This window comes from Vigna unguiculata, chromosome 1, assembly GCF_037176805.1.
Source record: "Vigna unguiculata cultivar grain cowpea cultivar isolate G323 ecotype 2 chromosome 1, ASM3717680v1, whole genome shotgun sequence".
NCBI classification, from domain to species: domain Eukaryota; kingdom Viridiplantae; phylum Streptophyta; class Magnoliopsida; order Fabales; family Fabaceae; genus Vigna; species Vigna unguiculata.
The window spans coordinates 23,646,596-23,718,684 of NC_140792.1; the positions used below are offsets into that span (position 1 = coordinate 23,646,596).

Sequence of the window (72,089 nt, forward strand, 5' to 3'; positions counted from 1 at the left end):
TTAAAGTGTGCGTAAAATAGTAGGAAGAAGAGCATACAAGTTAGAGACATTGGAGGGAAAGCTGGTACTTGGACATGGAAGGTAAGAAATTGGCGTTTTTACTATAGTTAAGTTACAGCCTGATGTAGCATGCACTCTTTTTCCTTGCAAACTAGTGTAAGGTTTTTTAATGAGCCATAAATAAAGATTTATGTTTAGCATATCTTGTAATATTTTCGTTAGTCTCCCAATTCACGATAAAAACATTGTTTGAGCATTAGTCTCCAAATTGACGATCCAAATGTTGGTTGAGCATCTGTCTCCCAATGATTGATCTAAACAAGGTTGAGCATTAGTCTCCAAATGGTCTATCTAAAACATTGGTTAAGCAATAGTCTCCCAATGGTCGATCTAAAGTGATTGGTTGAGCATTAGTCTCCCAATGATTGATCTAAACAAGGTTAAGCATTAGTCTCCCAATGGCCAATCTAAAATGTTGGTTAAGTATTAGTCTCCCAATTATTGATCTAAATAAGATTAAGCATTAATCTCCTAATGATTGATCTAAAAGGAGGTTGAGCATTAGTCTCCAAATGGGCGATCTAAACATTGGTTGAGTACAAATGTCCTAATGGACAACCTATATATTGTTTGAACAGTCAAACCTCTAAATTGGTGATCTAAACTTAGGTGTGAATCTCAAATAAATGTGGGCCACATAGTGATACCTTGAAAAAAAAATCAAATTATAAAAACTAACTTTGAGGAAAGACTTGCTAAAAAGGTAGGTATGAAAATCTGGCTAAGAAAATGTTGTGCCCTGATTGACGATTTTGTAAAATATTAGCCTAAGGAGCATAAATTATAGATGAATTCCTGGATCTTTCAAACATCCGCAAGTATCTTAGATTACATACTCGATTAAAGAATCCAACAAACAACGCTCTGGTGTAGATTTAAAAGAATTAGTTTCCTATAAGCATGCTAGAAGACTTTATGAATAAGCGACATCTTTTACAAGCTCTTAGGGGATACAATTTAAAAGGGCGGTGGAAATCATATTGGTGTGATGTTTGTAAGGGTTCGGCAAGAAACACGTAAGAGTATTAGGATTCATAAACGATTAAACCACTATTTTTATTCATGTTCTCAAGCATTATTAAAAAAAAACATATGTAAATGTACTGAGATATAGCCAACAAAGCATAAAATAAGACATGTGAAGCGATAGAGAGGGCATGAGAAGCTAAAAAATGTTTCATTTTTACTATCTTGATGTATGAAGAAAATGTAGCAATGGGTCTATTTAGGTCATTTAATATTTTTTGGGAAAATGGGCCTATACAATGTTAGGCCCATGCATTAGAAAACGTTTCATTTCAAGCCTTGTTATGCCTTACGCTCTGTAGTGCAAAAGGTTTGGGGGTTGTGTGGTGTTAGGCCCAAGGCCAAGTTAAGCCTAAAATTGATTGACTGAATAGGCCCCAGAGGGAGATTAGGTACTTTAATTTATAATTGATGGTTTTCAACCAAAGGTCTTGTTGGTTTAGGAACTGTAAGCCTTATGCCTTGTAGTGTTAAAGGCTTGGGGGTTGTGTGGTGTTAGGCTTAGATTCGATTGGGTCCATAAGCCAAAGGCTGATTTATGCCCCATGTTAATTGGTTAATGGGCCCAACGTCGAGGTAGGCTAAAGACCAATTGAACTAATAGGTCTTTCATTAGACAGGGTGATACGAAAAAGGTCGATATGTTTTAGTACCCTTGAGTGGGTTCATCCATAGAAGGGGGAAAGTTTATAATAAAGGACATGTGTTTAAAGTGTAACTGGCGATAATACATGGGGAGTTTATGAATGATAAATGCATAACGAATTTAAAGGGACTGAATGGGGGAAGTGATAAAAAAGAGATATGAGGAAGGGAAAATAGACAGACTATAACATCTTAGCCAGATATTACTTATTTAAATAAATTTAAGAAAAAAATACCTAAAGACCACATTTATTCAATACATTTTCCCAAAAGGCAGGAAAAATTTAACTTTATTATAAATGCCAAAAATGTCAAAAATATAAATTAAACTCGAGTTTACATCTCCAAATCCAATAACAAATCCAGATTACAAAACATAGTAGTAATAAAGTGTAGAAATAAAATCCCCCAACTGCCTCGCTCTGATGCTAAGTCTGACCGACACCTCCTACATGATTGTCGCCAAACACACATAAATAGGGTGAGCTTAACAGGAAAAAAAATGCATTACAATGTATAATAAAATAACCATTCAATATCCCAAACACTCCTAATAACCCCAAACAACACGGTCAAATCTTCCCCACTTCCTCTGGACGTCTCTTGATCCTACACCCTTTGATGATTACATTGGTCGATACTTGCTGCCACGAGTGTCTACTCACCCCTTCGACTATAGGCCACCACCTATAGTCCACACGTGGGAATGATCTTGTTACGGCTAAAATTCGTAACACCAAGTGGAGTTTCCTAATACGAACCACAATCCATATTTCTCTCAAGACTACCAAACTCGTCGGCTAACACCAAGGAGGGCAATCTTCTGAGACCCATCCATATGAGCCATGATCTCGCGCACTCCATTGGACTTCCAAAACCACCAGGCTACAACCTTGAGTGGTCACGTGTTACCCCAACACAAGTTTCACTTGTAATTGGACCTCCAACAAATCATCGCCTCAATAGCTCCATCCAAATTAATTGTTGCCTCTATAATTGCTCTACGAAATACAACAGCAACAATGAGTGAGTTATGGTTGGAATGAGTGTGTTGTGATGAATAAATGTATGTGTGTTTACTCTGTTTTTGGCTCCTAAAAGCACTCTAGTTCTAGCTATTGCTTATTAGTTATTACAAGTGAAAATAACTACCAAAAGATCCCCTATACACTAATCAAACTAACTAACTTCACTTGCCAATTGGGTAGTAAGTCTTCCAACAATTGCCAAGGGTCACAACAGGTCACTCTATCCACTTTTCTTTGGCTCTTCACACTTGTAACTTGCTCCAGGTAGTGGCCAATCCAGCTGGTTTATGACAGCTAAATGTCACTTTCATTCCAAGCCTAAGCTCATGAAACTTCCCTTCTCGTTGACCCTTGGATCACTTCTTCTAGTCTCAGCAAATCTCTTAAAGGATCAAGATCAAATCTAGCAGCAAACTTCGTCTAGCGGAGCCTCCCCTACCACCAGGCACCACGCGAATCTAGTGGCCACTGTCACTGCTTTGGGTCTCTATCGCCTGGTGGCTCGTCTCGCGTCGCCAAGCGCTATACTAGTAGTGCAATGCTACTGGTTTTTTGGCACTCTTAAACAGGTTCCAATGCACCCCAATCATACAACACACAACTCATACTACACTACAGTTATGCAGTCATAATCCCTATGACTGAATCACAATGCACACATCCATTTACCAGCATTTCATAATTAAAACATGCATTTATACAATTATCTATGACATTTACCACACCCTTATTCTCTTACCCAAATGCAACAGGCCACACTGCATTTCTGTAAACATCATAGATTGCACCTAATAACAATAACCAAAACAGACACTTTATCACATCATAATCATAGAAACCTTTACTTTTACATGCATTTGGTCCTAATCATCACACATTTACATATATAACTAGTTGTCTTATATAAATTTACTTCATACTTCCTTTGCCAATTAACCTACTGTATGCACAAAATTACTAGATCAACCCCAAAGAACACGAATCACATAATAAAAACTATGAACGTCCCGCTGTCCTGATGTGTCACCTGGCAACAGTTCATGCGCCGCCAGGCGGTGCATACAATTCTAAAAAACTCCCAGATTGTTCTGCCCTGCGTAAACCCTAAAACCTCAAATCAACAATTCCAGCATGCGTTTTGATATAATTTTTAATGTTCCAACATCATAGAGAGTTCATGCTTATTTAATTTAGAATAATTTCCATGAAACATATTATAATCATAAGCAAAGACCATGTTTACTCATCCCTAAACCCCACAAGAACCCTAACCCCAAATTAGATCACGATTCATCCCATTTACATATAAAACATAAGTCCAAGCCCTTAATCATATCCAATTCATACATTAAATCATCCCAGACACTGAACATAAACAATATTATGGCTGCAAATGATCAAAACACCAACCAGAACATATAAAACTCAATTTCAAACTCGCGTCACCTGGCGAGCAACACACAGCCGCTAGGCGGTTCATAGAGAAAGCGCAAAAACTGGGTTCTGGAGCATGCGTTGCCTGGCGGGTCACACATGACTGCCAGGCAGTTTCTGGAAATTCTAGAAAACATGAACAAATTGTGCAAAAATTGATAGAATCCAAGTACCACAAGCATACTTAAATCGCCAAATCATTTATCAAAAATAGAAAAAAGAGATGCAGCTCCCCTAACCTGGAATTCCTTCTCCCAAAAGTGCTCTTAGAATCCTTCCTTGCACCACAATTGATCTCCCATTTGATCTCCACCCTTGAGCACTCCTTCTAGCCTTCTAACACTCCTTAGTTTTGTTTTTAGGGTTCTAAAACTCCCTTTTTAGTATCCACATGAAAATTCCTTCCTAAGAGCCCCACTCTCGTCCCTCCCATCCCTCTTAATTACCCAAAACGAAAATAATAATTAACATCATTAACAGGTGAGTTCATTGCACCGTAACTAGGGTTTCTAGGTTTTCCCTAACATTGCATAACCAAAAAAAATAATAATAAAACACAAAGAAGTCGAGGCTAAATCATGCTAGCCAAGGTTCGAACCCACCACAACTCAATTACCAAACAATGCATAAACAACAACCAATTCATGTTTTATGATAATTCTTATACCTTTAGGATTATATTATCACACACCATGGTCAAGCATATTATTAAAATAATAAAATAATAAAATTAATACGCTAATGGCATACACAAAGCTCAAACCCAAGCCCTCTCATAATAGCCAAGTACTCTTAACCACTTAAGTTACCATTGCTCCTTGTCTTCTCTCTCCATATTAACTAACTTAGAGATTCTCGCCCTCGCATTTATTAAATCAATATTTATTTATTTATTTTATTTTCCTGGGTCTTACAGTACCCTCAAACTACCAAGCGCCCCAATGACCTCTCTATTTGTGGCTATCGCCTGGCGGAGACATACCCGCCGCCAGGCACCACGCTAGTAAAGTGGGTTTTATTGGTTTAGGCACAACAATATGTTTTCTAGCTTGTCCAAGCATTGTAATCATACAACCAGAACGCCTATTTCCTATGATTACAGTTCCCATGACACAGAATTCATCTTAACAATTCCTAGGTACCAATCACACATAAGCACTCAAGCATTCCAACTTGAAAATAAGACATCACTTTAGTGTAGCTAAGAATGTACATCATATGGTGAATCTTTATACCAACATTCTAAACATACATGCAATTTCATAAACAGCATAGTATCTATACTGCCACTTTCATTTTGATGCATCACATCCTAAACCAAGATTTATCAAGCCACACAATTACAATCCCACACATAAGTGCCTTTAATAGTTATTTGACATTATCAAGAGGTCATGCCTACATTTTAAATATTTCCGTACAACAATCTTTAAAATTTCCCAATCAGGTAGGTGATCTGGTGTTGTGATTAGAACCTATTTTAACCCTTTTCTTTTCATATCTTAAATTAATTCAAGTTTCAAATCAATCCCCAATTCTAACTCATGCATCAACACACCCAATTGCATACTTAGACATCAAAATGTTTGATTCTAGATTTGTTAGAAGTATGTCCTTTTTTAATACAATAAAAACATGTTAAGCAAATAGCAGTTCTAGAGTATGGTTTTTCATTTTCAACCTATATTCTAAAAAATCCTTTTATTATTATTTGTAAAAGATCCTACATCCACTTGTTAATCACTCTATTAAGTGAGAGATTAACTAAACACTAAAATAAACTTATATTACAAATATTACAGAAAAATAAAATCTTCGGGTGCATATTTATTTTTGGTTGATAATAACTTTCATTTCATGTAACCTAAAGACCAATGCAAAATGTTGTTGGCAAAAGCAGAAGACAAGTTAATGTTGACGAAAGATTTTGATGATGATAAACAAACTTAAAAGCCATCTGGAAGACAATCTGAAGACATGTGTTTTATGTTTAAAGTTATCTTGTAAAAGTGTTTTAAAGTTCTTAGAATAGCTTAGAATCAACAGCCAGATCGTAATCTTTCTGATTCTTTTATTTTTGTAAAAACCAATGGGATAATCGATTATCACTTAGGATAATTGATTATCCTAAGCTAAGTTCATTTTTCAGAAATGCACTGGAATAATCGATTATCACTAGTGATAATCGATTATATCTAGCAGTTTGAACATGATTGTTCAATTTTTGATCTAATTTTCGAAACCCCTATTTAAGGAACTGCAGTGCTCCTTCGAACTTACCTTTTTGAGAGTCAGAGTCTTAGTGTTGTGTTTGCAAATAAGTTCTCTGGTTGTTCTTAAAAGAGCTTTGAAAAGCATAGTGTGGGTAGAGCGATAACTTTTCCTAAGAGGGTTTCTAGGAGATTGAGTGTTGTTGTTGTTGCTAGGAAAGCTATGTCAAGGTCTTTGTGTGATTCAGAGAAAGTTACTTTCATCTCTTGTGTCTTTAAGAGAGGTGTTTTCTTTTCCCTATTCTTTTGTTATCTAATTGTAATCTGATATTTTTAGTGATTGAGTTAATCTCTTTGTTTAAAGAGATTAACAACTAGAAGTAGGATCTTTTGATCTGAACCGGTATAAATACTTGTGTTAAATCTTCTTCTCTATCTCTTTATTTTATCTACTATTGCATTTAAAGGAATTGAGATTTAAATTAAACAGTAAAATTTTGGAAAAATTTTAAAGTATTAATTTTAATATTAAAAACCAATTCACCCCCCTCTTGGTTTTTGTCCATTGAGATTTAAATTAAATAGTAAAATTTTGGAAAAATTTTAAAGTATTAATTTTAATATTAAAAACCAATTCACCCCCTCTTGGTTTTTGTCCAAACGATTAATCATTCTGTTGCGCGATACCGATAAATGCTAGCAAAATTTCGTGAAATTTGGGGTATGTTTATTAAAATTAGTACGTATCAATAAACTAAAGAAAGTGAATCTTCTTGAATGGGATAGGGCCACCACACCTTGAATAAAAAAGCGAGGTGATCATTTTGTTGAAGATTACTAAAATTGTTCACACAATTTCAGTATAATGATGAAGTGAAGTTTAGGTTTGAACTCAAGAAAGTTGAATGCAATCGAAATTAGGGAACACCTGAACTGAAAATGTTGTGGCGACTTGAAGAAGACAAATTAGAGAACATGATCCGTGATGTTGGCACTAAAAATGTTATGGCAACTTGAAGAAGACAAATTAGAAAACATGATCCGTGATGTTGGCGCTAAAGCTTTTGCCCAAACTCATGTGTATGAGAAAATGTTTACTGATGTGCAGACTCCGTTGTACGTCGATTCAACCAAGTTCACAAGGTTATCATTTGCACTTATAACTATCAAGTGAAGCAAGAATTTTTTGAAGTGGGACTTGGAATGAGAGAGTGAACTTCAGCCATCTTCATTAAAGATTCAAAAAATCTAATTAAAGAGGTGAAACAAGCCATCACAGCTACCAAGCTTCCTCACAAAACTCACAGCATGACCATTGCAAGAAGAGTTTATAAAGACTTAAGAGAAGCAAGATTTGAGGGATGTGAGACTGAACTCATAGGCAGTGCTCCTACCTTGTGCAACTACACTTTCTAACTTTTAGTTCTATATCCCTTATAGGCAACTCCGCTTTCCTTTTTGTACCTCCATGCACATGGATGTCTACCAGCGAGTCCTGCAAGTTAGGAACCACAGTGTTCCCGGCAGCTTTAGCCTTCACCACCTTCTCCTAACGAAGGGCTTGAAAAAGTGTCAAGTTCTTCTTACCAAGTTGCGCCATATGCCCTGAAATACACAACACACAAATCGTCAAAATACTCCAATCAATAACAATGCTCAAAGTTACAATAGGGTGAACTGAATTATACACCCTAACTAAGCCCTTAGTGGGCATCTTATCGCTAAATTGCATCAAAGTATTCACCACCTCCTTCTCACCAACCGACAGATCTTCCCTCGAAATCACCTTATATCTCCAAGGGTTGTTGGTCCAGAAGAATGGAAACTTAGTATTACCATCAGCGGTATAGAAATGCGACCGACCAACCGGCTTTACCACAACTTTGAAGAACCCATCTTTGAAATGCTTGAACGATTGAGTGAAGGCCTCCAATTTGTTGAGACCAGGCCAACTGATTAACGATAACCATGTTATCGAACTCTTCGGCCTTGTGACAAAGAAGTATAGGAACGCTCGGGGAGATGGTTCCAAATACAACGCCATGCACAGTAATCTGAAAGCTTGCAAATACGCCCAGTTGTTCGGATGAAGCTGAGTAGGGGCAACATTCAACAATCGCAGCACTCCCATAGTGAATTCATCAAAAGGTAGACGGATGTGCAGCTGTGAGAAGTGGCACATGTACATATAAAAGAATTCTTCGGCTGCTCCTTCTCGGCCATGGCACGCGCATTCAACGGCGGTAACCCGCTCTGGAGCAATTATGTCCCTTCGCGCACCCTTTTCGAAAATAGGCGTACAATTCAACCACGATTTTAGTAAGCGCGACCATCGGAACAACGACCGCTGAGTCCGCACATCTGCCGCTACCCATTCATATCCGGTCGTCGCCGGCCAATTGCTCTCAGCCAGCTCCTCAGGCGGATCTTCCTTAATTTCAACCACCCTCTCCACTGGAATTCTCCCTACACTACCCACTTCTTCCCTATCACTACTATCACCTCGACTACTCCCGCTATCCCTAGACCGCTCACTACCCGAGTCTGACAACGAAAACCTATCGCTACTACTAGACATACCTGATTTCTCTAGAAAAGATGATGGAGGAGGAAGAGAAGATATCAGACAGCTCTATACGCACGCAAACGAATTTTTTGCAAATGAAATAGAATGAATGAAATGCAACAACATCTTCATTTATACACACGAATTTCAAGCGTCATAACCCTTTCCTGCCAAAAACAAAACTCTTTTCAATCATCGCAAAGTACCAAAATGGCGGCGCCAAACTTCCCTAAGTCAGCTTTCTGACGTCTTTTCAACTGCCACAAACCTTTTCACCTGCCACAAACGTCTTCTAGCCTTAGCACTGTTCATCACACTTAAAGGTTAGGGGACTGGTGTATCACACCTAGCCGATCTCGACTAGCATATCAATACATATCATCCTTCACCGACACATCGTATCGGCAAAGGCTGGGGGACTGGTGTACCGAACTTGATCAACTTAACCATATAAATGACAACCCTCACATATATGCCGGAAACAACCCAAGTACACGACTTGGGCCGGCATGGACTCAAACTCATAACTGAATAAAGGCTAAAGTAACAACAAAGCGTCCAACCTAGGACAGTGTGCGGCCAAGGACGACATCCGACAAGTCAAGAAGTAAACGGATTAGACCACTCTTGAAGACTTAGTAAAATGGAAGCCCCCACATTCAATAGGCCTTAAGGGCCTGGATTAGGGCCCAGGCCCACTCACAGCCCAAGCTAGAGCCTAAGTTAAGGCCCGGCCCACGAGATAACCAGACATCATTAATGCTCTATAAATACGCGTGGACCACAGTAATTAAAGGTACGCATTCATTAATCACATATTTGACCTTTTTGAGAGTTTTGACTCACTTGAGCTTCAGAGTCCCTTCTGCAGGTAACCCCTTCTGGGTCCAATCCGACATGTATCAACCGGGAAGAGGCCAACTGAGGAGATAGCGGACTACATGGTAAGGTGACGCTTGTGCCTAACTCATCTTATTTGTTTTCTCATTATTTTACTAGAAGTTTACTATGTACTTCGATGCATAATGTTATATATTTATTGAATTGTTGAGTTAGTGGTTAAAGATTAGTTTTGCATCATTTCTTCTTGTTGATTATCGTCAATCTTAGATGTCTCTATTCTTTGTGTTTTGATTTGTCTAAGTTTAGTTGTTTATCTTTGTCTAACTATTGTGTCTGTCTCTTTTTGCATCTCTTATTTTTCGTAGTTATGAAATCTGTTCTGTTCCTCTATAATACTGGTAATCTAAAATTGTTGGGGCATGTTTCTTTGTGTGATACTCTTACGTGTACATCTGTCTATTTGAATATAATTGTGTATTTTTTGTGACAATTACATTAATAGGCTTTATTCAACATCGATAAATTCAACACTTGTATATGTATTTATTTATAAAAGTTGTCACTATAACATAGAATTCGCATGTGCTTAACTATGAACCAAGTGGCTAAAGCGTTTTCGGTAATAAACAATAGAACGGAACATCTGCTGCCAGAAAAAATATGACGTTGATCATGCAAGAGATGAGATTGTATTTGTTGTTGAGTTTTATTGAATGTTTTGGATAAATATTACTATATATTTGAAGTGTTACGTACACACTCAAAAAGAGATAGTTTAATTCGATGATAAATTTGAATGTTTTTAATTAAAATTTTATTAATTTTTAATTTACTGAGTATTCAAATTTTTTATATTTTTAATTAAGTTTTTATTATTTAATTTTTATATTGCCTCGTCTTGTTTACTTCTCTCTTTTCACGTGATAATTATGTACTGGTTAATATAAAAAAAAGATATTATGATGAATATAAAATTGACGAGTAGCTTTTATGATTATTCTTTAGATAATAATAGAAACAATCATATCACTTAATTAATGAAAACATTAAAATTTAATTGAAAATATGAAAATTTAGGTAGTTAATATATATATATATATATATATATATATATATATATTAAAATATTTAAAATGAAAATATTGAAATTTTTGTGAGGTATTCTAACACAATGAGGCATGTCTTACCTGTGAGGTATTCTCTCAATTTTTGGGCAAGATCCTCCACTGTTGCATTCCTCAATGAAGTTGATCCAGGAGGATCTGCCAAAAGTATGTTTTCTTTAATTTGCCTTATTGGGTACAAAGAATCAGCTTGAGTTCGAGGCATGGTTATCCATACTCAAAAGTCAAAATCTTTCTTGTGTTTCTTCTTCTGCTGGTTCAATTTCGTTTGCTTGTTATTGTTGTTGGTATAATTGTGGTTGTTAACCTTATAATTGTTTATAAGATGTTTTTTCTTTTTCTTTTTCTTTCTCATCACCTTTTTCTTTTTATTGTGTGATACAAATTGTACCACACCTAGCCAAACTTGACCAAATAAGTAAACAATGTGCACATCAAGGCAGCCAAGTATCCAGCCTAGGCCGATGATGAAGGATTATCTTGTTTCATTTTAAGATTATTGAATATGGTGTGAGTTGATTAAGAAAGCTAAGTGAAATCCCCACTGGACATTAAGATAGCAAGCTATCTAGATGTGAAGGTTCCTTTCACAAAGCTCAAGAGAAGAAGTTGATGGATTGATTCAAAACAAAAAGGACATGGAAAGCACATAAACCATAGAAAACCAAGAACAATTAAAGGAAGAAGAAAACATAAAATGGAAAGGAAAGAAATGGTAAAAATGTGAGAAGCACGCCACTACAAGGCTAGGCTAGAAGCCATGGCAACCTTGAAGATGAGTGGATGTGTGCCGCCACTTGCTATGCAAGATAAGGCTTAAAAGTATTCACTCCCAAGGGAGGAAACTCTCACAAATGGTTGAGACACAAGAGTGTTTTTACTTCAAAATGTTCAACCCTTTTACATGTCTAGGAGCACCCCTTATATAAAAGAGTTTAGGGGCCTCTAAGCAAATAAAAGATACCTAAGGATGTCTCTACAAAAACCTAACCTAGCTTCTAGAAGCTAGGTCAAATAAGGTTACAAAAATGAGAGACAAAAGAGACAACTATGGTGTGTGCAAGGCTAATTTCGTTCTAGCACAAAAGGAGACAAAGAATGTGTCTCATATGTCTCCAAAAAGTGGCCAAAGTGTGCTAAAAACAAAGGAGACCAAAGGTACATAGGTGCACTTGCTTCATGCCTTTCACTTTATGCTTTATGTCTTTGCTTTACTCTCTCCTCCACATCATTTATGCTCCCCAATCACCATGCGCCACCTAGCATTGCTTTCTTACTCCTAATTAACCTACAAAGCAAATAAACATAGATTAGCATGTTGGCTTAAGTCAAGTCAACTATAGTCAACAAGTCAAACCTAGTCAAAGGTCAACAAGTCAACTAAAGTTGATTCAACTAAGTCAACTTAGGGAATCAAAAATAATAAACACAAATGAAAGGGATGAAGGATTAGTGAACTTCCTTTCTAAACATACTTAGTCTTCTTAAGCATGTGCCTCCATCCTTGGTTGGGGTCAATCCTTCATCAGCCGACTTAGCCTAACTTATACTAGTCTTGACCTAAACTAAACATCTAAACGGACAACCTACACCAGCATAAGCCATCAAGACAAATAGCCGGCCTAGACTGACTACTCCAGCATATCCGCTAAGTTTAGAACCTAAGCCGACCACTCTAATGAACTCAACATATTGGAAGCGTCCGCGTCCAATAAACCTTAAGGGCCTGGGTTAGGGCCCTGGCCCACTCACAAGCCCTACCTAGAGCCCAAGTCAAGGCCCAGCCCATGGAATGGTCAAACGTCATTAATGCTCTATAAATACACGTGGACCCCGTCATTTAAAGGTACGCATTCATTAACCACTGATTTGACTCTCTGAGAGCTTTGACTTACTTGAGCTTCGGAGATTCTTCTGCAGGTAACCCCTCCTGGGTTCAAGCTGACATGTGTCGATCAGAGAGAGACCAACCGAAGAGATAGCGGACTACTTGGTAAGGTGACGCATGTGCCTAACTTATCTTATTTGTTCTGTAGGAACAATTGGCGCCCACCGTGGGGCACGAGACGAACACCTTTAGTACCCGTTTTTTTTCTGAAGATGGTTTCCACCCGCAGCAGAGTTAGAGCGAACAAGCAAGCGGATGCTGGTCCCTCTGGACCTCCTAGCATCACCCCTGATTTGGCCGCCATCCTAGACGGCCAAGCAAAGATGCAACAGGAACTTGCTGACCTGAAGAAGCGCAGTGCTGAAGAAATGGAGGCGTTGAGACAAGAGAACTCCTGCCTCAGGCGAAGGATCGAGGTGGATCCCAACCTGAAGGGAAAAGCCAAAGAAACCTCTGAAGCTATGAAGTCTCCGGCTTTCCAGCGTACAAAGGAAGAAAGTGAATACAATCCCTCCCGCCACACCTTCACCTCCACCCAACAGACACCCGTTACCTCTACCCATCCCCATCACTTTCCATCTGGTCAACCGGGCCTTACCGCACCCCCAACCCCCGCCCCCACCCTCCCCACCACCCATATCCCCTACAACATACCCACCGCCCTCCACACCACACATATTCCACCATATAACCCACAATATCTTCCCACAACCCACATTCCTCCTCACAACATCACCTCCAATTTTCCTGCTATGATCAACCACCCACCCCCACCTCACATGCCCCCTCCTCACCAGCCCAGACGCCGCCACCCATTCACAGATTTTATCGCCAACACCCCTCTCCCGGCCCAGTGGGAACCATTCACCCTTGATCGCTATACCGACGAAACCGACCCTGATGAGCACCTGAAAGTCTACGTCACCCATGTCGCCTTGTACACATCCCAAGACGCAGTCTTTTGCAAAGCTTTCCCCACCACCCTCAATGGCCCTGCCCTAGAATGGTTCACAACTCTCCCGCCCTACTCAATCGATAGTTTCGACATCCTCTCCCACATGTTTTCCACCCATTTCGCCGGAAGCCGTCCTCATCAAACCACCACCATATCCCTACTCGGTATCAGACAGGAACCTAACGAACCACTCAGAGCGTTCATCGATCGCTTTAGTAAAGCCGCCCTTCATACACCGCACCTCAACCAGGAGATGATTCTCCAGTGCATGACTCTTACCCTACAACCCGGCCCCTTCGCCAACAACGTCTACCTCCACCCACCTGCCTCCATGCACGAACTCAAGCTGTGTGCAGCCGACTACGTCCGCATGGAGGAAATGCAAACACTTCACACCAAATTCTGCAACAACTACGCCGCCACCACCTCCAACCCCACCCCATAACCTAACCCACGCCCTGATACCTGCCCACGTGAACCCCGCCAACCTCGCTTCATTAGATACGCCCCCCTCACAGTAGCCCGCTCCCGCATTCTAGACGAAGCCCTCCAAGCCAATTTAATCCCTCCACCACGCAAGACAACTACACCTCCCAACGCCGACATGACTAAATATTGCCGCTACCACCGCAACCATGGTCACACTACGGAAGAATGCAAAGCACTCCAGGATAAAATAGAAGAACTGGTCCGTGCTGGCCACTTTCGTCGCGTCATCCGTAGGGATGACCATTCCTCCTCATCTCAATCCCGCCACCCCCCGCGACCTGACCACAAATGTCAACCAAATGACTCCCATCACAATAGCCACCCCACCCAACCCAACAATCAACAACCAGAGCCCGCCCGCACCGACATCACCCCTGCCGACCCCCCCTTACGAGGCACCATTAACACCATCTCTGGTGGCTTCACAAGTGGAGGCTCCACCTCGTCTGCCAGAAAGAGACACCTCTGCCATATACAATCCATCAACCATATCACCCACTCCCACCACAGACGCCGTATGCCCCCCATCGTATTCACAGATGATGACTTCCACGGCCTCGACCACCAACAGGATGACCCCATGGTCATCACCGTCGAAATCGAAAATTATGCTGTTAAGAAAGTCCTTGTGGATCAAGGCAGCTCAGTTGACATCCTCTACTGGGCCACATACCAAAAATTACAGCTTCCTGACACCGCCATGATCCCATATGATGAGCCCATATATGGCTTTTCCGGCGAACAAGTATCCACCCTGGGCTACATAGACCTCCACACCGTCTTTCGGGACGGAACCCAAACCAAAACCATCCCAATCTGCTTCCTTATTGTCAATGCGCCAACATCTTACAACATACTCCTGGGTCGTCCTTCCCTCAACACACTTGGCGCAATCGTCTCCACCCCTCACTTGGCCATGAAGTTCCCTGCCCCGTCCGGCGACATCCTAACCATACACTGTAACCAACGCTTGGCACGCGAGTGCTACATGGCAAGCTTACGACCACAACTCCCAATTCAACAAACCAACCATATCGAACGACCCCCTGGTTCCAGCATAGCCCTATCCGGCGAGGACCTTGACCCCAGAATAGGTCGGGATGTCCGCCTCGAACCAGTCGAGGACACCACTCCTCTGGAGCTCCCCAATCGCCACTCCATTAACTTAGGCACCGGTTTAAACTCCGACGAGCGTGCCACAATCACACCCATCCTCATCAACAACACAGATCTTTTCGCCTGGTCGGCCGCCGACCTCCCTGGAGTAGACCCCCAGGTGGCATCCCACAAGCTGTCTATATATAAAGAAGCCCGCTACGTATCCCAGAAAAATCGCAAGCTTAGGGAAGAACGCCGACAAGCAGCCAAGGTGGAGGCCGACAAGTTACTGAGCGCGGGATTTATAGAAGAAGCTCAATACACCACTTGGCTTTCTAACGTTGTCTTGGTGAAGAAAGCCAATGGCAAATGGCGGATGTGAGTAGACTACACGGACTTGAATAAGGCTTGCCCTCGCGACGCCTACCCCTTACCCAACATTGATCAACTCGTAGACGGCGCGGCAGGAAACAAGGTGCTTAGCTTTTTGGATGCATATTCAGGTTATAACCAAATCCCCATGGCCACAGCAGATATGCATAAGACCGCCTTCATCACGGACTATGCCAACTACTTCTATAGGGTCATGCCCTTTGGCCTCAAAAACGCCGGGGCAACTTACCAACGACTAATGGACAAAGTCTTCAGCCACCTAACAGGACACTGTGTCGAAGTATACGTCGATGACATGGTTGTCAAGTCCCCAAGCCATCATCAACACGCTGAAGACCTAGCGGCAGTGTTCTTCGCGCTACACCGATATAACCTCCGCCTAAATCCCGACAAATGCGTATTCGGCGTCGACCGGGGTAAATTCCTTGGTTTCATGTTAACCCAACGCGGCATACAGGCTAACCCTGAAAAATGCAAGGCTATCATCGAAATGCGCAACCCCACTACTGTCAAAGAAGTCCAACGTCTCATTGGCCGTCTCACAGCCATCTCTCGCTTCCTACCCAAACTAGCTGAACAAACTCAACCCATAATCCAACTCCTAAAGAAATCCACCCGGTTCACGTGGACTGATGATTGTGAACAGATCTTCCAAAAACTCAAAACAACCTTAACCTCACCGCTATTCTCCACAAACCAGACACCAGCCAACCCCTGCTGGTATACATCACGGCCACCGACTATACCGTCAGCGCAGCGCTTGTTCAAGAACTAGAAGGCACACAACATCCTGTGTATTTTATGAGCAGAACACTGCAAGATCCTGAAACCAGGTATCAGATGGTAGAAAAACTAGCCCTATCCCTGGTCCACGCAGCATGCCGCCTTCGCCCATATTTCCAAAACCATACCATAACCGTTAAGACCGACTACCCAATCCAAAAAATATTACAAAAGCCGGATCTAGCCGGACGCATGTCATCATGGGTCGTGGAACTGTCAGAATTCAACATCCGCTATGAACCTCACGGCCCCATCAAAGCCCAGTGTCTTTTAGACTTCGTCAATGACCTACAACAAACACCCATTGAGGACCGGTGGACGCTTCATGTAGATCGCTCCTCAAACCCAAGGGGTGCCGGCGCCGGCATCGTCTTAGAAGTCCCCAACGACATCCTCATCAAAAAATCCCTTCACTTTGCTTTCAAAACGTCAAATAACCAAGCCGAATACGAAGCCATCCTCACCGGCCTTTCCCTAGCCCTTAAAGTCGGCGTCAAGAAGTTAACATGCAAAATCGACTCCAAACTCACTGTAGGTCACCTAAATGATGAATTCCAAATCAAAGACCCCATCCTCCTACAGTATTACCATCTGGTCCGTGCGATTATTCAATCCACTTTCGAACAAGTCCGTGTCGAACACATCCCGAGAACCGACAACGTCAGAGCCGACATCCTTTCCAAATTGGCCAGCACCAAGCTCAAAAACCGTAATCGATCCCTACTACAGCAAACACTATCCACACCTTCCATCACACACACTTGCCAAATATTAACCCACACCCCAGCTAACAACGTCACCCCCTCCCAAACCCAAAACTGGACCACCCCCTACATTCAATACCTCAAAACCGGCAACCCCCCCCCCCCTTGACGCGGACAAAACTTGGCTGGCTAAGGCCGCCAGGTACACTATGATTGGCGATGACCTCTACAAACGCGGATACGGCCAACCCCTAATTAAATGTGTCATGGCAGAGCAAGCCCAATATATCATCGAAGAGCTACACAAAGGAATTTGTGGTTATCATTCCGGTGCACGCACCATGGCTACAAGAGTTCTCAGAGCCGGATACTTCTGGCCCACTATAGAAGCAGACTGCCAAGATCATGTCAGGAAGTGCAAGCCATGTTAGAAGCACGACAACCTTATTCATCAGAAACAGGAACAACTACACCACATACTATCCCCATGGCCATTCGCTAAATGGGGAATGGACATCCTCGGCCCCTTCTCACCTGGCAAGGGGCAAGTAAAATTCCTAATCGTAGTCGTTGATTATTTTACCAAATGGATCGAAGTCAAGCCGCTAACTACCATCACGGCCCAACAAGTCCAGCAGTTCGTGTGGAAGGACATTATATGCAGATATGGTGTACCACATACCATTATAACATACAATGGCCGACAATTCATGGACAAGGAATTAGCCAAATTCTACACCGGCCTAGGCATCAAACACATCACAAGCTCTGTAGAACACCCACAAACCAACGGGCAGGCAGAGGCAGCAAATAAAGTCATCCTCATAGAGCTGCGCAAAAGGTTGGATACCGCCAAAGGCCGATGGCCTGAAGAATTAATAGAAGTACTATGGGCTTACAAATGCACCCCCCAATCATCAACAAACGAATCTCCATTCAGCTTAGTCTACGGCGCAGACGCCATGATACCGGTAGAAATTGGCGAACCATCCCTGCGCCAGGAACTATACGACCCAACCCGCAACCACCAAAACATGGCCTTACATCTCGACCTCCTACCCGAACTCAGAGGAAAACCCCAAATACGCAACTTAGCTGCCAAACAACGAGCTGCCAGGAAGTACAATGCGAACCTACACCCACGATCATTTGTCGTCGGGGACCTAGTATGGAGAATGGCCAGCAGTGCTAGAAAGAAGGATGGCAAGTTCTCCGCCAATTGGGACGGTTCATACCGCATACCAGAAGATGCTGGAGGGGGAGCTTATCATCTAGAACAATTGTCTGGGGAAGAGATTTCCAACACATGGAATATATCCCACCTCAAGTTCTACTTCAGCTAAATGTGTATTGTAATCAAACCAATACTTGTAACCCCGGGTGTACTCTTTTTCCTCACTTGGTCTTTTTTCCCTAAGGAGGGTTTTGGCCAAGGAGGTTTTAATGAGGCACCCCCCCTTTTTTGATAAATAAAAAGAAGGGCTCCCTACTTCACGACTCTCTATGTGTCTTAAATCGTGCTTAATTCGTTTAAGTTCCCCACCCTTACCACAAGTAAGCGGCCTGGGTCGAACACCCTTAACTCGTGCTTAATTCGTTTAAGTTCCCCACCCTTACCACAAGTAAGCGGCCTGGGTCGAACACCCTTAACTCGTGCTTAATTCGTTTAAGTTCCCCACCCTTACCACAAGTAAGCGGCCTGGGTCGAACACCCTTAACTCGTTCTTAATTCGTTTAAGTTCCCCACCCTTACCACAAGTAAGCGGCCTGGGTCGAACACCCTTAACTCGTGCTTAATTCATTTAAGTTCCTCACCCTTACCACAAGTAAGCGGCCTGGGTCGAACACCCTTAACATACAATCGCTTACGCCATACATAACATACACCACAAATCATCAAAATCCGATATACACAAGAACATACAGAAATTAATCGCATTAAGCATAAACGTGAAGAAATGTACCAACGCAACGAACATATTATACCAGTTAATACAGACATAGGCTCAATAATACTTTTACATCATTAAGAAATCAATGTCCTATTCTGCTGAATCATGGACCACCTCTGCAGCATCATCCACCTTCCTCTCCTCCTCTGCCGCCTTCTCTTCCACCTCCTCATCATCCCCCTCGTCCTCCTTCACCAACTTTCCGTCAACTACGTCCTTATTCACATCGAACTTTGAATCCGTGACGTCCACATCTTGATGGAAGAAGGCCGCCTGCCGCAACCCCTTCTCAAAACCATTTATGTGCTCCTGGATAATGTTGTTCTTCAGATCATCAAGTTCTCCAACAGCCCCATCATATTTGTCCCTCAAGTCCTCATAGTGCTCCTCCAACTCCCCTATACGCTTGTTCAGCTTTTCCTCAGAATCCAAGCAACGCACCTTCCATGTTGCCAGCCTTTTCCTCTCCGTTTCCCAGCCTTCTTTCTCCTTTTCCAAAGCTGCCTTCTCCTCCTCTAACTTATCCACCTTACCCTGCAACTCCCCCACCTCCTTTACTTCCCTCCTATAAAGAGACCCCACACGCCGGCTCAGAACTAAGGCCTTGCTCTCAAACTCGACCATTGTTCTCACAATATGCTCCGCGTCCATGTTGTCGATAGAATTAACAATGGTATCCGGGAGGGTGATCGAAATATCCTTCCTAACGGATATCTCCGGCAATTCGATCAACCTGGCTTCAGGCCCCTTCTCCCCACTAGCCGACCCCGCCCCGCTAGCCGTTCCAAGAAGAGCTGCCCTTATCTTCTTCACATCTTTGCCCTTCCCGGGTCGAGGCGGAAGCTCAGCCTTCCTTTTCGTTTCGCCATGTACGTGTACCTCCACCACCGATTCCTGTAGGTTGGGAACATCAGCTTTCCCAGTCGCCTTGGCCTTAGCGGCCATTTCCTTCCTCAATGATTGAAAGAGCGCCAGATTCTTCTTGCCAGATTGCGCCATATGCCCTGCAATAACACGTCACGACTCGGATCAAAACAACTTAGCATCATTAACACAGCTTAAGTAATAAACAGATACCTTCAATATCTATTATCGGGTGCACCGAATTATAAACCCTAACTAGGCCCTTAGTGGGCAACTTATCAACAAACTTCAACAACATCCCCACCACCTCCTTATCACTAGCCGACAACTCCTCTATTCCCATGCCATTATATCGAGAAGGATTGCTGGTCCAGCTAAAGGGAAACTTGGTACTCCCATCTGCATTCAAAAACTGAGGTTTACCCCCTTCCTTGACGACGACTTTGAAGTACCCATCCTTGAAATGCTTGAAAGACTGGGAGAAGGCATCCAGTCTACTGATGCTAGGGCGACTTATCAAGGATAGCCAAGTAGCCGGCTGCCGAGGTCTAGTATCGTAAAAATATAAGAAAGCGTAAGGAGTAGGCTCTAATTATAAAGACTAGCATAGGATGCGGAAGGCCTGCAAATAAGCCCAACTGTTCGGATGCAGTTGTGTGGGTGCCACATTCAGCGCCCGTAACACGCCCATAGTAAAATCGTCTAGCGGCAATCGTACATGAAGTTGAGAGAAGTGGCACATGTACATGTAGAAAAACTTTTCGGTAGCCCCCTCCTGCCCGTGGCATACCCGGTCGATAGCGCTGACCCTCTCCAAAGAAACAATGCCCCTACTGACACCCTGGGAGATAACAGGTGTGCAATTCAACCAAGAGTTCAGTAAGCGGGACCACCTGAACAGAGACGACTGATCACGAACATCACCAGCCACCCACCCGTAGCCGCCTTTCGCCGGCCAGTTGCTCTCGTCCAACTCTTCGGGGGATCCTCCCGAACCTCCCTCATAACCTCCATTGACATCCCACTGGTACCAACCACAGAACTCGTACCCTCGTCACCAAGCCGCCTATCTTTACTCCTCTCAGACTCAGTACTCTCGCTACTACTAAACGTAAACATGTTATCACTACTAGACATACCTGGTTTTGTTTTTTACGAGAAGATGTCGATCGAAAGTGAGGACTAGTCGGACAATATTACGTGCACAAGATATCTGGATTCAGAATTCTCGCAAATGAAACAAGTAACCCCCCATCTGTTTTCAAACCCACATTTATAGTCCACGATCCCAAACGACGAAAATCTTCCCACCAAAATAATACCCCAGACCAATCGACACCATCATCACGAAGGATATGACACTTCAAAATGACAACGCCAAAACTTTTTCGATTTGACCAACTGACACCCCTTCACCTACCTTCTGACGGTTACAACTTCTTAGCCTTAACACTGTTCACCACACTTAAAGGCTGGGGGACTGGTGTATCACACCTAGCCGGTTCCGCTAGCATATTAACACATATCACCCTTAACCGACAACTCATATCGGACAAGGCTGGGGGACTAGTGTACCACACCTAGCCAAACTTGACCAAATAAGTAAACAATGTGCACATCAAGGCAGCCAAGTATCCAGCCTAGGCCGACTTAGCCTAACTTATACTAGTCTTGACCTAAACTAAACATCTAAAGGGACAACCTACACCAGCATAAGCCATCAAGACAAATAGCCGGCCTAGACCGACTACTCCAGCATATCCGCTAAGTTTAGAACCTAAGCCGACCACTCTAATGAACTCAACATAATGGAAGCGTCTGCGTCCAATAAACCTTAAGGGCCTGGGTTAGGGCCCTGGCCCACTCACAAGCCCTACCTAGAGCCCAAGTCAAGGCCCAGCCCATGGAATGGTCAAACGTCATTAATGCTCTATAAATACATGTAGACCCCATCATTTAAAGGTACACATTCATTAATCACTGATTTGACTCTCTGAGAGCTTTGACTTACTTGAGCTTCGGAGATTCTTCTGCAGGTAACCCCTCCTGGGTTTAAGCTGACATGTGTCGATCAGAGAGAGACCAACCGAAGAGATAGCGGACTACTTGGTAAGGTGACGCTTGTGCCTAACTTATCTTATTTATTCTGCAGGAACACAAATCATATTTAAATTTTATAGTTTCTTATTCTCGATTTCCTTGTTATATTGTTGCAACAGAGGTTTCGAAACTTGCGGTGTCTATTGGTTGTATACTTGTTCATTTAGGGGAAGATTGAAATACAAGGTTAGCAAATTTATTCTACTCATTGGTGATATAGGAATAATAAAATTATTAACAAAGCTGATTATGGTATACATGATAACAAATTTAAGTTATATATTTTGTTGTGATAAATAATTATTGTTTTTTTATTGATTATGCTTCACTTATTTTTTATGCTATGTTTTATCTATGTTGTTTTGGTAATATATATATATATATATATATATATATATATATATATATATATATATATATATATATATATATATAGTATTTATTTTCATTCTCTACAAACAATAATTTGAATTTATTGCCTGTAAATATTTTATATTGTTGACTAGTTATTCTGATAAAATATACAGTACTTATTTTAATTGTCTACAAACTCTAATTTTAGGATATCTCAAATGCTCTATTATAAATATATAAAATATTTCTATATAAAAAATAATAATAACGAGTTGTCTATTTTTCTTAAATTTAATATTTTTAAAATTTATATATTAATAACAAATTGATTTAATCAATAAACAATGAGAACATAATTATTGATATTTTTATAATTAAAATCTACACAGCAGAATAAGATTTTTTTTTTGTCACGGTTAACACATTTAGAATCATATTTGTACATCATAGGAATAGTTAATCATAATAAGTTGTTTTTAGTACCAAAATCTGCATACTCTACACTTATATATTTCTGATTTGGTTGATGGTATTCCATCCATAGTTAGTTTCACTTCTTCTTTATCTTTTCTAGAATGTGGTACCATTTTGGTTAGGTATTCAATTTGTTTTAATTGCTAGCTTAATTGAAATAATTATTGTTTTAATGTATCACACCAATGACAAGTCATGAGACCTAATAGAACATGGATGTTACAAAGAAACGATCAATCTGGCATGATAAGTGGAGAATTTAGAGATGGAGTTGATGATTTCATTCGAATAGCTACTAGAGACCTAACAATTCCAGATGTAACAGGATGCATTCCTTGTCCTTGTACAAGGTGTAGAAATCGTTATTGGGAGACATCATTTAATGTGGAGAAACATTTGTATCATCATGGATTTGTTGATGGTTATGTAAATTGGACTCTTCATGGTGAGAAGAAATGGGAAGATAAGTCATCAACATCTGTCATCCAAGATTTTATTGATGAGAGCAAAAGGCCATATGTAGATATGATTATTGATGCTTCTTTGGGTAGAATCAATTCTGAAGTGGAAGAAGATCCAAATCCTTCAGCTGCAAAGTTTTACAACTTATTAAGGGATGTTGATGAACCTTTATGGGATGGTTGCAAAAAACATTCAAAATTGTCAGCTACAACACAACTCCTAAACTTGAAGTCAGAGTTTAGCATGAGTGTAAATTGTTATGATCGAATGATTTCCATAATTAAAAGCATGCTTCCAGAGTCAGAAAGGTTGCCTGAAAATTTGTGTAGATCAAAGAAAATGGTTAGTGAGTTGGGATTAGGATATGAGAAGATAGATGCATGTCCTAATCATTGCATGTTGTATTACAAGGAAAATAGTGACAAGAAGGTTTGTTCGATTTGTAAAGAACCACGATTTAAGATGAAGACATCTACAAATAAGAAGGATGTTCCTTGCTCGATATTGAGATATTTTCCCCTTGTTCCAAGACTTCAACGCCTACACATGTCTAAGAATACTTCAAAATACATGCGTTGGCATGTAGATGGAGTACGTCAAGATGAATCAGTGATGACACATCCATCTGATGCAGAGGCTTGGAAGCAATTTAATCGTACACATCCTACATTCTCACAAGATTCTCGGAATGTTAGGCTTGGGCTTTGCACAGATGGTTTTAATCCATTTAGCAATACAGGTACCCCATATTCATGTTGGCCTGTTTTTGTCACACCGTATAATCTTCCACCAAGTATGTGTATGAAAAAGGAATACATATTTCTTACACTTGTGATTCCTGGACCAAAGTCACCTGGTAAAAGTTTAGATGTGTATCTCCGACCTCTAGTTGATGAATTAAAGATGTTATGGGATATTGGGGTAAACACTTTTGATACATGGAAAAAACAAAATTTCATTATGAAAGCAGCATTGTTATGGACAATAAATGATTTTCCAGCATATGGAATGTTGTCCGGGTGGAGCACTCATAGGAGACTTGCTTGTCCATATTGTATGGAGAATAGTAAATCATTTGGTTTGAAGTATGGTAGAAAGCCTTGTTGGTTTGATTGTCATCATCAACATTTGCCTATTGATCATCCTTTTCGTCATGATCGATACTCTTTTAAGAAGTCTGTAGTAGAAAACTCTTTACCTCCAGAACACTTGAGTGGTATAGATATCTTAAACAGAGTGAATCAACTTCAAGAAATTAACTTTTGCTTGTAAATACTAGATTAGGATTTTATTTTGGGCTTTGTATTTTGGGCCCAGTAGAATAGGATTTTCTTTGGGCCATGTATTGGGCCTTAGAGAAAAGTGGGCTTTAGAAGTAATTTTGGACCAAAAAGGGGAATTGGGCCAAATGGGCCAAGAGTAGTGTGTCTACTCTAGAAAAGCCTAGAAGCTTCTCAAACTTGCTCTCCAAGGATGAGAGTTAGCTTCCCATGGCAAGACAAGTGTGACTTGCTTAGGTGGCAAGTCATACCTCCTACATGCTCTTTTTTGGCTCCAAAATTCAACTTTCTAGACTCCTTTTTCCCTCCACTTTTTGGAGACCCCTTGGTCTCATTTTAGCCTATAAATAGAAGGCTTAGGAGATGTATTTTTCAGCTTGAAATTGAGTAATGAATTGCTGCCCAAATTTGTGCACAAATCTCTTTTGAGCTCACCTTAGAGTAAACTCTTCTCTAGTTTACTCTAGTCTTCTTCCTTAGGAGTTGGTCTCACCGCTCTTAAGAATCCTTTCACCTACACCAAACCAAACACCTTAAGCTTCTTTCCTTCATGCTTCCGCATCCAACACCATCCATGGAGCCTCCATTCTTCATGCAAGCTTCAATGGAGAAAAGAAGAAGCCATCATGTGGTATCATGAGCCTTGGTTTTAGTGAGCTAAGTGCTTCTTCTCCATTTTTTTTTCAATTCCGTGTTGTTCATCACTTCTCCTACTTGTCTTGTTGTTTTTGTTCATTTTATTTTGAGTATTAATGTCTTTTTACTTTGGTTCATCTTCATTTGCTTCATCTTGAACCATCCTTGTGTGTTTTAGGTGTTCTATTTGGTTTCTACCATTTACTTTTCATTTTAATTGAGTATTTGTTTTTTTTGTTCAGTTCATTCTCTTGATTCTTGAGTTTATTTTGATTTTAAGATCCATATGTTTTGTCTAGAGTCATGTTTAGTCCATATATGTCATTAATTCCTTGTTTAGCTTTTAATTTTCTTTGAATTTGTTGGTGATGTGTTGCTGAATTTTTTTTCAGATTTGAGTGCAGTTTTTAATCCTTAAAAATTAACACTCTCTTCTCTCTTTGAGCCTTGGAAATGAACCTTCACATCTAGATAACCTTAGTTATCTTAATGTCCAGTGGGAATTTTCCTTGTGCTTGCTTAAAATCACCATAAACCACACTAAATTTCCTTTCAATTAATTGTGCTTTGGTGCTTTTTCATTTTTGTTTTTGAGTTCAGATTGCTATTTAGATCTTAGCAATGTCTTAGAGTCAATTTCCATTGTGTTTCATTGTGTTTCATGATCTTCTTTTGATTCCTTTAAGTTTCCTTTTCCTTTGTGCTTTTTGTTTCCATTAAAATGCAAATGATCAAGCATAGTGTGGTGGTGATTCTGTTTTGTGGTGGAAACTAGCTGTTGTAAGAGCTATAAAAAGAAAGAAAAAGAGCACAAAAAGAATACAAGCAAGTGCCAAAAAGAATCAAAAGAAAAGATCAAAAGAAATTGGCAAAAGAAGTACACTAGAATCACTACCATCACTTGAGTTTGAGAGCATTATTTTGTTGCATTTTACTGCTGTTCCAGTTTCTGTCTGACTGCACACTGTTTGTATTTGATTTATCATAAAAAATCGGCCGGTGCAAATCCAAAAGTGAAAAAAAGTGAAAAAAAGAATCATTGAAAAATGTTGAGAAATGAAAAAATGAAAAATATCTGAAGCAGAGGCCTGAATTCACGTTTTTGGACTGGCAGTGAGTGAAAAATCAAATTTCAGTGCAGTTTTCTAGCTTATTTTGGTTGTTTTTCATCCATTCTAGTGTCATTCATTAGGTAATTCATTTGAGTGCTTATCTTGTTTCTTTACCTTATTTCTAGTTTGTCATTTCTTTGGTAATCCTTTGAGTTTGTCATGGCATTATTCACTTTTGGTTTAACAATTATAATTTTGTGCTTTTCTTGCTTTATTTCTTGACCTCTTTTGGTTTGGTTTCTATATTTGGTGCATACTTCTTTTTGGAGGTGATCTAATTTTCATAAGGTAGCATCCTAGGAGGTGGAGTACCTAGTCCCGAAAGAGAATCCTCTTTGGTGAGATCAAGAGGAAGTGCAAGAGTGAAACACTTGTGAGGACCAAGCCAAGAAGACAAAGCCAAGAAGACCTTTTACATTTTGTGCACTTTGATTGTATTCAAATTGAGTTGTAAAATTGTAATGCTTTCCTTCTTGTATTCATGGCCTAGTTAGGTGTCTTGGGGGAGTCTTAGGTACTCAATCCCATATCCTAACTAGAACCTCTTCTATACATTAGTGAAACGCTTTTAGTGATGAAGTTTGAAGGTTCCAAGTGCCTTCTACTTCTACCAAAACTTAGGCTGCATATAGCTTATAATCTTTCTTGTTTTTAATTTTCTTGTTTGATAGTTTAGTGTGTGTCAACTTAGTCTTTGAATTAATTTCATTTAAGAAGTTTTGTACAAAAGTTTCAAGTTCCCTTGGCTAGGAAAGACTTGGTATGTAAGCAATTCAAGTGATTCACCTCTCTTTCCTGGAGGAGAACTAAAAGCTTTTGCTATCTACTTCTTCTTTGAAATTTTCTTTTAAAGACTAAAGTCTTCTAAAATCTTAAAAAAAAATGTCTCAACCTCCTTCTCAATGTATGAGTGCTTCAAATGAAGAAGAAATAAGTTTGAAACAAATTGTCTTTGATTTGAGAGCACTACTACGTTGGAAGGAAGATGAAATAATTGCAAGGGAAAGGGAAAAACAAGAAAGAGATAGGTTTCATCAACTTTTAGATGAAGAGAGGAGGGGAACAAGAAATATGGAATGGTTGCATGAGAGGATGAGTAATAGGAGTCAACATTTGTACTCCCACACTCCAACACTAGTCACACACTATGAAGAAGATAGTAGACTAGTTGACAACTTCTATCAACCTCCTCCTCCTCTAAGAAGAGAAAGAAGAGAGCCTAGGGAACCAAGAGCCATTAGAATAGACCTCCCTCACTTTTATGGGAAAGATGATGTTGAAGCTTATCTTGATTGGGAAATGAAGGTTGAGCAACTCTTTGCTTGCCATCAAATAAGTGAGGAGAGGAAAGTACCCTTAGCTACCCTTAGCTTCCAGGGCAATGCTATGTATTGGTGGACTACCCTCGAAAGAGATAGGAGAATCAATCAAAGTCCCGAGGTCAAATATTGGAATGACCTCAAAGGAGCCCTTAGGAGAAGACATATTCCCTCCTATTATCATAGAGAGCTAATGGATAAGCTCCAAAGACTTCATCAAAATAAAATGAAAGTGGAAGAATATAGACAAAAGATAAAGTTATATATGATGAGGGCTGGGATTAGGGAGTCCGAGGATACCACCATTGCAAGGTTTCTTAGTGGCTTAAGTCTTGAGATAAGAGATAGAGTAGAATTGTTGCCCTACCAAGACTTAAATGACTTGGTTCAACTTTGCATAAAGGTAGAGCAACAAATTCTAAGGAAAAATTTTCGAAATGACTACTCTAACTCTTATACCAAGAAAGAATTCAAGAGGGAGGGTAAGCAAGTCAAAGAGGAACCCTCCAAAAGTTTCAAGGAAAAGGAGAAACCAAGGGAAGGCACATCTTCACACACTCGCACTAGTGAAATCAAATGTTTCAAGTGTCTTGGTAGAGGTCATGTTGCATCTCAATGCCCCACCAAAAAGACCATGATCTTAAGGGGTGTTGACCACTATAGTAGTCAAGATGAGCAAGAAAGTGAGAGTGAGACTTCTAGTGAGGAGTCTAATGATGAGGCTAAGGAAATTGCCTATCCTTGTGAAGGAGACCTTCTAATGATTAGAAGACTTCTTAGCAACCAACCTATTCCAAAAGAGCCAACACAAAGAGAGAACATCTTTCATACAAGATGTAAAATTTTAGAAAACACTTGTTCTCTCATTGTTGATAGTGGTTCATGTTGCAATTGTTGTAGTACAAGGTTGGTTGATAAGTTGGCTTTAACTATCATTCCCCATCCAAAACCTTACAAATTGCATTGGCTTAATGAAAGTGGGGATTTGACATTCCAACATCAAGTGAAGGTCAAGTTATCCATAAGGAAATATAAAGATAGTGTGTTATGTGATGTAGTACCTATGGAAGCTTGCCATGTTTTATTGGGAAGACCTTGGCAATTTGACAAGAAAACCATGCATAATGGTCTTACCAATGAAATCACCTTCACTCATAAGGATAAAAAATTTGTCTTGCATCCTTTATCACCATTCCAAGTGGTAGAGGATCAAATCCAAATGAGAAAGAAGTTGGAAAAGGAGAGAAAAGAGGATAAAAAAAAGTCCTCCCTCTCTCCCAAAAAAGTAACTAAAGATGAATCTGAGGTGGGAGAGATTGGTGTTCCTTCTCCCAAGGTCATTCAACATGAGAACATTTTGACTATAAAATCTTTGAACCAAGTTCTCAATGATGAACAACCTTCATGCCTCTTGTTGTGTAAAGGAACACTCACATGTACTGCCACAGCTCTTGAACTTAAGAATCTACCTCCTAAAATTGAAAATCTTTTGAAAGAGTTTGAGGATATATTCCCTAAGGAAGGGCCTATTGGGCTTCCTCCCTTTAGAGGAATTGAACATCAAATAGATTTAGTGCCTGGGGCTAGTCTACCAAATAGACCAGCCTATAGGACAAATCCTCAAGAAACAAAGGAGATAGAGTCTCAAGTCCAAGAGTTGTTAGAGAAGGGTTGGGTTCAAAAGAGCCTTAGCCCTTGTGTTGTGCCTGTTTTGTTAGTACCTAAAAAGGATGGGAAATGGAGAATGTAAATAACATCACCATTAAATATAGGCATCCAATCCCTAGGCTTGATGACATGCTTGATGAGTTGCATGGGTTCCTCATGTTTTCTAAAATTGATCTAAAGAGTGGTTATCACCAAATAAGAATCAAAGAAGGTGATGAGTGGAAAACCGCTTTTAAGACCAAATTTGGACTATATGAGTGGTTGGTGATGCCCTTTGGGCTTACTAATGCACCTAGCACATTCATGAGGCTAATGAACCATGTCCTTAGAGAGTTCATAGGAAAGTTTGTGGTTGTCTATTTTGATGATATCTTGATTTATAGCAAGAGCTTGCATGAGCACATAGACCATCTGAGGTCTGTCCTTACCATCCTTAGGGTAAATAGTTTGTTTGCTAATAAAGAGAAATGTACTTTCTGTGTAGATAGTGTAGTTTTCTTAGGTTTTGTTGTGAACAAAAATGGGGTCCATGTTGACCCTACAAAAATAAGGGCCATCCAAGAATGGCCTACTCCTAAAAATGTTGGAGAGGTTAGGAGCTTCCATGGTTTGGCAAGCTTTTATAGGAGGTTTGTTCCTAACTTCTCTACTTTGGCTTCACCCCTCAATGAACTTGTCAAGAAAGATGTATCTTTTAATTGGGGTGAAAAACAAGAGTCTGCTTTTCAGCAACTCAAGGAAAATCTCACCAATGCACCCATTCTAGCTTTACCAAACTTTTCAAAAACCTTTGAGCTAGAGTGTGATGCATCCGGTGTAGGAATAGGTGTTGTGTTGTTGCAAGGAGGGCACCCAATTGCTTATTTCAGTGAAAAACTTCATGGTGCCTCCCTCAACTATCCCACCTATGATAAGGAATTGTATGCCTTAGTTAGGGCCCTTCAAACTTGGGAACACTACCTTGTGTCCAAAGAGTTTGTCATTCATAGTGACCATGAGTCGCTAAAATATTTGAAGGGCCAACATAAGCTCAATAAAAGACATGCTAAGTGGATGGAATTCTTGGAACAATTTCCTTATGTGATAAAGTACAAGAAGGGCAAAAGTAATGTGGTGGCCGATGCCTTGTCTAGAAGGCACACCTTGTTTTCAAAATTGGGAGCCCAAATTCTTGGATTTGATCACATTCCAGAAATGTATAATCAAGATTCTGAGTTTTCCTCTACTTATGCTGAATGTATGGAAAGACCTCAAGGAGGTTTCTATGTGAATGAGGGGTATTTGTTTAAAGAAGGAAAAATTTGTATTCCCCAAGGTTCACAAAGAAAACTCCTTGTTCAAGAAACACATGAAGGGGGATTAATGGGTCATTTTGGGGTAGAAAAAACCCTAGGTCTTTTAAAAGAGAAATTCTTTTGGCCCCATATTAGGAAGGATGTCCAAAGGCATTGTAATAGATGTGTTTCATGCTTACAATCTAAGTCTAAAACAATGCCTCATGGATTACCCTTGCCTGTTGCTTCAGCCCCTTGGGAAGATATAAGTATGGATTTTGTCTTAGGACTCCCAAGAACACAAAGGGGTTTTGATTCCATTTTTGTGGTGGTAGATCGTTTTAGCAAAATGACACACTTTATACCCTGCCACAAAGTGGATGATGCTAGCAACATTGCTAGGCTTTTCTTTAGAGATGTGGTCAAGCTTCATGGTATACCCCGCACCATAGTTTCTGATAGAGACACCAAGTTCCTTAGCCACTTTTGGAAAACACTTTGGTCAAGGTTAAGAACTAAGCTTAATTTCTCTACTTCATGTCACCCACAAACTGATGGGCAAAATGAAGTTGTTAATAGGTCTCTGTCTACTATGTTAAGGGCAATTTTGAAAGGGAACCATAAATCTTGGGATGAATGTCTTCCCCATATTGAGTTTGCCTACAATAGAGTAGTTCATAGGACTACTAAAATCTCTCCATTTGAAGTTGTTTATGGCTTTAATCCTCTCACTCCCATGGACTTGCTACCACTTCCTACATCTTTTGATTTTATTCATAAAGAAGGGGTGGCAAAATCTAATTTTGTTAAAAAGATGCATGAAAAGATTAAAAGCCAAATCCAGCAACAAACAGAGAGGTATGCTAAGTACAACAATAAGGGGAAGAGGGAAATGATTTTTGAAGAAGGGGATTGGGTGTGGCTACACCTTAGAAAAGATAGATTTCCTAAGCAAAGGAAGTCTAAACTTAGTCCTCGAGGTGATGGTCCCTTTAAAGTGCTGAAAAGAGTAAATGATAATGCGTATAGGCTAGAGTTGCCTGAAGGCTATGATGTGCATGCCACCTTTAATGTTGCTGACTTAATACCTTTTGCAGGTGGTACAGATGATGAGGCAGAGACTATAGATTTGAGGACAAATCCTTCTCAAGAGGGAGGGGATGATGAGATACCTCGAGCCAAGGGACCTACAACAAGAGCCATGGCTAGGAGAATACAAGAGGAATGGGCCTTAAATGCGCATGCAAGGCCCAAGATGAACTTCACATGGGCCAAGGAAGATGTGAAGACCTAGCCTAGGACATTTTGCTTGTAAATACTAGATTAGGATTTTATTTTGGGCTTTGTATTTTGGGCCCAGTAGAATAGGATTTTCTTTGGGCCATGTATTGGGCCTTAGAGGAAAGTGGGCTTTAGAAGTAATTTTGGACCAAAAAGGGGAATTGGGCCAAATGGGCCAAGAGTAGTGTGTCTACTCTAGAAAAGCCTAGAAGCTTCTCAAACTTGCTCTCCAAGGATGAGAGTTAGCTTCCCATGGCAAGACAAGTGTGACTTGCTTAGGTGGCAAGTCACACCTCCCACATGCTCCTTTTTGGCTCCAAAATTCAACTTTCTAGACTCCTTTTTCCCTCCACTTTTTGGAGACCCCTTGGTCTCATTTTAGCCTATAAATAGAAGGCTTAGGAGATGTATTTTTCAGCTTGAAATTGAGTAATGAATTGCTGCCCAAATTTGTGCACAAATCTCTTTTGAGCTCGCTCACCTTAGAGTAAACTCTTCTCTAGTTTACTCTAGTCTTCTTCCTTAGGAGTTGGCCTCACCTCTCTTAAGAATCCTTTCACCTACACCAAACCAAACACCTTAAGCTTCTTTCCTTCATGCTTCCACATCCAACACCATCCATGGAGCCTCCATTCTTCATGCAAGCTTCAATGGAGACAAGAAGAAGCCATCATGAATGGATAAAACAACTGAAGTTTCCATATGGGTACTCATCTAACCTATCACGTTGCATTAATCTAGATGAAGGAAAAATATACGGAATGAAGAGTCACGATTCCCATGTTTTTATGCAAAGACTTATTCCTTTGGCATTTCGTGACATGTTGCCAAGGCCAATATGGAAAGTTTTAACTAAACTGAGTTTGTTCTTCAAAGACATTTGTGCAATTGGAATACGTGTTTCTGTCATGGACAATGTCATACTTTCCATCATTGAAACAATTTGCAAGCTTGAGAAGATTTTTCCACCAGTATTTTTTGACTCAATGGAACATTTGGTAATACATCTCCCATATGAAGTTAAGGTTGGAGGACCTGTGCAATATAGATGGATGTATCCATTTGAGAGATGTATGTTGTACTTGAAAAGGAAGGTTCGAAATAAGGCAAAAGTTGAAGGATCTATTTGTGAAGCATATATTTTGGAAGAAATTTCTAACTTTGCTTCATTATATTTTGATCCAAGCATTCAAACAAGGTACACTAATGTTCCTCGTAATGATGATGGTGGTGAACAAAAACTGGATGATAAATTGTCTATTTTTAAACATCCATGTCGCCCTATTGGCAAAGGTCAACATAGATTCTTAACAGATGAAGAACTTCATATTGCTGAGACATATATCTTGGTGAATTGTAAAGAATCAGAATCTTATCTTCAGTAAGTTTTCTTTTTAATTTATATGTTTATGCATTTTATAATTATATTAGTTATGTTATTAATTATCGTATTGTTAGACAATTCGAGGATTCACTAAAGGAAAGAAATCCTAATATATCTGAGGATGAAATACTCATAGCTCGAGATAGAGATTTTAGTAGATGGTTGAAACAACAAGTAAGTAGTCTTTCCCATACTCTTTATAATGTACAATTTAATATTTATTAATTATAATAATAATATAATTATGTGTTTTCACTTTTCCAATAATTCATAGGTTAGTACAGGTCATGTCCAAGATCAAAAGATTTGAGAGATTAGTTATGGCCCATTGAAGGTTGTGACTTCTTATAATGGTTTGATTGTCAATGGATATAGATTCCATACAAAGGATTATGGACATAATAAGTCCACCATGAATAGTGGGATATGTGTTCGAGGAAACATATATGGTGAAAATGATTTGGACTATTATGGTATTGTTGAGGAGATACTAGAATTATCATATGTTGGATTTGAAAACAAGGTGGTTATTCTACATTGTCACTGGTTTGACCCTGTCAATGGTGTTAAAGTTGATAATGTCTATGGGTTGGTTGATATCAATCATAAATCAAAGCTTCAAACAAATGAGCCATTTGTATTAGCTGGACAAGCTCAACAAGTCTATTATACAAAATATCCTCAAAGTGGGACTAAAAATACTAGTGATTGGTGGGCATCTTGCAAGGTTAGAGCAAAATTGTTTATGGTTGAGACACTGAATAATGAAGAAGATTTTTCAAATGAGCACATTGCTATTGATTATTTTCAAGATGAAGAGTCCACGAGAATGAGTACTATTCTTATTGACAATGAGATCATACAACTATTTGACGCACATGCTCCAATGGAAGAAGTAAATATGGATGATATACAAAGTTCAATTGAAAATGTAAATCATGATGAGGTCAACAATGAACACAATGAGGATGATGGGTTCATGGATGAAGATGAGAAGTTAGATGATTTAGATGATTCAAATATGGATTTAGATGAATCTGATGAAGAATGGTTATGATTGATTCTTTTCCATTTCATTACCTTAATATTCTTCCTAGTAATTTAGATTCTGGAACCTGCTCTATTTCTTTTATATTTTTCAAGCTTTTGGTCAAGTTTTTTATAGCTGCTTCTTCACTGTCTTTTGCGGTGCAGATTAGAGTGGGAAATATCATTGGAAAGCAAGGTTCCTATGCTCTTGGGTTATTGAATTTTACTGTGGTTTCAATTCAACATGTATGCTTTCTAACAGATTCATTTTGCATTCTTATTGTGTTGGTCGTGCTTGCTTCCAGGGCGCATTTACGAGGTACATACTATTACTACTCAATCAATTTATTGCCAAATAGGATCCATTCAATCTTGTTATCCCACACTTTCTTTCGTGATGCAAACCTCATCAGGTTCTTAAAGTCGATCACTCTCATGAAGGAAGAGGAAAAGCCACAATCAAGGTTTGTCCTAAGATTTCCTTTTTTTTTTGTCATACTGACCCTCCCTAAATGCACACTTGTTCCATAATTTTATAAGTGAGCATGCTTATCTTTATTTACTTTTGGACGAACTTTTACATAAGCTAAAATGCATAAGCTAATTTGTAGAAGCTCTTTCTATCTTCTTTTAATTATTATTTTTGACTTGTACATGAGTTAATTTTAGCTTATGGAAAACTTAATTTCATTTTTTTTCTTCTTATTTTTCTCTCTTGGGAGGACATATGGTGAAACTTGTTCAAATAGATCCTTGGAATGGAATAGTGTACTATATTGAAAATGCATTAAATTAGGAAAAGAGTATTGGTGTAGTGAATGCCATCATGTAATTTGTCTTTTGAAGGAATTACTATTATATATATTTCTAAAGTAACTAATTGTAAGTCGTTTGGCCATTGTGTCCAGGAAACCTGCTTTGCTCATTTTCTGCACTCTCTTTAAGATTTTTCTTGACACTCTAAATCAACTCCTTGGTGCACAAAATAGTATGCCTTAATTTTATACTGCACATCCTATTTGGTAGAGGAAATTTTTCATCAATAATTTTGATAGAATGTCTGAGTGAAAATGAAAATTTGACAAATTTGTAGGATAAAATGCCTGAGCGAAACTAAGATATGAAATAGATTATGACAGCAATTGGAACACACTTGAATCAATACATCAATGTAATTAACGACTTCAGAATCAGAAATCTAAACTAAAACAACAAACTGAAACCAGTAAACAAAGATAGACAACAAACTAAAATGAAACTAGTGAGTAGTGTATGTGACTGAAAAATAGACATTGTGAAGATTGATATGCAAAACTGAATTAAGATGCAATAAAATGGTTTGAATCATGAACACAACATGCAATTTATTCAAAAATCATACTAATTGAAAACTAAAACCGAGAATTGATACTAAGAACAAGTACAAAATTAGATTTCTAAAATGGGGAAAACTAATTAAACTAATAAACCTAACTTTCTAAAATGGGGTAAAAACTGAAATATGCAATCAAAACTGAATTAAAGTCATGAACAAGATTCAAATGATGAAACTAAACTTAAACAATGCATAGAACTATAAAATGAATTCAGAAATTGAAATCTAATATGCAGAACTAGTGATAAAATCTGAAAATAAAAGATCAACTATATTAACTACCATAACTATATTACCCACCATGATGAACAAATGAGAACTCTGAATTGAAATGTGAATTATGCAATGGAAACACAAATTAAATCATGAAAACAGATTAGGGACCAAGTTAACCGGTTCAATATTTTACAAGTTGTTCTTCAATGATTGCTTTTATGTGTATGAATGTGTATATAGACTTAAGAAGGCAATTTGGTAATGAACTCATGGTGATTTTATTTAATCATTAAGTTGACAATAAAAATTTATTTTATATATTCAATAAGAAGTAGATAAGTTTTCAGGCTAGGTGGATCAATTCTTTAGCTACAAATAATGTCACAATTATATTTCCATGACAGGAACTAAAATGACTATTCGAGGAAGAGGTAGAGGTCAAGGTACACTCTAAGTCAACTTAGGCCTATTCAATGTCATGTTGGTCCTTCAGAACTAGATCCTATTTTGCAATCACCAGGTATAATTGTTGAAAGCACTCTAAATTTTTGTATGTATTTAACAACATTTATCTTCATGAAAAACAAATGACAATTCATTTTGTTTAGATTAAGAGAAAAAAAAAAGAAGAAAAAAGGCAATAAATTAGCTTTGTCAACAATTTATAGTTTCAATGTTTTTTTAGGTGCTACTTCAATTGATGGTAATCAATCACCACCTACCACCTCAGTGTTTGATGGTGGTCAATCAAATGTCAATTCAACATCTAATGACGTACCTACTCAAGATCCTTCAAGTGTATATTCTCATAATGAAGTTGATAGGAGATTTGTCATATCTGTACAAAAAGTTAGCAGACCGTAAGTACATCCAATCAAATATTCAATTCAATGTTGCTAATTTTTTGTTTGTAAAATGATTATTTGAACATGCAGAAGAAGGTTTGTTCCTGATTCTGTGACTCGAGATATCATATCTGAAGTATTGATGAGAATGCCTAATCCAGCTGAGAAATGGAAAACTTATTCTGCTGATATGAAAGAAATATTATTCAATGATTTTAAGGCAAGTTACTATAATCTTTTATCTTTATATTACATTTACTTATCGTTAATTTTGATAAATTTGTATTGGTGTAGAATAAGTACCGATTTGCATCAGATTATGATCGTAGCATGGCAAGAAAGGTTTGGAATTTAACATGCATGGATCGCTATTCTGACTCTTTAGCTAAGGCAAGAAAAAAGGCAAGAGAAAGAGCAAACTCAGATAATATAGAAGACTTAAAAGGTTTTGGGCCAAGAGGAATAAGGACTGAGATGTGGGACGCTTTAATTGACATATGGATGACACAAGACTGAAAAAAGAAATCTATTGCTGGTAAAAACAATAGGGCTGCCAAGCCAGAGGCTATGGTGCACACTAGAGGGTCAATAAGCTTTGGACAACACTTGAAAAAGATGGTATTCATTTTCTAGTAATATCTATGACTTTATAATAATACTTATATATTTTATACATTTGGTGGATATCATTAATGCATCAATCATATATATATATATATATATATATATATATATATATATATATATATATATATATATATATAAACATACTTATTATAAATTTTGATATACATTTGAATTTTGATAGTATTCATTATCTAGAATTACATATTATTTTACAGGAGGCGGAGCGTAATGGGTCTATTTCTTATGGTGAACTATACAACAAAGTTCATAAAAAAAAAAAAAAGACGGTCAATATGTTTCCAATAAAGCAAAAAATTTCATTGTAAGTATTATTACATGTGTAAGAATTTATTCACTTATTTAATCTTATATTACAAAATGATTGATTTACTATATAGGAATCATATGAAAGTGCTATGGTAGAAAAATATGGAGAAGATGTATCAAAGCATCCTAAAGTTGATTCTGAAGTATGGATCAAAATGGGAGGTGAAAATAAGAAAGGTAGAATTCACGGTATCGGTCGTAGCTTGGAACTTGCCATCATCAATGTGAATGGTTCATCTTCATCAGTTGTAGGTCCTTCCACAAATCCAAATCATGCATCTCCAACTGAAGAAATCACTGCAATAGCTACACAAATGTCTCAAATGCAACAACAGATGCAGACACAGTTAGATTTACAAACTGAATCTCAAAAGCAACTACAGATAGAGTTACAAGCACAAATAGAGGCACATGCACAACAGGTGCAAGCTCAGTTGAAAGCACAAGCAGATATGCATGCACAATTTCAAGCACAATTCCAAGCACAAATACAAGCACAAATGCAAGCACAAGTAGAAATGCAAAAACTTTTACAACAACAAATGCATACACAGATGCAAACACAGATGGAGTTTTTCAAGACACAAATATTTCCTACTTTAAAGATATCATCACCACCGTCTGTCAAGAAACATGGCGAGAACAAAATATGAAGATGATGTTTTGTTTTTAAACTTAATGATGTATGATGACAATTGTAAAGACTACTTTTATTATGCTCATTACTTTTAGTATTTTGAATGTGATTACATTTGACATGTTTCATATAAAATGTTTGGCAAGATTTATTACTTTATTTTATATTTATGTTAAAATGCATTTCATAAGGTACAGGTAAAAAAGCATGGAATATTTTGGAATGATGCAATTTGCTATGATTTTGCTAGGGATTAGCTAGAGATAAATTATTCAATTCGCGAGGGATTAGCTAGGGATTAGCTACAACCTATTTGCTAGGGATTAGCTAGGGATTAGCTACAAGCAGTTTGCTAGGGATTAGCTAAGAATTAGCTACAACTTTTTTGCTAGGGATTGGCTAGGGATTAGCTACAACCTATTTGCTAGGGATTAGCTACAACCTATTTGCTAGGGATTAGATAGGGATTAGCTACAACCGATTTGCTAGGGATTAGCTAAGGATTAGCTACAACTTTTTTGCTAGGGATTAGCTAGATATTAGCTACACCTACTTTGCTAGGGATTAGCTACAACCACTTTGCTAGGGATTAACTAGGGATTAGCTACAACCGATTTGCTAAGGATTAGCTACAATTATTTTGCTAGGGATTAGTTAGGGATTAGCTAAAACTAGTTTGCTAGGGATTAGCTAAGGATTAGCTAGGGATTAGCGACAACGTGGTTCTCTAGCTACTTAGCTACCTATATTTTAGCTACGCCATAATGTCTTCGCTAATTTCTCGCTAATCCTTCGCTAAATCGTTTTGCGAGGGATTAGCGAGGGATTTGCTAGGGATTATTCCCTTGCTAATACGTAACTTTCTTGTAGTGTACTCAAAAAGGGACTTTCATATAGCTATAATTTAATATCTTGGAGAATTTTTGCACAATTTCCTTTTCTACCCTTGTACCATCGATTTTACTTTTATGGTAGTTAACCATGACACCAGTTTGAAACTTATTAAGATAGTTTTTATGACCATGATATTTTTCATGTTAGCTTCACATACAAATAAGGTGTCATCGGCCAACTATAATAGGTTAACCTCAAATTGCCTTATTCTCCACACTAACACCTTTGTACAAATGTTTCTTTGTTGTCTGTCTAACCATCCCTACCAACCCCCTACTACTATTAAGAATAGAAATGGTGTAAGTTGGTATGTTTGTCTCAATTCTCTTGTTGGCTAAATTTCCTGAGTTAGGCATTACAACTCCTAAGTATTTCCCCAAATTGTTGGAATTAGTTCGCAACTTTGATTACATATTATTTTATAGTCTCCCAATTGGTTTTTATAAAGTGAAAATTAAATCCATTTGGGTCAAGGCTCTTTGCACTCCCACATTGATTTATTACTTCGTTTATTTCAATCTCCTTTATAAAAGCAAGCTTAATTTTAATGTTAGTTATTGACTGAATCTCTTTTCAAAAAATTCCTTTACCATGCATTTTACCTATTTGGTTTCTCACACCAATTACCTTATATCTCTACCTCTTTTATCCCATTCTTTATTTTTCTCCATCTTATCCTATAGTGGGTAAATTTAGAATTGGTGTCTCCTTAACTAGCTAGTTGATGACACACCCCCTAGTCATGGTCAAGCACACTCAAGAAGAGTTGGAGTCATATGTGAAAGGTAGGCCCAAGCTCTTATTTTGACCTTGTATAATGGGTCAAGTAGTCTAGGTCTTCTTTTGACCTTGTATTTGGGCCTAGGGTTGTAGTGAAGGGTTTTAGGCCTAGAGAATATGAACCCTAAGGAGACACTTGGATCTAAGGTAAAAACCCTAGCTTGGAGCACAAACCTTCTAGAAGCTTGTGGGTCCTTGGCTAAAGTGATCTCCAAGTTGCTCTCTTTTTTTAGACACATGCTCTTGCTCTATGGCATGCTCTTAATGGAGAGGATTAGTGGCCATGTGTCACGGTCTAAGTGGAGAGGATTGGTGATCATGTGTCATTCTCCTAATGGAAAGGATTTTTTCCCTTGGTGTCCAAGTTTGTAGATTAGGGTTTTGCTTCCCCATTTTGTGAGACACTTTTAGGGTTACCTAACTTTATAAATATTAGTGTATCCCCCATGTAAAAACTAACTATGAATTGAGTAAAGTTATGTTGCCAAATTTGTGTCATACAACTGTTTTAGGTTACCAAAGGCTAGAACACCCCTTCTAGGTTTCCTCTAGCCACCCTTTCTTATGAATTGGCCAACCTCTCTTGAGAACATTCAAATACCACCATCTCATCACCATTACACCATCAAAAGCAAGCCATATCACCCACCTTTCCATAGCTTTCGCACACCACTCATTCTTGGGTTCACCCACCTTACTTGAGTCATATAGCTTAGAGGAAGAGCCTACGATCTCTAGCCTTTAACTTTTGTATTATAATTGAATTTTCTTGATTACAATCATGTGCTCCAATCTCATATCTTCATCTAAATTGCTCTCATAATCTAGCTTATTAATCCCTCCAATCTACCTAATTGATGAGTGTAAATTTGAAGCCTCATTTTGCCAATAATGGAGAAGTTAATTTGATTAAAGGTTAAAACTTTAACAAGAATTATTAAGAAGTTACTTTGGTAGATTATCTTTTTTACAAAAGAGGAAAATAATTGATATGATTAGGCATAGTAATATATTTAACTGAGAAGTTGATTTGGTTAAATGTTTTATGATTTATCTAAAAAGTTCTTGCTTTTAATTGACAAGTTACTTTGGTTAAAACTAAGGCCACCAAAAAATTAAATGAAAAGTTACATTGATTGATTTGAAAATCTAAGACAATAGTCAATTGAACAATAATCTTTAGATAACCAATGATAGATCATATTTAGAAACTAGTAATGGAATCAACCTTTTTCACCATCATTATTTTAAAAACCTTTTATGTATTTGTTATTCACTTTATTACTATTTGATTTGATTTAATTTAATTCGTTTACCATAATTGCATACCCAAACCTCATTGCTATAAAGTAGTATTAGGCATATTCATATTATTAGCATATCATAAACATTTGCATTTTAATTCTTTTAGGTGCATTTTTTTAGATCTTTAGCAATATTATCTTGTGGATATCTTTGTATCTCATTCATATTCATTCATATTGCATTAGGTTAGTTCTTTAGTTTTATCTTTTATTATTTGTATATTCCTAACCATTCTTATAGGTTTCATAAGAATTAACTAGTTAAATTTTAATTTTGTGTTTGATGAGAAATGACTTTGGATTGAATTTACTTTTTGTTGTTTATTGGCTATGAAATATGGAAGTTACTATAGTTAATTTGCGTTAATTTCTTAGCAATGACAACTCACTACTAGAAAAAAGTATTTTAGCCACCGACGAAATCGGTCGCTAAATGGATAAATAGTGGTGAAAATTGTAGTCACAAAACAGTTAGCCACCGATTTCAAAATTGGTCGCTAAACTGCCACCAAAATTTCGGTCGCTAATCGGTCACTGAAAATTTGGTCACCTTCAAGTATTGGAGACCAATTTAGCTACCAAAATTTGTGTCTCTAATTCAGTCACTAAACAAGAAAAATTTTAATTTAATAAAATAATTTTCGGTCACTAATTCAATGGCTAATAAGTATGATTTTTAATTTAATTAAAATAATCATTTGTGGTTAAATCAAATATCTAACACAATGGTTAAACAATGGTCAAATCGGTAACTATTTTAATGACTAAATCGGTGACTAAATCAGTCACAAAATAAAAAACATTAATAACCAATATAATTTGATATTAAATAACTAATTTTATGTACATGATTTTACATATAAATAATATTTTGAATTACCTGTAAATAATTTTCTAACCTTGGCATAAATGCTACAAATTTAATTATGTTAAATAACAATCAACTCCATGATATAATATGCTAAAAATTAGTATAAAATTCATATTATATGATCAATATAAAATCAAAATAGAAATAACTCTTAATAAATATACAAGTTTAACATAACTAGTCTTCATGTGATTTATCATCTTCATTATTAATCAAAAGAGCCTGACATGGTCATCTACTCATGGTCATCTTGTTGGCATATGCATTTAATGTCTTGCTTCATGAATTGCTCCATTTTTCTTCAAATGTCCTCTTCTCGAAAGAACCACAACTACAAATAAAAACATTTATAAATAGTACCAAAATGCAAAAGGATAGGCTTGCAACCATTATATAGTTCTCACAAATAAGAAAGTTAATACGAAAGTTGAAGCATATTATTCATGGAACACTGTTACTATTATTCATCAATTAAAATTGGTGACCTAACATATAAAAATGGCTAATTAACAGACCATTGTCCTATTTTTTTATCAAAGTGTCGCAACAAGATTAATTTAATAAATTCAATTTTCCACCAGTGGTTCAACCCATTAAATTTACCTATTAAAGGGAAAACTTATGAACTGAAACTAAATAAAAGGACAAGGATAAAAAAGAAGGTAAGCAAAACTGAAAGAGAAAAGTTTTCATTTGAGTTTAAATTGAATATGAGCATAGATTGGCAAAGTTTTCACTAAAAATAAGAGCATATTCTACTTCCATGGAATAATTGCACACTAGCTGATGCCTAGATCGGTGTTAGCAATCAGACCACAGCCCATTTGACTAGCGTAAGGCTCAAAAGGATTACCACCATACCAGCCTATCTGAAAGATTACATCCCATAAAACTCACTACGTCAGCTTGTTTCTAGAAGTGTAAGTCACACTATTTCTTTGCATAGAATAATTTAGTTATTATTTCTGTTTCGTAGATTCCTTTTCCTACAAATGAGGAGGACCCTCTAATTGTAACCAATTTTGGTTTTGCATGGCTATACATAGCCTTGGAAAGGAATGAAAAAGCAGGCTAAAAATCAAAATATCTATTTCTCTCTCCTATCTATTCTTAGGGGCTCCCTTAGCCATCAATTAAGGAAGAAAATACTTAACAATTTGGTGCTTTCATTAAGTACCTTTCCTCCATGGCCAACCGCCCTACCAATGCCGAACGTTTGGATTATTTGACCGTCAAAGTTAATTCTATCCTGGAACAACTTTCCCTTTTGATGGTTTGCCCACCCTCCCCAACACCATACGTTTCACCTTCAATCCACACCTCCCCCGAGAGTTTTCGTCACCCACACATGAAACTTGAAGTTCCCCGATTTGATGGGATTGACGCCCTTAGTTGGATCTTCAAAATTTCCTAATTTTTTTATTACCACAATACACCAGAATAGGAACGCCTTCAGGTAGCCTCCTTTTATATGGACGGACCAGCTCTTAGTTGGTACTAGTGGATGTATCAGAATAATCAGATCAATACTTGGTTCGGGTTCCTCCCTGCCTTGGAAACCCATTGGCAGTATTGGCTCATCCACCATACAGCCAAGGGCAGATTGGCAACAAACTTGTTTCCATTCTCGTTGACGGTGGTTGCAAGTCCATGATCCAAACAAGTATGAGTATGTTTTCTTCACCGGTCCTGCTAGTTCGCAAGAAAGATGGGTCTTGGCGTTGTTGTGTAGATTACAGGGCCCTTAATGTCGTCACTATCCGTGACTATTTCTCGATGCCTACCATTGATGAGTTGTTGGACAAGCTCGGTGGTGCAACCTGGTTTTCCAAGCTCGATCGTTGACAAGGCTTCCACCAAATATTGATGCACCTTGATGATATCGCTAAGACTGCCTTTCGTACTCACCATGGACATTATGAGTACCGAGTGATGTCGTTTGGTCTCTGTAACGCTTTCTCAACGTTCCAGACTACCATGAATATCCTCCTCGGCCCTTTTCTCCGTCGTTTTGTTGTTGTATTCTTCGATGACATCCTTGTTTATAGTTCCTCTCTTCCACAACATGTTTACCATTTGGAACAGGTATTTCAATGTTTGTTGGACAGTCAGTTTTATCTCAAACTTTCTAAATGCTTATTCGCACAAAGGCAACTGGAATATCTAGGCCATATCATTTCCGCTGCTAGGGTTCAACCTGACCCTTCCAAGATTCAAGCAGTGCTGACTTGGCCTCCTCCTGCCAACATCAAGGCTCTTTGTAGCTTTCTCGGTTTTATTGGGTTTTATCGAAAATTTGTCAAAGGATATGCCACTATTGTCTCCCCCCTTACGGCTCTCCTCAAAGAGGATGCCTTTACCTAGACTTCGGAAGCCTAACATGCTTTTACCATTCTGAAGCAAGCTATGACCCAGGCCCTCGTACTCGCTTTGCCAGATTTCTCTATACCTTTCACTACTAACGCAGACGCATCTAGAACAGCTATAGGTGTCGTTCTAATGCAACGCAATCAGCCAGTGGCATATTTTAGTAAACCATTCAGCCACAAACTTCTACATTCATCTACTTATGTAAGGGAACTACATGCCATTACTTCGGTCGTCAAGAAATTGCGCCAATACCTTTTGGGATACCCATTTGTTATGAATACCAATCATAAGAGCCTCAAAGAGATTTTGTCACAGGTTATCCAGACTCCGAAACAGTAACATTACCTCTCTAAGCTACTGGGGTATGAGTACACGATCCATTACAAGCCGAGCTCTCATAATGTTGTTGCGGATGGCCTCTCTCGAAGCCCGACTGTTTCCTCTGGTGTATGTTATGTCCTTTCCATGCCTAATTTCATTTTTATGGATCAGTTGAGACAATCGGTGGCAGCTAGTTTTGCTTACAATACATTACTTTTACATATTCAAACTGACGTTGCTGCTCTTCCTGACTATACGTTGCATAATGGATTGATTTTATACAAAAATCATTTTTTGTTGGATTTCGGTAATGCCTTCCGCCTCAAGCATATTGATGAATACCACAGTACTCCAATTGGTGGCCACATGGGCATAACCAAAATTGTTACTCGATTGTTGGCCAATTTTTATTGGGATGGACTCCGTAATGATGTTAAAATTTTCATCCGACATTGTTCTATCTGTCAACAAGTGAAGTCTGATACACAAAAACATGGTCTTTTGCAACCTTTGCCTGTACCTACGGCTATATGGGAAGATTTGTCCCTTGATTTTATCATTGGCTTACCATCTTCTCAAGGCTTCACCGTTATTCTTGTCATTGTAGACTGATTCTCTATGGGAGTTCATTTAGGACCATTACCAACACAATATTCTGCTTCTAAGGTGGCCCAACTTTTTCTTGATATTATCTGTAAATATCATGGCATACCATGTAGTCTCGTATCTGACTACGACCCTATCTTCATTAGTAAGTTTTGGGGAATTGTTTCGCTTGAGTGGTACTAGACTTTGCATGAGTACATCTTATCACCCAGAAACGGATGGCCAGACGGAGGTCTTTAACAGAGTTTTGGAGCAATACCTCCGTTCTTTTGTCCATTCCAATCCCCACCAGTGGTCCAAGTACTTAGCTTTGGCTGAATGGTCTTATAACACTTCTACTCACTCTTCCACTAGGTATTCACCCTTTCATATCATTTACGGCAAACCAGCTCCATTTATCTCTCATTACTTACTGGGTTCATCCTCTATGGAAGTTGTCGATACATTATTGACATCACGCCAAACATGATTAGCACAATTGCAGCGAAAACGCCTTAAAGCTCGGGCTACTATGAAGCATTATGTTGACACCAAGCGTCGTGATATATCTTATGATGTGGGTGACTTGGTTTATGTCCGTCTCAGGCCATACCGGCAACGGTCTCTCTCTAGTTCCACTTATCACAAACTTTCCAAGAGGTTTTATGGACCTTACAAAATACTTGCCCGAATTGGTACAGTTGCTTATCAATTGGATTTACCACCTGAGTCCATAATCCACCCTGTCTTTCATTGTTCATTGCTGAAACATCATCATGGCCCTACCCTGGACCCCACTCTAATTCCTTCGGAGGCTTTCAACCACCAGCCAATAATTCGCCCCCTAGCAATTTTGGCTACTCGCATGGATAAGTCAACAGATCCCCCAACCAAAATGGTCCTTGTTCAATGGTTCAGACTATCACCAGACAATACTAGTTGGGAAGAATGGGCACAGCTCAAATTCGATTATCACCTTGAGGACAAGGTGATTTTTCCAGAGGCGGACATTGTTAGCAATCAAACCACAGTCCATTTGACTAGCGTAAGGTCTAAAAGGATTACCACCACACCAACCATCTGAAGGATTACATCCCATAAAACTCACTATGTTAGTTTTTTTCTAGAAGTGCTAAGTCACACTATTTCTTTGCATAGAATAATTTAGTTATTATTTCTGTTTCGTAAATTCCTTTTCCTACAAATGAGGAGGACCCTCTGATTGTAACCAATTTTGGTTTTGCATGGCTATACATAGCCTTAGGAAGGAATGAAAAAGTAGGCTGAAAATAAAAATATATGTTTCTCTCTCCTATCTATTCTTAGGGGCTCCCTTAGCCATCAATTAAGGAAGAAAATATTTAACACTCGTTGAAGCTCTTGATCTAGTTAGGTAAGCTTTAAATGACTACTTTCCAACGGTTGAATATAAGCCTGAACACTAACTATAATATTTCGTTATCAAGTGTTGCATTTTAATGGCCAAGTGGGGGATGCAAACACATTTATTTCTAAAATCCATCAAAGAGATAAAAAAAAATATAAACAATACAAGTATCAGAGTATACAATGACGATATGGGGCTAAAGTACAGATCCAAGAAATAGTTACCGGAACAAAGGAATGAAGTTCACAAATAATTGCATGGAAAGTGAGACCTCTTTTACGTGTGAGCAGCATAACATTACAAACTCTTACCTCTTTGAGAAACGATTGGAGCTTGAACCTTGGGTTTTCAAATCCCATTCATAGCACCCCCAAACCCATTTCTCCTCTCCAGTGTCATAGTAAATCCCTTTCTCCTCCACTTCCGCCTTTAAACCAAACACAAAAATTATGGTTTTAATTTCGTTCAAGACCACAGAACAAAGCAGATCCAATTTACATTTGTTCAACACAACAATCCGTGGTCGATGTTTAAATTTAAATACATAACAAGCCATAACCAAGTAGATGTCAATGATGAAAAACAATAAATAATCGATAGTGATAGAGTGAGAGATATGAGCAATAACTTACCAAACATAAGCCCAACGATGGTAAAAGGGTGGAACTAGTGAGAAAGGGGAAGATAAAGTGTGACAATGATTAAAGTGAGGAGGAATCCGGCAGTGAAAAAGAAGACAAAGACGAAGACGACAATGTGGTGTGATAAGGAGGAAGATGACAGTGTAGTGTGGTGTGGTATGGTGAGGAAGAAGTTGGTCGTGAGAAAGAAGACGGGAGGTTAAAACTTTCAGAATTACTTTTTTTGTTTTCATTCTATACCATGTGAAGAGGTGTGAAGAGGGAGGGAAGTATTTTTTATTCAAAATTATTTTAGTCTTAGGGAGGGAATTAGAAAATTTTGGGGGATTGATGTTTTCAACTTTATTTCTTAAGCAATATTTTTAATTTTAAAGAAAGTAGAGAATAAATTTTTTTTTAAAACAATTAGATTAGAACATTATAAATTTAGTAGAAATAAATAATTATTTATAAAAAATTTGAAGTAATGTAATAATATAATTATTTTTAAATATTTGAAATATATTAAAATATATAATAATATTAGATGTTAAATTGTACATGAATAATTTGATAATATTTTATTTGAAATACAGAGATAAATATGAATAGTTTTGATTTGGAATATACATCTAAATAAACATATATTTTTTATTATTATTAATTACTAAAAATATAGATTCTAATTATATTATCAAATTTTCGATAACTGATATAATATTTATTTCTAATTAGAAATCAAATAAATAGTTTCTAATTTTATTCTTTTTACTTATCAAAATTTAGTTATGAGAATAAATTAATAGTTGTTAAGAATTAAATACTGCCAAAATTATTTACAAAAAAATATATTTTGTATGATGTTAATTACTATAAATATAATTTTAAATTTTTAGAACTATATTTAAATTCGGAGACAAAGAACCTTGAAATTTTAAATTTGGGACTTTATGAATTTTTCAACCAAAAAATTAGAAAATAGAAACTAATGAAGGCCACAAAATTTGGAGTATTTTTTAAATCCCAAAAACCTCTCCCTCTCATGACTTTAATTCAAAATTCCTGCAACCTCAACGTTTTGTCGAGAATTTGCAATTTTCCAGCTATCAACCAAAACTCTAAATATTAAATTAAAAAAAATAAAAAAAAAACAAAAAAAAAAAAAACTAGGAACTGGAAGAAGCAAGCAAGTGCCATTTCTTTCGTTTAGCCTACCAGTCAAACTCTTTACTTCATTCTTCACACCTTAAATAATTTCATTCATCTAAATCCAACACATAATAAATTAAGAATCGTTGATGAGAGGGATACAAAGAGAGAAGGAAGGAAAAGAAATGTATCATATGAAAGTAACATAACAACCACTTTCCAGTTGCTATACGAACATCATGTGAGATGCTCTACGAACATAAATAACTAGTATTGGATAATTACACAACACTTCCAATAATACACAAATAGCAGATTACTCATGAAAAGTCTCAGTAACCAAAGAAGAAGACAAATCAAGTGGAAATATGTCAAAAGGGGCACATACACATATATAATGGTTTATATAAGAAGAGTGTACAACTAGTTCAAAAGAGAAAGCAGCTTGGTGGTGCTTAAATATACAGATGAACACTAAGAACAACGAAGAACAACATGAGAAGCAAACCATAAATTACAGTGTGCACAAACATGGATGCAACAGTGGTCTTCATGTTCATGAACTCAAAGGGTGCATTCTTCCCCGGCAACTGAAAGATCATTCCTGGGGACAAGAGCCAAAATAGTGCTGCAGCTATGAGAGGAGGAGCCCAATCGTTCATTGTACACTTCAAAGAATCACTGCCAAAGCTTGAAAGAACTAAGAGCAAGTAGAAGAATAGATGCTAGAGAAAGATCAAAAGCACTAAACTAATGTTGTGTTCTATATCCTCAAAGGGGAATTGGAATTGGAATCCTATAAAGTTTGGCATAAAAATAATGAATCATTCGTTCACTTTAACATGTGAATTCTGGCCTCCTTTTTATCCGGGCCTCTTTGTGGCTTTTTCTGGATAAGAAAGGCATCGTTTTCTTTGGTGGTCATTGGTCAACAATCCCACGAGGCTTTTTCTAGGGAATGGTTACTGTAGAATAGAGAAATAGATAATAAAATTGGGGCTTCATAATTGTGTTGAATTGAAGTAAACAGAGGTAGTAAGTGATGATGATGATGATAATAAAACATATCATTGTGTATTTAGTGCCCAATGACAAGCCTGGTTTCTTTATTGTCCCCTCTTTGTGCAAGGATTCATGGGAGTTGGACAAAACAAAATTAAAAGAAACATGAAAGAAAAAGAAGCTACAAAAGCAGAATACCAATCAGCCAACCACACATAAAAAACACATACATGCGCTAAATGGAGATTTTTAGTTTTTTTTTTTTTCTAAAAGAACTTTAAACTTCCATTTCCCTTTCTTGTGTTCTTTTTATTCTTTAGCTTTCCTTGTGTTGTAGTCGGTCGGAGTGCTCATAGATAAAGATAAACACTAATAAAGAGAGGCTTTACTAAATATTAAAAAATAAGTTTAATTTTAATGCATTAGATAGAAATTATTTTGAATATTGTATATTGTCACTATAAGAAAATTTTGTCTAAGAAAACTTTTTTTCAGTAACCAATTTTAACAATAAAAAAGAATTAGTCACTATACTCACTAATTATTTTTTGTTATTAAAATTGGTCGCTAATAAAAAATTTATTTTGTAGTGTATCATTTATATTTGTTTATAATTTACAAATAGTACATTTATCAATATTTGATATGATTGGATTTTAAATATATTTTAATTATTATATGGATTTGGCGTTTATTTTAATTATTAATGAAAGTGGCATAATTGTCTCTACACTTCACAAGATGGTCATAAAGTTCTTAGGAGAGAACAAGACTATTATCGTTGTAAAAACTTAACTACAAGTAGCAAATGATTGTTATGCTCAAAGTTTGAAGATAATCTCTATTATTTAAAGGGTTAAATATATTTGTGTCCCTTAACTTTCAGTGAATATTGAAATTAGTCCATCTTTAAAGCTTTGGTCCAATTTAGTCCCCCAACTTTAGAAATGTGTAGATTTAGTAATTTTAACCAAATTTTGTTAAGTTTATTTGACGATTTAAACTTGACATTTTAAACGTCAAATAAAGCGCTGGACTCGATAATACACCTTTCAAAAATCAACCAAAGTCATACCCGATTCATTCATTTTGGCACCACTCTTATTGTCAATCCACTTGCATTTGAACACTAGAATAGTAAACATAGTGTAACCAACCTCTCATATCTCTTTTATTGTACCTCAGTACGTCATTGATCGAAATACAAGATTTTAATCTTTAGATGTGAAAAATTGTAGTGACTCAACTTCTAGATTGACTCCAATATTTAGTATTGTGCTTTTATCATCCAAAGACTTCGTATAGAATATGCAATTATTAATTTCATAATCTATACAACGTACAACGTCAAACCTCAATCCATTTTCTAGTCACATCAAAGTCTCAAAAGATTGTGAATCTTTAAAAATCTCATATTTAAACCAATGCATGGAAGTTTTGTTATGCTCCATCAATTGTCATTTCTCTAATTGTATTGGATTGTTCTCCTTCACAATGGCTTTGTGATAGCCTCCTCCTCCTCAAGCTAGGTTGGGCCAAAGCTTGAAATGGTGACTATGGTAGATGGTGGATTCGCGGAAGCTTGGTGTTGAGAGAAAATAGCTCTCGGTTTGGGTGATTTAATGGTGGGATGAAGGTGGTTTGTGGAGCTCTAAGAGAGGTTAGGCCAACTCTAGAGAAAGGGGTGCTAGAGGGACCTCTTGGGATACTCTAGCAAGTGACTGAGAGAAGAAGTATGGCTCAAAAATAATTTTGGCAACATAACATTATCATTCTCAAAGTGCCAAATACATGGGGGGACACCTCTATTTATAGAGTAAGGTGTCTCCAAAATGGTCCAAACCCTAAAATGCTAACATGTACCAAAATCTTAAAAATGCTATCTTGGTGAAGGAGAGTTTGACATGTGGCAATCTTCACTCTCAAAAAACAAACCACTCATGTGTTATCATGTGGAAAGCTACTTTTTGAAAAGCTTCTCCAATAAGACAATGACACATTGCTTCTACCTTTGTAAGAGAACTCTCCATTAAAGAGCTTGCCATGTGGCACGTGTGGGATTCTCTTCCTAAGCTAGCTTGATTAACATAATTAAACATCAAATAGTTGCTTAAGCTAGGAGCATATGCTCTCTACATAAGCAAAATTGTTTTTAAAACCCTACACCACATGGCCCTTAATACAAGGCCTTCAAATAAAAACCTACACTACATGACCCTTAATACAAGGTCTAAAAATGCTCCATGATGGCCCAAGTGAAAAGGAGTTTAGCTTCACCATGACTAGATGTTGTTAACTCTTCTTGAATTTGCTTAGCCATGCTTCTTGTGATTGGACCCTTAGCTAAGGGTGTGCTATCACTTTGTGTGCAGATAAGTTAGGGATCATCTAATTTGTGTTGTTGAATATGTATAGATGTGCTTGCAATAGTTCTTCACGATCTTTGGTTACCACATTCACACCTTGGATGCTCTTACTTATAGAACACCTATTCAACCATGATTTGCAAGGAACTCCTATCGAATTTGCTTTAGTCATGTAATCTGAACAAAACTCAATACTTTCTTCAACAATATACATTTCAATTATTGAAGCTTCTGGACGATATTGATTTTCACTTACTCTTTCAAAATCTTCATATAACGTTTAATAGAATACACCTATCTTAGGTATACTGGTCCACAAATCTTGATTTCTCTTACCAAGTGAACAAGTAAATGTACCATGATGTCAAAAAAGGATGGAGGGAAAAACGTCTCCAATTGACACAAGATGATAACAATCTCGCCTTGAAGTTCATCTAACTTTACAGGATCAATGGCTTTGTTACAAATTGAAGAGAAAAATGAACACAAACGAGTTATAGTTTGTCTAATATGTTTAGGTAAAATTTCACGAATAGACATTGGTAACAATTATTACATTAAGATGTAACAATCGTGGGACTTCAGACCTACAAGCTTCAGGTACTGTATTGAAACTAAACATTTAATATTTGAAGAGTATCCTTGAGGTACATTGACACTCTTTAGACAAAGGTAAAAACTTATCTTCTCTTGTTTGGAATAGTGTAACATATGGGGGCAAATAAGTATGTTTACCAACCTTCCTTAGTGTCAAGTCTTCTCGGATCTTCATTTCAACCAAATCCAAACGAGCACTTACTTCATCTTTCGTCTTTTCCTAAATGTTAAGTAATGTATAAATTAAGCTATCATACACATTCTTCTTTACATGAATTACATCTATGCAATGTCTAACCTCTAACTTCGACCAATATGGAAGATCAAAGAATGTTGATGTTTTCTTTCAAAGGCTTGTTACAAATGACTTCTTGGATGTTTTCCCAAATACATGATGTATTTTATTAACTTTTTCGCGAATTTAAACGTCAGTCAATGGAATTTTTGCATTAACATTTTCTTGATGTCCATTGAATGTTTTCTTTTAACCTTCGATAAGGATGATTAGATTGTAAAAACCTCTGATGGCGCAAATATATTGCCTTCCTTTCGTTTTTCAATTTATGAGATATAATGTTTTCTTCACATATAGTGGGGCAACTCATGATCATCATTTTCTATTGCATTGAATCAGCTGGATTCCGAACAATCTGTCACATCTTCTCTCATCTGCATGTCATTTAAGGTTTTTAGTGTCTTTTGGATTCACAAACAAACGCTTAAGTCTGGGCATGGTTGGAAGGTACCAAACAACTTCCAAAGTTGGGTCGTCCTTTTCTTCATGTAGGTTTTCTATTCGTATGGTGATAATGCACACTTCGGACATTTTTTCAAACCTTGAAATTATTTCCTGTATATTATGCAATCGTTAGGACATGGTTGGCATCATAATTACAAGTGGGTAGTGTATTTCCATCTGGAAGCATTTCATTCAACAACACCAATAATTTTTTGAAACTCTTATTTATCCACTCATTGGTAAGATTCAAATTCATAACCCTTAACACCACTAACAACCATGTGAACTTAGTTGAATTAACATACAACGAAGTCTTTGCATTAGTGGACATCATTTCATACACATGCATCTGGGCAATTACTTATGTGCCCACATCATGGATCATGCGCTTTAATTTGTCTTCTTCTAATTGATCTTCCATGGTGGAATTGACAACATGTTCAGTTCGGGAGATAGTTGAGAAGTCTATTAATTCGTCATGTCATGTCCATTTTGTATAACTTTGAAGGAAGTCATCACAAATAAGATGTTCCTTAATTCCAATTGCATTCAACTTTCTCCCATTCAAACAGTTAACATAAGGACATCTAAATTTCATTTCATCATCACTTCTACCCTCATTACGTTGCGCAAATTGTATAACTTCTTATACTCTCTCTCATACTCAACACTAATGTGTGGTGAATTAATCCAATATTAGTCCATGCGTATATATACTGAAATTACTTGAACAATTTCAATAATCTTTAAATGAATCTTGATTTCACTATGGTATTTAAGGTGTGACCCTATCCCATTCAAGAAGATTTACTTTTTCTAGTTTATTGTACATATCAATTCTAAACAACATATGTTAAATTTTACGAAATTTTGTTAGCATTTCGCATTGGTCTTTAGGTTTACACAAAATGAAAGTGATCATCAATTACAATCAAATATGAACCCAAAGATCAATACAAAATATAGTTGAGAAATATTCATGAATTTTAAGACATGTATATTAAGATATATATATATATATATATATATATATATATATATATATATATATATATATATAAGTACTACTAAACTATGAAAAAGTTATTAATCTTGTTAAATTGTCCAACTAGACAATTGAAGATTCAATACTTACAAATTATTAGTATTGACTCCTCTTATATTAATTTTTAAAAAATATAATTTCTTCAAAAACATTGGAGAGAGTAAATAATTTTTTTATTGAATATCAAACAGAAAATTAAGGCTAACTCAATGCAACAATAATTTCAAATCAAACAAAATAATCAATATATTTAAGCATATAATTAATCACATATCTAAGATACAAAAAAAAATCATTGCAAAAAAATAATTATAGACTCATTAAAAATAAATTTTGAAGATAATAATAGTAACCTAGGAGTGTGAAACGAGAGCAATGAGAAACAATGAAGGAGAATGCAATCCTTGACACGTTTGGAAAGCTACACAATCTCACCACAATGCAACACAGTACTTGGACATCAATGGTAGCAAAAAAACCTAGATTTTACCAATAATGAACAAAGAATCCAAGGAAGACACACAAAAAATGATTGTTACATTGTCTCAAATGGTAACATTAAGATGCTAATGTATGGGAACATGTAGAACTCAACCAAAAACCAAAAAAACAATCATCAACAACGTTAAGTGGTACGAGGGTAGATGTGCTCAACAAGTAAGGTTGAGTTGATGAAATGGAGATTCCCTCCTACTTTTACAGCAATGATGACAGATAGTAGGGACATCTTTGAAGGGGCATAGACGGAGGCGAAGGAAGCTCCAGCGAAAGCTATGGCATTTGTGAAAGGAAGTGCAATGGGTTTTGGGGAGGATTTAACAAAATGATGGTGGTTCAATGGCAAAATGAAGGGTTCACACTAGAGGAATGAAGGAGAAAATAATAGAAATGAAGGTGGCACCTCTACAACTTTTGGAAAAATTTAACCTAGGTCGACCTTTAGGCTTTGGTTATTAGAAACATTGAAGCCTATAAGGCTTCAACTCTCGGTCTTTCTAATAACCGAAGCCTAAAGGTTTGCGCTCAGTGGCAATTTTGAAATTTTAGGGAACCTTTAGGTCTCAATTCCATTGCAACCGAAGCATATAATAGGTCCTAGTTCTGCAAAAACTAAAGCCTATACCTCTCTACGCTCAGATAAAATAATTTAAAAAAGAGTGATAATTTTGAAAATTTGCAAACTATTAGGCTTTAATTCCTAGGAAGTCGAAGGATGAAGTTAATATAGGTCTCGATTCTCCAACAACCGAGACCTAAAAGTTCGCAAAAATTGAAAAAATATTACCACTTTTTTATGTTTCGGTTGCAAAAAAAATTAGAGCATATAAGACAATTTAAAAACCAAATCTACACTAGTAAACGTTTAAAGGACTGTGGGAGTTGCTCTAACATGACTTATAATAAAATAGTGGTTGCTTATAATATGACTCAAGGAAGAGATTCACAATACATATAACAATTATATCACTGAAATAAAAAAATAATATGTCAATTGATTAATCATTAAAATCAAATCCATATTTACAAAAGTGAAAACTATTGAATTTTATTAAAAAGCACTCCAAATTGAATGAAACTAAAAGTACAAAAATCCTAATAAAAATCAAACACGTAGAAAAATAATTCTTGTACTTTTTGTGACAAAAATTAAAACATCAACAAAAATTAAATTTAAAAACACAAAAATTAAAAATTAAAAATTGAAATAGAAATAGAATTTTAAAAAAATCATAAACGTTAAAAAAAATTAGAGCGGACAAAACGGATCACCCAATCCGACTCGGTTTGGCCCACCACGGGTTAGTCACTTAGTGAACCAACTAGGGATGGAAATAGGGCGTGGCGGGGTGGGGACGAGTTTCGCTATCTCATACCCATACCCATAAAAAAATTAATCCTCATCCCCATACCCAAACCCAATGGGTATCAAACTTTTGTCTCCTCCTCATCCCTACTGGATAATAGGTAACGGGTAACGGGAATGAAGGATAAAACTTGTACACATACTCGTACTCATTTTCCTACTATTTCAACATTAATTAATTAATTTTTATAAAATAATAAAAAAAATTACAGTAAAGAAAACATAATATTATCAAATATTCAATAGTAAGAGGAGAGTTATTTCTTTGATATCAAATATTTATAAAGAAATTATAATCGTATGCATTACAAATTAGAATAAAATCGCTCTAAGGAAAACAAATGTATAGTTAAGAGTATGATAAGATGAAAAATACCTTGAAGATCTAAGAAAACTTTTCAAATATCAACATAGCCAACGGTTGAGAAATAACGAAAATTATTTTAGCGAAACAAGAGTTATTCAAAGAAACAAAAACTAATAATAATTGAGTAAAGAATATAAATTTTTTATATTACCTAGTAAATGAAAGGTTTATTCTATTGAACAATTCAATTGAGAGTATTAAATATTTTCATGTGAAAGGAAAATATATAGTAAATAAAAATATTTAAAAAGTGAGAAATATTCAAATGTGAGACATAAAAAATATCTAATTGACATACATCATTTGACAATAATTACATAAAGGTTATGATAAAATGAAATATATATATATATATATATATATATATATAATATAAAATGTTACTTAATTGACTATGAATATTTTAATAATTTAAATGGGGACAGGGATATGGTGGGGACAAGTATTATTGCGGGTATGGGGATGGAGACGAGGAAGATATGTACATCCTCATACCTAATTGAAAAAGTCAGAGATTCCCCATACCCATACACATACCCAGTCAATGCGAGGATTCTCCGTCAAAACGGGGATGGCTCGGGCAATACCCACGAAGGCGAGTTTATTTGTCATCCCTAGCCAACCCAACGTCTTACTTATTAGTAAGCCTAAAAATTTTGAATCCAGCCTAGCCCACCATAAGTTAGTGGGTTAATCGAGTTGGCTCACTTAATTAAAAAAATTATAAATTTTTTTCTTCAATCCTAAAAAAAAAACTAAATTATAATTTTGATTAAAATCTAAATAAATTTAAGGCATATTATAGGTTCATAGGTTAATAGATGCTACCTTCAATTCAAAGAAAAAGTACTAAAAGCCAAAGGAAAATGACATTAAGTTGATAACAATGACTTTGGTATATCATTTTACTTTTTGAATTTTTATTTTTATACATTCTTACACAATTGTATTTGTTCTAAATATCTATATAAAGTTGTATCATTCATTTAAGCAAAAAAAAATGGATCAGTTACACTAATTTAGAGAGAGAAGAGCATTTAGAATTTTTCATTTTTTTAATATAATTTAATATTTAGAATTTATGAGTGGGTTGGTGAGCCAACTCGACTCACCACATGTTCATCCTGGGTGAGTCGGGTTCTTAGTGGATCGGGTTCATTATTGGCCTGTACCAAAATTTGCAATTTTTTTTTTAACCCAACCCGACCTGAACTCGTGGTAGGTTGGGTTAACTTGTAGGTTATAATCTATTTTGACATCTCTGAAAAATATAAAACAAGAAAAAAGCAGCAGACAAAATAAATAAAAATAGAAAATAAAATAATAAAAAAATTGAGGTCAATAATGTGTCCCACCAATGGTGTCAATTTTAATATTCATTAATGAAATAAAAAAAATTTAAACTTCTCTAAATTTTGTAATATAAAGCACAAGGTCAATTGTCAAGAATACATATTTAATCGTATTTGATCTTTAGGATTTTTCTTATATAATATAATTTGTCATTTAGGAATTGAAAACATAAAACAAAATTTGAAAAATAAACTCAAAGATTAAAAATGAAATTAAGAAAGAAAAAACATACCAATCCACACTTTCTAAGAATCAAATAATTCGAAAATTATAATACTCTAAATCCTAGTTTGAAAAATTCAATCAATTCACTAAACTGATTATACAAGTTTAATTTCGGTATCATTCAATCCAATTTGTATTTAATTATTAAATCAAAATTTGGTTGATTCCTAAATTGAATTCTAGAAACAAAAAGTGATATCACAAGGTGTAAGGCCCACTTATATTCTAACCCTTTATTTTAAGGGTTACCCCAATCTAATGGGCTAAGGGTTGGCCCATAAGGCATACAAGGCCTCTAAGGCAGTCAAACCCCTTTCACTCTTGTCATTCTTACAAAACAGTGCTTGCTTACTCCTCTTTTTCTCTCCACATAGGTTCTGCTAGGGTTTAGTCCTTAGTCCAGCTCAAGCTAGCTCAACCCCTACTTTACTTCACATAAGTTAAGTTAACTCTCAGCTCATACTAGTTCCTTTTAAGTCTCCTTTTCGTATTTTCGATAGAAGTCCACTGTGGTAACCTCGTTCCTTTCTGTGCCGCTGTTCTAGTTCATAAATCTGCTCTTTGAGCTACTGGGTTCGTTGGCTTAAGGGTCAAAGTCAGATATTAGCCCTTTTCCAAGTAAGGGAAGTTAGGGTTTACTGTTTCTTGCGATTTTCTGCTTGCTCTGGTTTTGTTCCGTGAGTTTGATGCTTGGTTTCCATTATAATGTTTGGAAGCTGTTATGAATATTGTTTGGTTTGATTGAATGCATGTTGCCTGCGCGAATAATGGAGGGTTCTAGTTTTCTCGCCCAAGCGAGCGTGTCTCGCCTAGGCGAGATTAGCAGCAACTCGCCCAGGTTGCTTACACGAGCTGTCGCTCAGGCAACGGGCTCCTATTTTGAGCGAGAGTTCATCTCGCTCAGGCAAGGAGGTCTCGCCTAAGCAAGAGGACGTGACAACACCATTGTTCCTGGTTCGAGCTCTCGTCTAGGCGAAGGGAGCTCGCTTGAGCGAGGGAAACCTCTCGCCTGAGCGAGACCCTTCTGCCTAAGCGAGAAGCTGGGCGAGAGCCGTGGTTGTTAAAATTACAAGGGTTGATAAAATTACATGACCCAAGAATTGCACCTCATCCATCCAGAATTCACACTTGGATAACTTAGCATATAATTATTTCTCCCTCAGAACACTAAGCACCAACCTCAGATCTTTTGCATGTTCCTCCTGCGTCCTAGAGTAGATGAGTATGTCATCTATGAAGAATACAACAAACTTATCCAAGAATGGCTTGAAGATCCAATTGATGTAGTCCATGAACACCGCGGGAGCATTAATCACACCAAAAGGCATAACCATATACTCGTAGTGTCCATATCGGGATCTAAAGGTCGTCTTCTGCACATCATCTACCTTTACCAATATCTGATGATATCCCGACCGTAAATCAATCCTCGAGAACACCGACGCACTGTGCAACTGATCCATCAGGTCGTCTATTCTTGGAAGGGGATATTTGTTCTTGATGGGGTCATCTTGTTCAGCTGTCTGTAGTCCACACACCGACATGAACTCCCATCCTTCTTCTTCACCAACAACACTAGTGTTCCCCAAGGCGAAGTACTGCATTGAATGAATTATTTCCCCAACAACTCCTCTATCTGATTCTTGAGTTCCACCAACTCGGCCAGAGCGATACGATATGGGGTCATCCACACTAGACTGGTTCTTGGCACCAGGTCAATAGAGAACTCCACCTCTCTATTGGGAGGCAACCCTGGTACTTCCTCCAGGAATACATCTCTAAACTCGTGCACTACCGGTATAACAAACGTCCCTTCTTCTTTCTACACCTCTAGATGTGTGAAGATTATGAAGCATTGTACGCCACCTTGTATCTCCTTCATAACTCCTTGTGAAGATAACAACTCAGGCTTCTCTGAGTTGGGAACAACAACTTTTTCTCTCGACAATCTATAAGAATGCGATTGGCAGATAGTCAATCCATCCCCAAGATCACCTCCAACTCTTGTAGAGGTAGGCAGATCGGATAGGGTTTTCTTCCACACCTTCACGAGTGTATCACGCATCACGCAACTCACATTTTAAGCTAGGGTTCTATAACATTGTCCATACCTAACCTTAGCCTAGGATTCTCCCTTTCATCTTTGCTGTTAGAATTCTTTGTGAGACGACTTTCCCTTTTCCGTTTGCTTTTTCGTTTCCTTGTGGTTGCCCTTCAATCTATAAAAGGTGCAGGCCAATCTCTTTGTAAGCTAGCTTAGATGAATGAGATATTGGTTGAGATTACTCCCCCATTCGTCACCTCATCCTTCACCTTAGATGAGGATTTCTCCTCCCAAGGTTCCAACACCATGAGTGTTGTGAGGATCTGTGAGAGAACGAGAGTGATTCGATCTGATTGTGAGTTTCCACTGCATTTTCAGTTGATTCCACCGAAGGAATCAACGTTAGGAGGTCGTTTCGACGATTTACCGTCGTTTGGAGCAAGTTCCCATCGATTAACGATGTTGACGACCTCATCAAAACTCGACGTCAAAGTAGATACCACAAGTTCACACTACAACTCACACACCAGCAGACCCAACTTTTTTACACAAGCATTTGACACAAATGAGTGTGTCGCTCCGGAGTCATACAACACACACTAAGATTCACCAGCAATCATGCAATGACCCATAATAAGATTACCTGAGCCTGCCACTTCTACTCTTGTCATGGCGTAAACTCTGCCCGCTGGCTAAGGCCTGTTGCCTACTCTTCTCTACTAATTCTGCGCAGGAGTCTGAATTGGAGGTCGTGCCACTACCCTAGCAAGAGTGGGGCAGTCCTTACCGAAGTGGCTTTCCTTGCCACAATTGTTGCGCCTTCTGAAGCCTTCCATCTGAGGGCAAACACTCCTCAGATTAGGGCCTCCGCACCGGAAGCACTGTACCTTGTTCTACTGTGAAGGAAAACCTCTAGACCCATGAGACTGATGGTGAGGTCTATCATACGGTTTCCTTCTCTCCTCATGCCTCGGTTTGGACCCAGATGGTCCACTCGTCCTCTAATGTTGCGGGCATTGGGCTTCCACCTTAACCTTTATCTTCTTCATCACTCTAGCCTTCTCCACCAAGGTCGCAAAATCCTTAATGGATAGCGAGGCAACCATATGACGAATGTCTCCCCGGAGACCATTCTCAAATTTTTGGCATCTTCATTCTTCATCGAGTGGCATAGTGTAGAATCGACTGAGGTGTTTAAACCTCTCTACATACTCAGCCACAAACTTGGTTCCTTGAGTTAGTTGGAGGAACTCCACCTCCTTAGCGTATCGGACGCTGTCTAAAAAATATTCAGAGAGGAACTTCCCCTTGAAGCCCTCCCACGTGACCGGTTTCTCCCTTTCTTCCATGATGGATTTCATGCTGATCCACTAATGATCTGTCTCGTTGGTGAGCATGTACACTACAAAGGCCAATCTGTTATTAGCAGTGCACATCTTGGTGTCAAAAATCCGTTCCATGTCTTTCAACCACTGATCTACAGCATCAGGGCTGGTTTTGCCATTAAACTTCACTGGATGTTGTTTCAAAAAGTCCTCCAAACTCCACTCCCTGGGTGGAGGTCGTGGCTCAAGCTGAAAACAGGGGTAGTTGTCATGTTCTCCTCCAATTGACGGAGGGCCTCCATGTGTTGTATGTGAGCATCCTTAGTAGTCACTCTTGCAGCCTTCATCTGCTGCATCCCTAACTACTGTTGTTCCAACGATGTTGCTTGGCGTTGCATCGACGCCTCGTGTTGTTGCATCATAGTAGTACTTTGTTGTGTCATAGCCGCCACCATAGCTTCTATTTCTCTGACGATGTCGGGTACGTCGCCCTAAGAAGATTGAGGAGTTCTACAAGAAGGTGCCATATCACTGGGCACATAGGAAAACCACTAGTCAGATTTGATCAGACAAGAACTTAGCTAAAGATACTAAGAAGACACAACGAAAGCTAAGTACACACACAAGTCTACAAACTCTAAGGAACGACCGCTCTGATACTATAAATGTAACACCCCATTTAAATAATAACCTTAATTAAATGAAATGTCACACAAAATAATATAAGAAGCAAAGTCATGGAGTATAAACGCTACTCCTTACAGTTATCCTAGAATACTTAGAAGGAAACTAAGACACACCACGATGTCAATAACAAGTCAAAGAAAACAGATTAACAGTATTACAGTAAGTTCTCCAAGAGCGAGGAAATACATGGGCTATAACCCTAAAAGAGAATTCAAAAAAGGGTGGGATCTGACCCAAGACGAACTAAGCAATGGAATCTCCACTATCATGTTGATCACGAGGAGTTCTCGTATCTACTCACATAAATAAATTGATGATCATCGTAAAAAGAGAAAACCACACATAGAACATACAAACAAGCAAAAAGGGTAAGCTAGAGTAGAAAAACGTTTTATCATACAATTTCATACAATTTCATAGTCAAAGATACATACATCAACCAATCATGTGATGACTCGCAAACAATACACTAAGACTCATGACACGACTTATCTGGATACATATAATTAGTCGGATTCACCGGATGCTTGCACTTGTGGTGGCCTCTACTGCTCTGCAGAGCCAATTGCCAATGAGTTTCACCCTACCACTCACAAGGTTAGCCTTCAAATATCTAAGGCCTCCTGCTACTCTCATCACTTGAGTTAGTACGCTCTACGTGAGACTAATTGACTCTTTAGAGTGTCAAGATGCAATCCTTTCTTGAATCCTTACTAAATTATATAATGAGGCACCACCACGAACTTCGTGGAATTACGTCCTAAGTATGAGGCACCACCATGAGCTCCAACTAATAGGGGTCATGGAATTACGTCCTGACCACGAGGCACCACCACATAACCATCGTGGAATTAAGTCATGACCAATGAGGCACCACCACGAAACTTTCATGGAATTACGTCCTGACCATACCAACATCATGTTTCTCCAATAAATATAAAGTCATTATACATACCAATTCCATGTCCACATTTATAACCAACCATCCCATTCATGTTACATACCAAGATCATACCAAACTCATCAATCCAGCCCATACATTTAGAGATTTCATACATATTCACATACTTCATACTTTAAATAGAGCAAACCAGCCAATCATACCATCAATAACAATCATGAGAGAAAACAATGCAGCCTGCGTCAGGGCTCGCTCAAGCTAGGAGCCCTCGCTCAGGCAAGAGGAGTGGTCTCACTCAAGCTGCAAGCTCTCACTTAGGCGAGACCAAGAATAGAGGTCCTGGGGTTTCGCGAACTCTCGCTTAGGCGAGGCCATCTCGCTTGAGCGAGATGGTCTTTCGCTCAAAACTCAGTTTTCTTGATTGAGCGAGTGCTCGAACAAAACTCCTGGGCGAGCTTCTGCTACTCTCGCTTAGGCGAGATGAGCTCGCTTGGGTAAAAATAGTGGTTCTCGTCCCCTGTTTCATGCATAAATGCTAGCACCCCCATCCAAACAATATTCAGTTCATTCTCATCCTAACCAAAGCATCATCCAAGCATATTAATCACAAAACAGAAGCAAAAGAACCAACATACTACCAAAATATGAAAACCCTAGCTTCCCTTACTTGGAAGGAGCTAGCCAAACAACTCGTATACCCAACCAGTGAGCACCACAGCTCCAAGACAGCTAATCAAGTTGGAAACAATAGCGGAACTGTATGGAAACGAGGTCATTAAGATGAGCCTCAAAGGAAACACGAAAATAAGAGTAGAGGAGAACTAATATAAGCTAAGAAGCAACTTACGTGGAACGGAAAAGCTTAAGCTTGCTTAACAAAGAGTTGGGACCAAACCTTAGCAGAGCACGACTGTAGTTTCTAAGAGCAGGGAGGCTGTTCTTTTTTTTGAAAGTGAAATGAATGAGGATGTTAGGACACTTTAGAGACAACACTAGACCCAACTGATTTAAGACAAACCCTTAAATATAGGAATAAAAATAATTGGGCCTTACATTTCCTATACAACTCATTACAAATGAAAAAAAAAAAAAAAACTAATATTTTCGTAATTTTAAAGTTGAAAAGTATATGAAAACAAATATAAATATACTTGTCTTCGATCTCAACCAAATTCGAAATGCAGATAAACTTCAACAACTATTTCAAATCCAAGCCATTCCAGCATGACATCCAAGCGTGGCTACACATTTTACGAGTGCACTGGGAGTTGTGTAGAGGTTCTTGGGCCCCAAAAGTGCCATACCCATGATATCGATTTTGGAGTTGCTTGTTTGTTAATTTGAGAATTAAAATGTAATTTTAATTTAAAATTTTATCTAAAAATTTTAAAAACAACTACTGATTATTAAATAATATAACAAGATATACAGGTATAAAAACTTAAGTCATATAAGCTCTTTGTAGTGATATATTGTTATGATAAAAAATTATAGATTTTATATTTAAAAAAATTCAAAATCGTGAAAATAAAATAATATACTTTAGTCCTAAAATATACATTTTTTACATTAAATAAAATATTAATTGGAATGTAAATTTTGTAAAACTTTTGAATAAAAATTGTAAAAGACCATAAAAGCAATTGGTATAATAAAACTAAAAAAATTAAGAAATTTATAAACTAATAATTCCTATAATATAGATAACCTCCAATTATTATAAAAATTAAAACATAAATAATAAAACAAAAATATAATTGTAGAATGATTACCCAAGTCATAACCCAACCATACGAAAAAGGATGAGTGGGGAAAGATCAGTTTCATCACATTTATTGGTGGGTCCACCAAACCAAACCCGATAAAATCCGGATCCGGATATCTACGCGTATTCAAAAAGTTAACGTTATTATACCAATTTCCTAGTATCGGGTACAGACAAGCATAGCCACCCATGAATGAGGCAAAAACAAAAGCTCAACCCTGCAACGCTTCACTTGTGCTTCCAAATTCCCTAGCGTCCCTTTCGGTGATTTCTTCATTGCTCTTCATTATTTTCAAAGCACCGCCTTAAAGGCACCACCTTTTCTCTTGCCTCAACCGACAGCCATATTTTTCTTTTCTGGGTCCCAAAGATCCGCTTTCCTTTCTCATTTTCCGGGAAAATGGCTGACTGGGCACCGGTGTTAATCGGGGTGGTGCTGTTCGTGCTGCTTCAACCGGGTTTGCTTTTTTCCTTTCCGGGAAACGGGAAGCAACTTGAGTTCGGGAGCATGAAGACCAACGGCAAAGCTATTTTCATCCACACACTCATCTTCTTCGCACTCTACTCGATCCTAATATTGGCCGTTAAAGTTCACATCTACACCGGCTGAACCGGTTGCCGGGATCTGGGTTCCCTTTCTCCTCCAAGGTATACTATTTGTTCACTGAGAAAAGAAATACCATTGTTGTCTTCTGCTTTTGCTTTATTGTTGTTGTTGTTACCTTTGTATTCAAATAAAAAGAAAAGATTTTTCCTTTTGGCTATGGGAAATGCATAGATCTGACAGTTATTTTGGTGCTTCTGTTTGTGATTTCTTAGTTTAAATGATGCTTTAATCTGAACTAACTAACTTCCTTTTCAAGTGCCTTCTGGATCCAAAAGCTGAATTTTGTACTGGATGATAAGGTTTTTTAGGATAGTTGTGCCATGATTATAGTTAAAGCAATATAATATTTTTACCTCATGCAACATTATTTTAAATTGCATAAAAACAAAGTTAATTTTTGATTGAGAATCCATTCCTTCACGGGAAATTATATATATAGTAATACATGTATATATAAAGTATGTAAGTTAACCTTTATTTAAAATTGTTTTAGGTAATAGATCTAACAAAACTTGCAGCTTAGGTGTGAACTAGGGGAAAGCTGAAAGCTGGCATACTTCATTTTTTTTTTCACAGATACACAGATATCGGATAGCAAAATATAGTCTTTATTTATTAAGATTTCATATTTTTTAAAATAGATTAGAATTTGTCCTCTGTATAATCGAATTCTGATATCCGATATCGTTAAATTGTATGTATGTGAAAATTTGATTTCCGAATATCCAAATTATGAGTCATTTTTTTATTTTTAAACTTTTGTAAAATTAGAAGATCGGAGATAAAAATAAATAAAAAATATGTTATTATGGTAGTGATATTTTATAAGTGTAGTATTTTACTTTTTGAAAAGTAAATTTGAAATGTATATTTATTTAATTAAAAGACTTTACATAGAAACATTTTGGTACAAGAAATTAAAATTGTAAAATTAAATAATTAAATAATTGCTAGTAAAATTAATTACTATTTTTTTTAGTTTTGATGTTTAAAATTGGAGTTAAAGAAAAAAGTTCATTTAGTTATAAATTTGTATTTTTAGAAAAAGAGTAATGATAAGAACAAACACGGTAAATTTGATATCATTATTAAATGAATTTTAAAAAGTGCATTTAATAATGATATTTTAGGAAAAAAGTAAGTGGTCTAATTTTTTTTGAAAATGTATATTTATCTAGTGAAATAAATTAATTAAAAGTTGAAAATTCTTATAGTTTAATATAAGCTTAAAATTAAAAAGATATTTAATTTATTATTACTAATTTATATATAATTGAGGTTGAAGTGAAAAAATAGAGAAAAAGAATAATATTGGGAATTCATTATTTAAATAAAAATAAAATTAAAAAGTGATAGAAAGAAAATATAAGATTGATGAATGTATTATATTTAGTAGTATAAATTTATTTGAAAATAACTAAATAGAAATTGAGATATTTTGTTAATTGATTATAATTTTTGAACATCGTATTTTTAATAAATATATTGTTTAATTGAAGAGTAATATTTTTTATTGAATTTATTAAAACCTAGTATGTACTTCTATTTAATTTTTAAACTTCTCATTGCATGTGCTTTTATTTATGTGATTTAAATGCTAAATGATGTATTGTAAACTTTCATAAATAATAATTTTATGGTTTAATCATGCCTTTGGTTTTCATTTTGAAGTCAAAATCTTAACTTGGTATCCGAATTTTTAAAAGTCTCAAATTGATCTTTTTTTTTAAAAAAACCTCTTAAGTTTGTCCTTTCTGTTAAGTTTGGGTTGACGCCGTTAAAGGGAGTGTCACGTGTCAGTTCTTGGATTTTTTGAATTTTCTTTATTTTTTTTTATTTTCATTGACACATGTCATTGTCATTCCCACATCACTCTGTCATTGCCACTTGGCACGACGACAGCTTGACATGTGGCAAAATTTTGATTTTTTTAAAAAAATTCAAAAAATTGAGGAACTGACACGTGGGACTCCTCTAACGGCGTCAACCCAGACTTAAGAGAAATGACAAACTTGAGACTTTTTAACAAAAAAGAGGACCGATTTGAAACTTTTAAGAATTCGGATACCAAGTTGAGATTTTGACTCCAAAATGGGGATCAAAAACATAATTAAACCTAATTTTATTATATTTTATAAAAGAGAAAAAATATAATAATATTATTATTAGTATCATTATAATTATAATTTTATTATTTTATTAAAAATACAAAAATTTTATTATTATTATTATTAAATAATATTATTAGTATGCACGAACCTCCTTTTGTACTTTTTAAAAAATAATACAACTATTATTATATTTAAATAATAATACTAATAATATTATTATATTTTTGTTAATATAATAAAATTATTATTTATAGATGTTTACAATACAACTTTTAGTATTTAAATCATATAAATAGAAGACAAAAGGAATTTAAAAGGTAAATATATTAAAAGATATTTACATGTGAAATTAGATCAAAGAAAAGATAAACTTAAAATATTTTAAGTCAATTTTAAAATGCATATATAATTAAGCATCTTAAAATAAAATGTAGATATGATACTAAACAAAATTTGTGATATGAATTTCATGTTAATATTTTTTAAACAGAAACACAAAAATATAATATATATATATATATATATATATTTATTTATTTATTTATTTATTGAAAAATAACATTGAATCTAAACAAAATGAAATTTAACTTGAGTTTGGCAATAATCTACTCCACACAGATTTGGTAAGTAAATCGATAAATTATGTGTTGGTTTGGGATTGTTAACATAGATTAAAACTAATAATAAAAGAGGTGATGTTGGTTTTCAGATTGAACTTGACTTTTTAACTTCACTGCACTATCTTTAATTATCTATAAATTATGTTCTATATCTTTAGTGTTTTTGGAATTATGCTTCATTTGTATATTTAACCTCATGTCTGAGAGTTAGAATCTAAGGGTGTTAGACGCAGGATTTTCCAATCCAGGTGAAGGAACCCTTGCTTTGAGAACAAAACTCTTTAAACCAACTAGACCTGCATATCCATGTTTGGTATATGCCAAGGATTAGGATACTTGATTTGATCTAAACACTAGACCAGATATCTCTACATCTAGTGCTTGTGAGGTATGATGATTGGTCAAATCACCATGTAGTGCAATACAAATCAAAATGAAGGAAATTACAAAGTTGGTGCTAAGCCCCAAAAGTTGCAGCTCAAGTTAGAAAGATGAATTGAGGAAAGTAAAATTTAAGTCTGTTGCTCAGTAATGAATTTGGCGTTGAGCCTCATTTTAAGAAACTTTCACTACAAGGAAACATCAAGCTCCAGACTTGAAGCTGAGCATCAAAGGAAAACCTCTATGGCAGGAAAACCTCCATTGCTGACCTCCAAAGTTGATTGTCTAAGCTTGGGAAGAAACCCACTCATGAAGAAAACCTCCATGGCTAAACTTCAAAAATGGAAGCTAGAGTAGCACCTAAATTTCTATAAATACAAGGCATGTCCCTAAGATTACTATGTTGATTTTGTACATTAGTTTTAGAGATAGAAACTCCATATAGATAGCTTAGGACCTTATTGTATAATCTTGTAAAGTTATGGAAGGAGGAAAGGAACTCCAAGTTCGTATTCATCATCATGACCAGCTAAATCCTTCCTAGTTGGTATTAAATGTAACTTTTAAACTCTCTCTGTACTGCACTTGATTATATATGTATTGTGATTCTTGTTTTTATGTGTTGGTAACTTGATTTGTATTACAGTATTTGAAGGTATTGAAGATATGCTCTAATGAATACATATCAACTATTAGAAGAAGTGGAAATTTTGTTAAGTTAAAATTTCGAAAAGAAGTAGAAATATCTTGTCTTAGGAAAGCAAAGTTGGAAGCCTTAATGCCATTGTCAGAAGAGTGAGGCTCAAGGTTAGAGGGCTTTGGTTTGGTGTGAAGAGCCTTAGATAAGAGAGGGAAAGGGAGTCAAAGTGTTAGAAACATGTCATTTAAGATAGAAACAAGAAAAAAAAAATCAAGAAACTTTAACTTCAAATTAGCAAAGGAAGCAAATGTGTCACCAATGTTGTTAACTAGTAGCGGATCTTGAACAAAAGTTTTGGAGAAGTACAATGCTTCATCATTAGATTGGATTATTAGTACAATGCTTAAAAAATGGCTCCTCTAACTAACAATTGGATCATTATATTTAATCTTTACAATAATGCTTCAAAATATCTGAAGAAGTAGAATCTATCATGTTTTCATATTCATGAATAACTTCTTTTTTATCACTTATAAACAATGAATCTATCTTTTATTCTTTATCAATATACCTATTTTTTTAAAATTATATTAAAAATAATTTATCATAATATAATAAAAAATGAGAGATCTAATTATTAAAAGAAAAATATATTATAGTCAAGTCACAATTAGAAATCGATTACGAAAAAACATATAATAAATTATTTTTTCTTCTACATTCATAAAAAATGAATATACAAAAGGTTCATGAGATAAAAATAATGTTATCTATTAAACTAATATTTCATCATCAAGTGAGACAAGAGAGAGTTATCTTTCTTTTTTCTTCAAGAAACAAAAAGAACAAATGAAAAATGAGAGCAAAACTAACTTCCTTCTTTCTTCAAAAACAAAAAGGAAATGTATGAGAGTGAGAAATGAGTACAATTTGTGAAAAAACTAAAAGACAATGATAAATAAAATAAAAATATCTTAATAAATATTTATTTTAATTATTCTTTTCGTCCAAAAATGTTAAGTTTTTTAATTTTAATTTGGATAAAAGATTTTTAAATCCTTTATTATGAAAATGAAATTTATTAATATATATAATTTTTTTAATATATATATATATATATATATATATATATATATATATATAATTGTTTAATAATGTTCATAATATTGAAATAAAATAAATCTTTAATTACAACAGTAAATCATCATGTCAAGAAAGAATTATAAAAGTTGTTTAATTTAATTCTTTTATATTTAAACTAAAAGTACACAAACAGAATTATAAAACTAATTCAAACTAAAAACATAAAAAGTTGTTTAATTTAATTCTTTTATATTTATATTTTAGCAAATCATGGATAAATTTTAAGTTTGGTTCAGTATTTTTAATAAATATGAAATAAGATGCGAAAATTTAGAAATTTAGTCTTCAAAATCACTCTTACCAAATTAAAACAATCTTTAAAAAATTCGGTCTCTGGCGAATTCTAAACTTGGTTGGGATCGAAAGTGCTGGAAAGCCATAATATTCGCTTCTCGTGAACCCAAAATCCTAGTTGGTGTTTTTCCAATATTTTTAAAGAAGAAAATTAAAATAGACTGTACCAATAATGGTAAGGACTAGAGATGACAAATAAACCCGTCTCTGTAGGTATTGTCCGAACTCGTTCCTATTTTGACGGGGAATCCCCGCATTAACTGGGTATGAGTATGGTTTGGGGAATTTCCGATTTTTTCAATTGGGTATGGAGATAGGAATGTATATATTCCCACCATAATACCCGTCCCCGCCATATCTCCATACTCGTTTAAATTATTAAAATATTCACAATTAATTAAGTAACCATATATATATATATATATTTTTTTTTTCTATTTTTTATTTCTTCTAATTATTTAGTTTATCATGAAACTCATTCGCATTTGTAATATATTTTTTATTTTATCACAACCTTTATGTAATTATATTAAAATTATGTATGTCAACTAAAAAACTTTTATGTCTAACATTTGAGTATTTATATTATTTTTTAATATTTTTATTTATTGTATATTTTCCTTTCACATGAGAATATTTAATACTCTCAATTTAAGTGTTTAATAGCATAAACCTTTCATTTACTAGGTAATATAAAAAAAGTTATTTACTTATTATTATTAATTTTTGTTTCATTTGAAGAACTCTTTTGTTTCGCTAAAACAATTTTTGTTATTTCTCAACCATTTAGTATATATGTTGATATTTGAAAAGTTTTCTTAGATCTCTTAGATCTCTTAGATATTTTTCATCTTATCATACCCTTAAATATACATTTGTTTTTCTTTGTGTGATTCCTTTCAATAGTCTCCAAATTGTTTATAAACATATATTTGTTAATTTGTTAATTTGTTAATTTTTTTTTATTTTCATCATGTAGAATATTATTTCGATAAATTTTATCTAATTATTTTTTATTTTCTAACTCATTACAATCATACTTTAATTTTTTTCATTATAATTGTATAAATAATTTTTATTTACTACAATATAAAAATTTAATGTAATTGCCATGAATTTTTTCTATCACCATCCAACATATATCGGAGTTCAAAAGATACAAGATCTATGATAAAATTTTATTATTATGTTTATTATTTGTTCTTTGCGTCATTTTTTATCAACCATTGAGTATATATGTTGATATTTGAAAAGTTTTCTTAGATTTCTA

The 72,089-nt window shown here is 36.4% G+C and overlaps 3 protein-coding genes, 1 long non-coding RNA gene and 1 pseudogene across 4 annotated transcripts; 3 read left to right on the forward strand and 2 right to left on the reverse strand.

Annotated features, from left to right (window-relative positions):
- Positions 1–23,185: 23,185 nt before the first annotated feature.
- LOC114189213 (uncharacterized) lies at positions 23,186–24,724 on the forward strand. Its single transcript, XM_028077928.1, has one exon. The coding sequence runs from the start codon at positions 23,186–23,188 to the stop codon at positions 24,722–24,724; it is 1,539 nt and encodes a 512-aa protein (XP_027933729.1).
- An 8,059-nt stretch (positions 24,725–32,783) lies between these two features.
- On the forward strand, positions 32,784–38,480 carry LOC114189221 (uncharacterized; annotated as a pseudogene).
- A 3,914-nt stretch (positions 38,481–42,394) lies between these two features.
- On the reverse strand, positions 42,395–47,935 carry LOC114182556 (uncharacterized). The gene is made up of 3 exons (XR_003604121.2): positions 47,607–47,935; positions 47,286–47,401; positions 42,395–42,642 (listed from the first exon to the last, which is right to left on the reverse strand). It is a non-coding gene; the product is annotated as an uncharacterized LOC114182556 (long non-coding RNA).
- Positions 47,936–49,112: 1,177 nt separating this feature from the next.
- LOC114182545 (DUF3339-domain containing protein) lies at positions 49,113–49,874 on the reverse strand. The gene has a single exon (XM_028069439.2). It carries the CDS (start codon positions 49,403–49,405, stop codon positions 49,199–49,201), a length of 207 nt encoding a protein of 68 aa, XP_027925240.1. The 5' UTR covers positions 49,406–49,874; the 3' UTR covers positions 49,113–49,198.
- Positions 49,875–65,186: 15,312 nt separating this feature from the next.
- LOC146888789 (uncharacterized) lies at positions 65,187–65,787 on the forward strand. The gene has a single exon (XM_085670595.1). The coding sequence runs from the start codon at positions 65,424–65,426 to the stop codon at positions 65,631–65,633; it is 210 nt and encodes a 69-aa protein (XP_085526721.1). The 5' UTR covers positions 65,187–65,423; the 3' UTR covers positions 65,634–65,787.
- The last annotated feature ends 6,302 nt before the right edge of the window (positions 65,788–72,089 follow it).

Coding starts and splice junctions, on each gene's coding strand:
- LOC114189213 (XM_028077928.1), top strand. CDS start 23,186: ATGAGACCTAATAGAACATGGATGTTACAAAGAAACGATCAATCTGGC.
- LOC114182545 (XM_028069439.2), bottom strand. CDS start 49,405: ATGAACGATTGGGCTCCTCCTCTCATAGCTGCAGCACTATTTTGGCTC.
- LOC146888789 (XM_085670595.1), top strand. CDS start 65,424: ATGGCTGACTGGGCACCGGTGTTAATCGGGGTGGTGCTGTTCGTGCTG.